The sequence below is a fragment of the Microtus oregoni genome, unplaced genomic scaffold (genome assembly GCF_018167655.1).
Source record: "Microtus oregoni isolate MIOR12 unplaced genomic scaffold, Mior012 000051F_ref0000332, whole genome shotgun sequence".
In the NCBI taxonomy this organism is placed as follows: Eukaryota; Metazoa; Chordata; class Mammalia; order Rodentia; family Cricetidae; genus Microtus; species Microtus oregoni.
In genome coordinates, this window is record NW_024543811.1 from 12,963,713 (window position 1) to 13,029,789 (window position 66,077).

The following is a 66,077-nucleotide window of genomic DNA, read 5'->3' on the forward strand; positions in this document are numbered from 1 at the left end:
TGTTCAGTACTCGGGGTGCTGGGTGCTCAGTACTCAGGGTGCTGGGTGCTCAGTACTCAGGGTACTGGGTGCTCAGTACTCGGGTGCTTGGTGCTCAGTGCTCAGGGTGCTGGGTGCTCAGTGCTCAGGGTGCTGGGTGCTCAGTTCTCAGGGTGCTGGGTGCTCAGTACTCGGGGTGCTGGGTGCTCAGTACTCAGGGTGCTGGGTGCACAGTACTCAGGGTGCTGGGTGCTCAGTACTCGGGTGCTGGGTGCTCAGTGCTCAGGGTGCTGGGTGCTCAGTGCTCGGGGTGCTGGGTGCTCAGTGCTCAGTACTCAGGGTGCTGGGTGCTCAGTGCTCGGGTGCTGGGTGCTCAGTGCTCAGTACTCAGGGTGCTGGGTGCTCAGTGCTCATGGTGCTGGGTGCTCAGTGCTCAGGGTGCTAGGTGCTCGGTGCTCGGGGTGCTGGATGCTTAGTGCTCGGGGTGCCGGTGCTCAGTACTCGGGGTGCTCAGTGCTCAGTACTCAGGGTGCTGGGTGCTCAGTGCTCAGGGTGCTGGGTGCTCAGTACTCAGGGTGCTGGGTGCTTGGTGCTCAGTACGCTGGGTGCTCAGTGCTCAGGGTGTTGGGTGCTCAGTACTCAGGGTGCTGGGTGCTCAGTGCTCGGGGTGCGGGGTGCTCAGTGCTCAGTACTCAGGGTGCTGGGTGCTCAGTGCTCAGGGTGCTGGGTGCTCAGTGCTCGGGGTGCTCGGTGCTCAGTACGTTGGGTGCTCACTACTCAGGGTGCTGGGTGCTCAGTGCTCAGGGTGCTGGGTGCTCAGTACTCAGGGTGCTGGGTGCTCAGTGCTCGGGGTGCTGGGTGCTCAGTGCTCAGGGCGCTGGGTGCTCAGTACTCAGGTTGCTGGGTGCTCAGTACTCGGGGTGCTGGGTGCTCAGTACTCAGGGTGCTGGGTGCTCAGTGCTCGGGGTGCTCGGTGCTCAGTACGTTGGGTGCTCACTACTCAGGGTGCTGGGTGCTCAGTGCTCAGGGTGCTGGGTGCTCAGTGCTCAGGGTGCTGGGTGCTCAGTGCTCAGGGTGCTGGGTGCTCAGTACTCAGGGTGCTGGTTGCTCAGTGCTCGGGGTGCTGGGTGCTCAGTGCTCAGGGCGCTGGGTGCTCAGTACTCAGGTTGCTGGGTGCTCAGTACTCGGGGTGCTGGGTGCTCAGTACTCAGGGTGCTGGGTGCTCAGTACTCAGGGTGCTGGGTGCTTAGTACTCGGGTGCTGGGTGCTCAGTGCTCAGGGTGCTGGGTGCTCAGTGCTCGGGGTGCTGGGTGCTCAGTGCTCAGTACTCAGGGTGCTGGGTGCTCAGTGTTTGGGGTGCTGGGTGCTCAGTGCTCAGTACTCAGGGTGCTGGGTGCTCAGTGCTCAGGGTGCTGGGTGCTCAGTGCTCAGGGTGCTGGGTGCTCAGTGCTTAGGGTGCTGGGTATTCAGTGCTCAGGGTGCTGGGTGCTCAGTACTCAGGGTGCTGGGTGCTCAGTGCTCAGGGTGCTGGGTGCTCAGTGCTCGGGGTGCTGGGTGCTCAGTGCTCGGGGTGCTGGGTGGTCAGTGCTCGGGGTGCTCGGTGCTCAGTACTCAGGGTGCTGGGTGCTCAGTGCTCCAGGTGCTCAGTACTCAGGGTGCTGTATGTTCAGTGCTCAGGGTGCTGGGTGCTCGGTGCTCAGGTTGCTGGGTGCTCAGTACTCGGGGTGCTGGTTGCTCAGTACTCAGGGTGCTGGGTGCTCATTGCTCGGGGTGCTGGGTCCTCAGTGCTACGGGTGCTGGGTGCTCAGTGCTCGGGGTGCTGGGTGCTCAGTGCTCGGGGCGCTGGGTGCTCAGTGCTCGGGGTGCTCGGTGCTCAGTACTCAGGGTGCTGGGTGCTCAGTGCTCAGGGTGCTCGGTGCTCAGTACTCAGGGTGCTGGGTGCTCAGTGCTCAGTGTGCTCGGTGCTCAGTACGTTGGGTGCTCAGTACTCAGGGTGTTGGGTGCTCAGTGCCCAGGGTGATCGGTGCTCAGTACTCAGGGTGGTCAGTACTCAGGGTGCTGGGTGCTCAGTACTCAGGGTGCTGGGTGCTCAGTGCTCATGGTGATCGGTGCTCAGTCCTCAGGGTGCTCAGAACTCAGGGTGCTGGGTGCTCAGTGCTCAGGTTGCTCAGTACTCAGGGTGCTGGGTACTCAGTACTCAGGGTGCTGTGTGCTCAGTGCTCGGGGTGCTGGGTGCTCAGTACTCTGGTTGCTGGGTGCTCATTGCTCAGGGTGCTGGGCGCTCAGTACTCAGGGTGCTGGGTGCTCAGTACTCAGGGTGCTCAGTGCTCGGGGAGCTCGGTGCTCAGTACTCAGGGTGCTGGGTGCTCAGTACTCAGTGCTTGGGGTCCTGGGTGCTCAGCGCTCTGGGTGCTTAGTGCACAGTACTCAGGGTGCTGGGTGCTCAGTATTCGGGGTGCTCAGTGCTCGGGGTGCTGGGTGCTCATTACTCAGGGTGCTGGGTGCTCAGTACTCCGGGTGCTGGGTGCTCAGTGCTCGGGGAGCTCGTTGCTAAGTGCACATGGTGCTGGGTGCTCAGTACTCAGGGTGCTCATTGCTCAGGGTGCTGGGTGCTAAGTGCTCAGGGTGCTCGGTGCTCGGGGCGCTGGGTGCTCAGTGCTCGGGGTGCTCGGAGCTCAGTACTCAGGGTGCTGGGTGCTCAGTACTCGGGGTGCTCGTTGCTCAGTACTCAGGGTGCTGGGTGCTCAGTGCTCGGGGTGCTCGGTGCTCAGTACGTTGGGTGCTCACTACTCAGGGTGCTGGGTGCTCAGTGCTCAGGGTGCTGGGTGCTCAGTACTCAGGGTGCTGGGTGCTCAGTGCTCGGGGTGCTGGGTGCTCAGTGCTCAGGGTGCTGGGTGCTCAGTACTCAGGGTGCTCGGTGCTTAGTACTCAGGGTGCTCAGTGCTCGGGGTGCTGGGTGCTCAGTGCTCGGGGTGCTAGGTGCTCAGTACTCAGAGTGCTGGGTGCTCAGTACTCAGGGTACTGGGTGCTCAGTACTCGGGTGCTGGGTGCTCAGTGCTCAGGGTTCTGGGTGCTCAGTGCTCGGGGTGCTGGGTGCTCAGTGCTCAGGGTGCTGGGTGCTCAGTACTCAGGGTGCTCAGTGCTCAGTACTCGGGGTGCTGGGTGCTCAGTGCTCAGGGTGCTCAGTGCTCAGTACTCGTTGTGCTGTGTGCTCAGTGCTCCGGGTGCTCAGTGCTCAGTGCTCGGGGTGCTGGGTGGTCAGTGCTCGGGGCGCTGTGGGCTCAGTGCTCAGTGTGCTGGGTGCTCAGTACTCGGGGTGCTGGGTGCTCAGTGCTCAGGGTGCTCAGTGCTCAGTACTCAGTGCTCAGGGTGCTCAGTGCTCAGTGCTCAGGGTGCTGGGTGTTCAGTACTCAGGGTGCTGGGTGCTCAGTACTCAGGGTGCTGGGTGCTCAGTACTCAGGGTGCTGGGTGCTCAGTGCTCGGGGTCCTCAGTACTCAGGGTGCTGTGTGTTCAGTGCTCAGGGTACTGGGTGCTCAGTACTCAGGGTGCTCGGTGCTTAGTACTCAGGGTGCTGGGTGCTCAGTACTCCGGGTGCTGGGTGCTCAGTGCTCAGGGTGCTCGGAGCTCAGTACTCAGGGTGCTGGGTGCTCAGTGCTCAGGGTGATTGGTGCTCAGTACTCAGGGTGCTGGGTGCTCAGTGCTCGGGGTGCTCGGTGCTCAGTACGTTGGGTGCTCACTACTCAGGGTCCTGGGTGCTCAGTGCTCAGTGTGCTGGGTGCTCAGTGCTCAGGGTGCTGGGTGCTCAGTGCTCAGGGTGCTGGGTGCTCAGTACTCAGGGTGCTGGGTGCTCAGTGCTCAGCGTGCTGGGTGCTCAGTACTCAGGGTGCTGGGTGCTCAGTACTTGGGGTGCTGGGTGCTCAGTACTCAGGGTGCTGGGTGCTCAGTGCTCAGCGTGCTGGGTGCTCAGTACTCAGGGTGCTGGGTGCTCAGTGCTCAGGGTGCTGGGTACTCAGTGCTCAGGGTGCTGGGTGCTCAGTGCTCGGGGTGCTCGGAGCTCAGTACTCAGGGTGCTGGGTGCTCAGTGCTCAGGGTGATTGGTGCTCAGTACTCAGGGTGCTGGGTGCTCAGTGCTCGGGGTGCTCGGTGCTCAGTACGTTGGGTGCTCACTACTCAGGGTCCTGGGTGCTCAGTGCTCAGTGTGCTGGGTGCTCAGTGCTCAGGGTGCTGGGTGCTCAGTACTCAGGGCGCTGGGTGCTCAGTACTCAGGGTGCTGGGTGCTCAGTGCTCAGCGTGCTGGGTGCTCAGTACTCAGGGTGCTGGGTGCTCAGTACTTGGGGTGCTGGGTGCTCAGTACTCAGGGTGCTGGGTGCTCAGTACTCAGGGTGCTGGGTGCTCAGTACTCGGGTGCTGGGTGCTCAGTGCTCAGGGTGCTGGGTGCTCAGTGCTCGGGGTGCTGGGTGCTCAGTGCTCAGTACTCAGGGTGCTGGGTGCTCAGTGCTCGGGGTGCTGGGTGCTCAGTGCTCAGTACTCAGGGTGCTGGGTGCTCAGTGCTCAGGGTGCTGGGTGCTCAGTGCTCAGGGTGCTGGGTGCTCTGTGCTCAGGGTGCTGGGTACTCAGTGCTCAGGGTGCTGGGTTCTCAGTACTCAGGGTGCTCAGTGCTCAGTACTCGGGGTGCTGGGTGCTCAGTGCTCAGGGTGCTCAGTGCTTAGTACTCGGGGTGCTGTGTGCTCAGTGCTCCGGGTGCTCAGTGCTCAGTGCTCGGGGTGCTGGGTGGTCAGTGCTCGGGGCGCTGGGGGCTCAGTGCTCGGTGTGCTGGGTGCTCAGTACTCGGGGTGCTGGGTGCTCAGTGCTCAGGGTGCTCAGTGCTCAGTACTCAGTGCTCAGGGTGCTCAGTGCTCAGTGCTCAGGGTGCTGGGTGTTCAGTACACAGGGTGCTGGGTGCTCAGTACTCAGGGTGCTGGGTGCTCAGTACTCAGGGTGCTGGGTGCTCAGTGCTCGGGGTGCTCAGTACTCAGGGTGCTGTGTGTTCAGTGCTCAGGGTACTGGGAGCACAGTACTCAGGGTGCTCGGTGCTTAGTACTCAGGGTGCTGGGTGCTCAGTACTCCGGGTGCTGGGTGCTCAGGTGCTCGGGGTGCTCAGAGCTCAGTACTCAGGGTTCTGGGTGCTCAGTGCTCGGGATGATCGGTGCTCAGTACTCAGGGTGCTGGGTGCTCAGTGCTCGGGGTGCTCGGTGCTCAGTACGTTGGGTGCTCACTACTCAGGGTCCTGGGTGGTCAGTGCTCAGTGTGCTGGGTGCTCAGTGCTCAGGGTGCTGGGTGCTCAGTGCTCAGGGTGCTGGGTGTTCAGTACTCAGGGTGCTGGGTGCTCAGTACTCAGGGTGCTGGGTGCTCAGTGCTCAGGGTGCTGGGTGCTCAGTACTCGGGGTGCTCGGTGCTCAGTGCTCAGGGTGCTGGGTGCTCAGTGCTCAGGGTGCTCGGTGCTCGGGGCGCTGGGTGCTCCGTGCTCGGGGTGCTCGGAGCTCAGTACTCAGGGTGCTGGGTGCTCAGTGCTCGGGGTGCTCGGTGCTCAGTACTCAGGGTGCTGGGTGCTCAGTGCTCGGAGTGCTGGGTGCTCAGTGCTCAGTACGAAGGGTGCTGGGTGCTCAGTGTTCAGGGTGCTGTGTGCTCAGTGCTCAGGGTGCTGGGTGCTCAGTGCTCAGGGTGCTGGGTAATCAGTGCTCAGGGTGCTGGGTGCTCAGTACTCAGGGTGCTGGGTGCTCAGTACTCAGGGTGCTGGGTGCTCAGTGCTCGGGGTGCTATGTGCTCAGTGGTCGCGGTGCTGGGTGCTCAGTGCTCGGGGTGCTCGGTGCTCAGTACTCAGGGTGCTGGGTGCTCAGTGCTCGAGGTGCTCAGTACTCAGGGTGCTGTGTGTTCAGTGCTCAGGCTGCTGGGTGCTCAGTACTCAGGGTGCTCGGTGCTTAGTACTCAGTGTGCTGGGTGCTCAGTACTCCGGGTGCTGGGTGCTCAGTGCTCGGGGTGCTCGGTGCTCAGTGTTCAAGGTGCTGGGTGCTCAGTACTCAGGGTGCTCATTGCTCAGGGTGCTGGCTGCTCAGTGCTCAGGGTGCTCGGTGCTCGGGGCGCTGGGTGCTCAGTGCTCGGGGTGCATGGAGCTCAGTACTCAGGGTGCTGGGTGCTCAGTACTCGGGGTGCTCGGTGCTCAGTACTCAGGGTGCTGGGTGCTCAGTGCTCGGGGTGCTCGGTGCTCAGTACGTTGGGTGCTCACTACTCAGGGTGCTGGGTGCTCAGTGCTCAGGGTGCTGGGTGCTCAGTACTCAGGGTGCTGGGTGCTCAGTGCTCGGTGTGCTGGGTGCTCAGTGCTCAGGGTGCTGGGTGCTCAGTATTCAGGGTGCTCGGTGCTTAGTACTCAGGGTGCTCGGTGCTCGGGGTGCTGGGTGCTCAGTGCTCGGGGTGCTGGGTGCTCAGTGCTCGTTGTGCTCGGTGCTCAGTACTTTGGGTGCTCACTACTCAGGGTGGTGGGTGCTCAGTGCTCAGGGTGCTGGGTGCTCAGTGCTCAGGGTGCTGGGTGCTCAGTGCTCAGGGTGCTGGGTGCTCAGTGCTCAGGGTGCTGGGTGCTCAGTGCTCGGGGTGCTGGGTGCTCAGTGCTCAGGGTGCTGGGTGCTCAGTACTCAGGGTGCTGGGTGTTCAGTACTCGGGGTGCTGGGTTCTCAGTACTCAGGGTGCTGGGTGCTCAGTACACGGGGTGCTGGGTTCTCAGTACACAGGTTGCTGGGTGCTCAGTACTCAGGGTGCTGGGTGCTCAGTACTCGGGTGCTGGGTGCTCAGTGCTCAGGTTGCTGGGTGCTCAGTGCTCGGGGTGCTGGGTGCTCAGGGCTCAGTACTCAGGGTGCTGGGTGCTCAGTGCTCGGGGTTCTGGGTGCTGAGTGCTCAGTACTCAGGGTGCTGGGTGCTCAGGGCTCAGGGTGCTGGGTCCTCAGTGCTCAGGGTGCTGGGTGCTCAGTGCACGGGGTGCTGGGTGCTCAGTGCTCAGTACTCAGGGTGCTGGGTGCTCAGTGCTCAGGGTGCTGGGTGCTCAGTGCTCGGGGTGCTGGGTGCTCAGTGCTCAGGGTGCTGGGTGCTCAGTACTCCGGGAGCTGGGTGCTGAGTGCTCAGTACTCAGGGTGCTTGGTGCTCAGTGCTCGGGGTGCTGGGTGCTCAGTGCTCAGGGTGCTGGGTGCTCAGTACTCAGGGTGCTGGGTGTTCAGTACTCGGGGTGCTGGGTGCTCAGTACTCAGGGTGCTGGGTGCTCAGTACTCAGGGTACTGGGTGCTCAGTACTCGGGTGCTTGGTGCTCAGTGCTCAGGGTGCTGGGTGCTCAGTGCTCAGGGTGCTGGGTGCTCAGTTCTCAGGGTGCTGGGTGCTCAGTACTCGGGGTGCTGGGTGCTCAGTACTCAGGGTGCTGGGTGCACAGTACTCAGGGTGCTGGGTGCTCAGTACTCGGGTGCTGGGTGCTCAGTGCTCAGGGTCCTGGGTGCTCAGTGCTCGGGGTGCTGGGTGCTCAGTGCTCAGTACTCAGGGTGCTGGGTGCTCAGTGCTCGGGTGCTGGGTGCTCAGTGCTCAGTACTCAGGGTGCTGGGTGCTCAGTGCTCATGGTGCTGGGTGCTCAGTGCTCAGGGTGCTAGGTGCTCGGTGCTCGGGGTGCTGGATGCTTAGTGCTCGGGGTGCCGGTGCTCAGTACTCGGGGTGCTCAGTGCTCAGTACTCAGGGCGCTGGGTGCTCAGTGCTCAGGGTGCTGGGTGCTCAGTACTCAGGGTGCTGGGTGCTCGGTGCTCAGTACGCTGGGTGCTCAGTGCTCAGGGTGCTGGGTGCTCAGTACTCAGGGTGCTGGGTGCTCAGTGCTCGGGGTGCGGGGTGCTCAGTGCTCAGTACTCATGGTGCTGGGTGCTCAGTGCTCAGGGTGCTGGGTGCTCAGTGCTCGGGGTGCTCGGTGCTCAGTACGTTGGGTGCTCACTACTCAGGGTGCTGGGTGCTCAGTGCTCAGGGTGCTGGGTGCTCAGTACTCAGGGTGCTGGGTGCTCAGTGCTCGGGGTGCTGGGTGCTCAGTGCTCAGGGCGCTGGGTGCTCAGTACTCAGGTTGCTGGGTGCTCAGTACTCGGGGTGCTGGGTGCTCAGTACTCAGGGTGCTGGGTGCTCAGTGCTCGGGGTGCTCGGTGCTCAGTACGTTGGGTGCTCACTACTCAGGGTGCTGGGTGCTCAGTGCTCAGGGTGCTGGGTGCTCAGTGCTCAGGGTGCTGGGTGCTCAGTGCTCAGGGTGCTGGGTGCTCAGTACTCAGGGTGCTGGTTGCTCAGTGCTCGGGGTGCTGGGTGCTCAGTGCTCAGGGCGCTGGGTGCTCAGTACTCAGGTTGCTGGGTGCTCAGTACTCGGGGTGCTGGGTGCTCAGTACTCAGGGTGCTGGGTGCTCAGTACTCAGGGTGCTGGGTGCTTAGTACTCGGGTGCTGGGTGCTCAGTGCTCAGGGTGCTGGGTGCTCAGTGCTCGGGGTGCTGGGTGCTCAGTGCTCAGTACTCAGGGTGCTGGGTGCTCAGTGTTCGGGGTGCTGGGTGCTCAGTGCTCAGTACTCAGGGTGCTGGGTGCTCAGTGCTCAGGGTGCTGGGTGCTCAGTGCTCAGGGTGCTGGGTGCTCAGTGCTTAGGGTGCTGGGTATTCAGTGCTCAGGGTGCTGGGTGCTCAGTACTCAGGGTGCTGGGTGCTCAGTGCTCAGGGTGCTGGGTGCTCAGTGCTCGGGGTGCTGGGTGCTCAGTGCTCGGGGTGCTGGGTGGTCAGTGCTCGGGGTGCTCGGTGCTCAGTACTCAGGGTGCTGGGTGCTCAGTGCTCCAGGTGCTCAGTACTCAGGGTGCTGTATGTTCAGTGCTCAGGGTACTGGGTGCTCGGTGCTCAGGTTGCTGGGTGCTCAGTACTCGGGGTGCTGGGTGCTCAGTACTCAGGGTGCTGGGTGCTCATTGCTCGGGGTGCTGGGTCCTCAGTGCTACGGGTGCTGGGTGCTCAGTGCTCGGGGTGCTGGGTGCTCAGTGCTCGGGGCGCTGGGTGCTCAGTGCTCGGGGTGCTCGGTGCTCAGTACTCAGGGTGCTGGGTGCTCAGTGCTCAGGGTGCTCGGTGCTCAGTACTCAGGGTGCTGGGTGCTCAGTGCTCAGTGTGCTCGGTGCTCAGTACGTTGGGTGCTCAGTACTCAGGGTGTTGGGTGCTCAGTGCTCAGGGTGATCGGTGCTCAGTACTCAGGGTGGTCAGAACTCAGGGTGCTGGGTGCTCAGTGCTCAGGTTGCTCAGTACTCAGGGTGCTGGGTACTCAGTACTCAGGGTGCTGTGTGCTCAGTGCTCGGGGTGCTGGGTGCTCAGTACTCTGGGTGCTGGGTGCTCATTGCTCAGGGTGCTGGGCGCTCAGTACTCAGGGTGCTGGGTGCTCAGTACTCAGGGTGCTCAGTGCTCGGGGAGCTCGGTGCTCAGTACTCAGGGTGCTGGGTGCTCAGTACTCAGTGCTTGGGGTCCTGGGTGCTCAGCGCTCTGGGTGCTTAGTGCACAGTACTCAGGGTGCTGGGAGCTCAGTATTCAGGGTGCTCAGTGCTCGGGGTGCTGGGTGCTCATTACTCAGGGTGCTGGGTGCTCAGTACTCAGGGTGCTGGGTGCTCATTCTCGTGGTGCTGGGTGCTCAGTGCTCGGGGTGCTGGGTGCTCAGTACTCGGGGTGCTGGGTGCTCAGTGCTCAGCATGCTGGGTGCTCAGTACTCAGGGTGCTCGGTTCTCAGTACTCAGGGTGCTGGGTGCTCATTCTCGGGGTGCTGGGTGCTCAGTGCTCATGGTGCTGGGTGCTCAGTGCTCAGGGTCCTCTATGCTCAGTACTCATGGTGCTCAGTACTCAGCGTGCTTTGTGCTCAGTGCTCAGGGTGCTGGGTGCTCAGTACTCAGTGTGCTGTGTGCTCAGTACTCACGGTGCTGGGTGCTGAGTACTCGGGGTGCTGGGTGCTAATTACTCAGGGTGCTGGGTGCTCAGTGCTCAGGGTGCTCGCTGCTCAGTACTCTTTTTGCTGGGTGCTCAGTACTCAGGGTGCTGGGTGCTCAGTGCTCGGGGTGCTCGGTGCTCAGTGCTCAGGATGCTCGGTGCTCAGTACTTTTGCTGCTGGGTGCTCAGTACTCAGGGTGCTGGGTGCTCATTCTCGGGGCGCTGGGTGCTCAGTGCTCGGGGTGCTGGGTGCTCAGTACTCAGGGTGCTGGGTGCTCAGTGCTCAGGGTGCTGGGTGCTCAGTACTCAGGGTGCTAGGTGCTCAGTGCTCAGGGTGCTGGGTGCTCAGTACTCAGGGTGCTGGGTGCTCAGTGCTCAGGGTGCTGGGTGCTCAGTACTCAGGGTGTTGGGAGCTCAGTGCTCAGGGTGATCGGTGCTCAGTACTCACGGTGCTCAGTACTCAGGGTGCTGGGTGCTCAGTGCTCGGGGTGCTGGGTGCTCAGTACTCAGGGTGCTGTGTGCTCAGTGCTCGGGGTGCTGGGTGCTCAGTGCTCAGGGTGATCGGTGCTCAGTACTCAGGGTGCTGGGTGCTCAGTGCTCAGGGTGCTGGGTGCTCAGTCCTCAGGGTGCTCACTGCTCAGGGTGCTGGGTGCTCAGTGCTCGGGGTGCTGGATGCACAGTGCTCCGGGTGCTGGGTGCTCAGTGCTCAGTGCTCAGGGTGCTGGGTGCTCAGTGCTCAGTGCTCAGGGTGCTGGTTGCTCAGTACTCAGGGTGCTAGGTGCTCAGTACTCAGGGTGCTGAGTGCTCAGTGCTCAGGGTGCTGGGTGCTCAGTACTCAGGGTGCTGGGTGATCAGTGCTCGGGGTGCTGGGTGCTCAGTGCTCAGGGTGCTGGGTGCTCAGTGCTCAAGGAGCTGGGTGCTCAGTACTCAGGGTGCTGGGTGCTCAGTGCTCGGGGTGCTCGGTGCTCAGTACTCAAGGTGCTGGGTGCTCATTGCTCAGGGTGCTGGGTGCTCAGTGATCAGGGTGCTGGGTGCTCAGTACTCAGGGTGCTCAGTGCTCAGTACTCGGGGTGCTTGGTGCTCAGTACTCAGGGTGCTCCGAGCTCAGTACTCAGGGTGCTGGGTGCTCAGTGCTCGGGGTGCTCGGTGCTCAGTACTCAGGGTGCTGGGTGCTCAGTGCTCAGGGTGCTGGGTGCTCAGTGCTCAGGGTGCTGGGTGCTCAGTACTCAGGGTGCTGGGTGCTCAGTACTCAGGGTGCTCAGTGCTCAGTACTCGGGGTGCTTGGTGCTCAGTACTCAGGGTGCTCAGTGCTCATTACTCGGGGTGCTGGGTGCTCAGTGCTCAGGGTGCTCAGTGCTCAGTGCTCGGGGTGCTGGGTGCTCAGTGCTCAGGGCGCTGGGTGCTCAGTGCTCGGGGTGCTGGGTGCTCAGTACTCGGGGTGCTGGGTGCTCAGTGCTCAGGGTGCTCAGTGCTCAGTACTCAGTGCTCAGGGTGCTCAGTGCTCAGTGCTCAGGGTGCTGGGTGTTCAGTACTCAGGGTGCTGGGTGCTCAGTACTCAGGGTGCTAGGTGCTCAGTGCTCAGGGTGCTGGGTGCTCAGTGCTCGGGGCGCTGGGTGCTCAGTGCTCGGGGTGCTCGGAGCTCAGTACTCAGGGTTCTGGGTGCTCAGTGCTCGGGGTGATCGGTGCTCAGTACTCAGGGTGCTGGGTGCTCAGTGCTCGGGGTGCTCGGTGCTCAGTACGTTGGGTGCTCACTACTCAGGGTGCTCAGTGCTCAGTACTCGGGGTGCTTGGTGCTCAGTACTCAGGGTGCTCAGTGCTCAGTACTCGGGGTGCTGGGTGCTCAGTGCTCAGGGTGCTCAGTGCTCAGTGCTCGGGGTGCTGGGTGCTCAGTGCTCAGGGTGCTGGGTGCTCAGTGCTCAGGGTGCTGGGTGCTCAGTACTCGGGGTGCTGGGTGCTCAGTACTCAGGGTGCTTTGTGCTCAGTACTCAGGATGCTGGGTGCTCAGTACTCGGGTGCTGGGTGCTCAGTGTTCAGGGTGCTGGGTGCTCAGTGCTCAGGGTGCTGGGTGCTCAGTGCTCAGGGCGCTGGGTGCTCAGTACTCAGGTTGCTGGGTGCTCAGTACTCAGGGTGCTGGGTGCTCAGTACTCAGGGTGCTGGGTGCTCATTACTCAGGGTCCTGGGTGCTTAGTACTCGGGTGCTGTGTGCTCAGTGCTCAGGGTGCTGGGTGCTCAGTGCTCGGGGTGCTGGGTGCTCAGTGCTCAGTACTCAGGGTGCTGGGTGCTCAGTGCTCGGGGTGCTGGGTGCTCAGTGCTCAGTACTCAGGGTGCTGGGTGCTCAGTGCTCAGGGTGCTGGGTGCTCAGTGCTCAGGGTGCTGGGTGCTCAGTGCTTAGGGTGCTGGGTACTCAGTGCTCAGGGTGCTGGGTGCTCAGTACTCAGGGTGCTGGGTGCTCAGTGCTCAGGGTGCTGGGTGCTCAGTGCTCGGGGTGCTGGGTGCTCAGTGCTCGGGGTGCTGGTTGGTCAGTGCTCGGGGTGCTCGGTGCTCAGTACTCAGGGTGCTGGGTGCTCAGTGCTCCAGGTGCTCAGTACTCAGGGTGCTGTATGTTCAGTGCTCAGGGTGCTGGGTGCTCGGTGCTCAGGTTGCTGGGTGCTCAGTGCTCGGGGTGTTGGGTCCTCAGTGCTACGGGTGCTGGGTGCTCAGTGCTCGGGGTGCTGGGTGCTCAGTGCTCGGGGCGCTGGGTGCTCAGTGCTCGGGGTGCTCAGTGCTCAATACTCAGGGTGCTGGGTGCTCAGTGCTCAGGGTGCTCGGTGCTCAGTACTCAGGGTGCTGGGTGCTCAGTGCTCAGTGTGCTCGGTGCTCAGTACGTTGGGTGCTCAGTACTCAGGGTGTTGGGTGCTCAGTGCTCAGGGTGATCGGTGCTCAGTACTCAGGGTGGTCAGTACTCAGGGTGCTGGGTGCTCAGAACTCAGGGTGCTGGGTGCTCACTGCTCAGGTTGCTCAGTACTCAGGGTGCTGGGTACTCAGTACTCAGGGTGCTGTGTGCTCAGTGCTCGGGGTGCTGGGTGCTCAGTACTCTGGGTGCTGGGTGCTCATTGCTCAGGGTGCTGGGCGCTCAGTACTCAGGGTGCTGGGTGCTCAGTACTCAGGATGCTCAGTGCTCGGGGAGCTCGGTGCTCAGTACTCAGGGTGCTGGGTGCTCAGTACTCAGTGCTTGGGGTCCTGGGTGCTCAGCGCTCTGGGTGCTTAGTGCACAGTATTCAGGGTGCTGGGTGCTCAGTATTCAGGGTGCTCAGTGCTCGGGGTGCTGGGTGCTCATTACTCAGGGTGCTGGGTGCTCAGTACTCAGGGTGCTGGGTGCTCATTCTCGTGGTGCTGGGTGCTCAGTGCTCGGGGTGCTGGGTGCTCAGTACTCGGGGTGCTGGGTGCTCAGTGCTCAGCATGCTGGGTGCTCAGTACTCAGGGTGCTCGGTTCTCAGTACTCAGGGTGCTGGGTGCTCATTCTCGGGGTGCTGGGTGCTCAGTGCTCAGGGTGCTGGGTGCTCAGTGCTCAGGGTCCTCTATGCTCAGTACTCAGGGTGCTCAGTACTCAGCGTGCTTTGTGCTCAGTGCTCAGGGTGCTTGGTGCTCAGTACTCAAGGTGCTGTGTGCTCAGTACTCACGGTGATGGGTGCTCAGTACTCGGGGTGCTGGGTGCTCATTACTCAGGGTGCTGGGTGCTCAGTGCTCAGGGTGCTCGCTGCTCAGTACTCTTTTTGCTGGGTGCTCAGTACTCAGGGTGCTGGGTGCTCAGTGCTCGGGGTGCTCGGTGCTCAGTGCTCAGGATGCTCGGTGCTCAGTACTTTTGGTGCTGGGTGCTCAGTACTCAGGGTGCTGGGTGCTCATTCTCGGGGCGCTGGGTGCTCAGTGCTCGGGGTGCTGGGTGCTCAGTACTCAGGGTGCTGGGTGCTCAGTGCTCAGGGTGCTGGGTGCTCAGTACTCAGGGTGCTAGGTGCTCAGTGCTCAGGGTGCTGGGTGCTCAGTACTCAGGGTGCTGGGTGCTCAGTGCTCAGGGTGCTGGGTGCTCAGTACTCAGGGTGTTGGGAGCTCAGTGCACAGGGTGATCGGTGCTCAGTACTCAGGGTGCTCAGTACTCAGGGTGCTGGGTGCTCAGTGCTCGGGATGCTGGGTGCTCAGTACTCAGGGTGCTGGGTGCTCAGTGCTCGGGGTGCTGGGTGCTCAGTGCTCAGGGTGATCGGTGCTCAGTACTCAGGGTGCTGGGTGCTCAGTGCTCAGGGTGCTGGGTGCTCAGTCCTCAGGGTGCTCACTGCTCAGGGTGCTGGGTGCTCAGTGCTCGGGGTGCTGGATGCACAGTGCTCCGGGTGCTGGGTGCTCAGTGCTCAGTGCTCAGGGTGCTGGGTGCTCAGTGCTCAGTGCTCAGGGTACTGGTTGCTCAGTACTCAGGGTGCTTGGTGCTCAGTACTCAGGGTGCTGAGTGCTCAGTGCTCAGGGTGCTGGGTGCTCAGTACTCAGGGTGCTGGGTGATCAGTGCTCGGGGTGCTGGGTGCTCAGTGCTCAGGGTGCTGGGTGCTCAGTGCTCAAGGAGCTGGGTGCTCAGTACTCAGGGTGCTGGGTGCTCAGTGCTCGGGGTGCTCGGTGCTCAGTACTCAAGGTGCTGGGTGCTCATTGCTCAGGGTGCTGGGTGCTCAGTGATCAGGGTGCTGGGTGCTCAGTACTCAGGGTGATCGGTGCTCAGTACTCAGGGTTCTCATTGCTCAGTACTCAGGGTGCTGGGTACTCAGTGCTCAGGGTGCTGGGTGCTCAGTACTCAGGGTGCTCAGTGCTCAGTACTCGGGGTGCTTGGTGCTCAGTACTCAGGGTGCTCCGAGCTCAGTACTCAGGGTGCTGGGTCCTCAGTGCTCGGGGTGCTCGGTGCTCAGTACTCAGGGTGCTTGGTGCTCAGTGCTCAGGGTGCTCGGTGCTCAGTACGTTGTGTGCTCACTACTCAGGGTGCTCAGTGCTCATTACTCGGGGTGCTGGGTGCTCAGTGCTCAGGGTGCTCAGTGCTCAGTGCTCGGGGTGCTGGGTGCTCAGTGCTCTGGGCGCTGGGTGCTCAGTGCTCGGGGTGCTGGGTGCTCAGTACTCGGGGTGCTGGGTGCTCAGTGCTCAGGGTGCTCAGTGCTCAGTACTCAGTGCTCAGGGTGCTCAGTGCTCAGTGCTCAGGGTGCTGGGTGTTCAGTACTCAGGGTGCTGGGTGCTCAGTACTCAGGGTGCTAGGTGCTCAGTGCTCAGGGTGCTGGGTGCTCAGTGCTCGGGGTGCTCGGAGCTCAGTACTCAGGGTGCTGGGTGCTCAGTGCTCGGGGTGATCGGTGCTCAGTACTCAGGGTACTGGGTGCTCAGTGCTCGGGGTGCTCGGTGCTCAGTACGTTGGGTGCTCACTACTCAGGGTGCTCAGTGCTCAGTACTCGGGGTGCTTGGTGCTCAGTACTCAGGGTGCTCAGTGCTCAGTACTAGGGGTGCTGGGTGCTCAGTGCTCAGGGTGCTCAGTGCTCAGTGCTCGGGGTGCTGGGTGCTCAGTGCTCAGGGTGCTGGGTGCTCAGTGCTCAGGGTGCTGAGTGCTCAGTGCTCAGGGTGCTGGGTGCTCAGTACTCGGGGTGCTGGGTGCTCAGTACTCAGGGTGCTTTGTGCTCAGTACTCAGGATGCTGGGTGCTCAGTACTCGGGTGTTGGGTGCTCAGTGCTCAGGGTGCTGGGTGCTCAGTGCTCAGGGTGCTGGGTGCTCAGTGCTCAGGGTGCTGGGTGCTCAGTACTCAGGGTGCTGGTTGCTCAGTGCTCGGGGTGCTGGGTGCTCAGTGCTCAGGGCGCTGGGTGCTCAGTACTCAGGTTGCTGGGTGCTCAGTACTCGGGGTGCTGGGTGCTCAGTACTCAGGGTGCTGGGTGCTCAGTACTCAGGGTGCCGGGTGCTTAGTACTCGGGTGCTGGGTGCTCAGTGCTCAGGGTGCTGGGTGCTCAGTGCTCGGGGTGCTGGGTGCTCAGTGCTCAGTACTCAGGGTGCTGGGTGCTCAGTGCTCGGGGTGCTGGGTGCTCAGTGCTCAGTACTCAGGGGGCTGGGTGCTCAGTGCTCAGGGTGCTGGGTGCTCAGTGCTCAGGGTGCTGGGTGCTCAGTGCTTAGGGTGCTGGGTACTCAGTGCTCAGGGTGCTGGGTGCTCAGTACTCAGGGTGCTGGGTGCTCAGTGCTCAGGGTGCTGGGTGCTCAGTGCTCGGGGTGCTGGGTGCTCAGTGCTCGGGGTGCTGGGTGGTCAGTGCTCGGGGTGCTCGGTGCTCAGTACTCAGGGTGCTGGGTGCTCAGTGCTCCAGGTGCTCAGTACTCAGGGTGCTGTATGTTCAGTGCTCAGGGTGCTTGGTGCTCGGTGCTCAGGTTGCTGGGTGCTCAGTACTCGGGGTGCTGGGTGCTCAGTACTCAGGGTGCTGGGTGCTCATTGCTCGGGGTGCTGGGTCCTCAGTGCTACGGGTGCTGGGTGCTCAGTGCTCTTGGTGCTGGGTGCTCAGTGCTCGGGGCGCTGGGTGCTCAGTGCTCGGGGTGCTCGGTGCTCAGTACTCAGGGTGCTGGGTGCTCAGTGCTCAGGGTGCTCGGTGCTCAGTACTCAGGGTGCTGGGTGCTCAGTGCTCAGTGTGCTCGGTGCTCAGTACGTTGGGTGCTCAGTACTCAGGGTGTTGGGTGCTCAGTGCTCAGGGTGATCGGTGCTCAGTACTCAGGGTGGTCAGTACTCAGGGTGCTGGGTGCTCAGTACTCAGGGTGCTGGGTGCTCAGTGCTCATGGTGATCGGTGCTCAGTCCTCAGTTTGCTCAGAACTCAGGGTGCTGGGTGCTCAGTGCTCAGGTTGCTCAGTACTCAGGGTGCTGGGTACTCAGTACTCAGGGTGCTGTGTGCTCAGTGCTCGGGGTGCTGGGTGCTCAGTACTCTGGGTGCTGGGTGCTCATTGCTCAGGGTGCTGGGCGCTCAGTACTCAGGGTGCTGGGTGCTCAGTACTCAGGGTGCTCAGTGCTCGGGGAGCTCGGTGCTCAGTACTCAGGGTGCTGGGTGCTCAGTACTCAGTGCTTGGTGTCCTGGGTGCTCAGCGCTCTGGGTGCTTAGTGCACAGTACTCAGGGTGCTGGGTGCTCAGTATTCAGGGTGCTCAGTGCTCGGGGTGCTGGGTGCTCATTACTCAGGGTGCTGGGTGCTCAGTACTCAGGGTGCTGGGTGCTCATTCTCGTGGTGCTGGGTGCTCAGTGCTCGGGGTGCTGGGTGCTCAGTACTCGGGGTGCTGGGTGCTCAGTGCTCAGCATGCTGGGTGCTCAGTACTCAGGGTGCTCGGTTCTCAGTACTCAGGGTGCTGGGTGCTCATTCTCGGGGTGCTGGGTGCTCAGTGCTCAGGGTGCTGGGTGCTCAGTGCTCAGGGTCCTCTATGCTCAGTACTCAGGGTGCTCAGTACTCAGCGTGCTTTGTGCTCAGTGCTCAGGGTGCTGGGTGCTCAGTACTCAGGGTGCTGTGTGCTCAGTACTCACGGTGCTGGGTGCTCAGTACTCGGGGTGCTGGGTGCTCATTAATCAGGGTGCTGGGTGCTCATTCTCGGGGTGCTGGGTGCTCAGTGCTCAGGGTGCTGGGTGCTCAGTGCTCAGGGTCCTCTATGCTCAGTACTCAGGGTGCTCAGTACTCAGCGTGCTTTGTGCTCAGTGCTCAGGGTGCTGGGTGCTCAGTACTCAGGGTGCTGTGTGCTCAGTACTCACGGTGCTGGGTGCTCAGTACTCGGGGTGCTGGGTGCTCATTACTCAGGGTGCTGGGTGCTCAGTGCTCAGGGTGCTCGCTGCTCAGTACTCTTTTTGCTGGGTGCTCAGTACTCAGGGTGCTGGGTGCTCAGTGCTCGGGGTGCTCGGTGCTCAGTGCTCAGGATGCTCGGTGCTCAGTACTTTTGGTGCTGGGTGCTCAGTACTCAGGGTGCTGGGTGCTCAGTGCTCGGGGTGCTCGGTGCTCAGTACTCAGGGTGCTGGGTGCTCAGTGCTCAGGATGCTGGGTGCTCAGTACTCAGGGTGCTCAGTACTCAGTACTCAGGGTGCTGGGTGCTCAGTGCTCGGGGTGCTGGGTGCTCAGTACTCGGAGTGCACGGTGCTCAGTACTCAGGGTGCTGGGTGCTAAGTGCTCAGGTGCTGTGTGCTAAGTACTCAGGTTGCTGGGTGCTCAGTACTCAGGTTGCACAGTACTCAGGGTGCTGGGTGCTCAGGGCTTGGGGTGCTGGGTGCTCAGTACTCAGGATGCTGGGTGCTCAGTACTCAGGGTGCTGGGTGCTCAGTACTCAGGGTGCTGGGTGCTCATTCCTCAGGGTGCTAAGTGCTCAGGGTGCTGGGTGCTCAGTGCTCAGGGAGCTCGGTGCTCAGTACTCAGGGTGCTGAGTGCTCAGTACTCAGGGTGCTGGGTGCTCAGTACTCAGGGTGCTGGGTGCTCAGTGCTCGGGGTGTTGGGTGCTCAGTGCTCAGGGTGCTCAGTGCTCAGTACTCAGGGTGCTGGGTGCTCAGTACTCAGGGTGCTGGGTGCTCAGTGCTCGGGGTGCTGGGTGCTCAGTACTCAGGGTGCTGGGTGCTCAGTGCTCAAGGTGCTGGGTGCTCAGTCCTCGGGGTGCTCCGTGCTCAGTGCTCAGTGTGCTGGGTGCTCAGTACTCAGGGTGCTCGGTGCTCAGTACTAAGGGTGCTCAGTGCTCAGTACTCAGGGTGCTCAGTGCTCAGTGCTCGGGGTGCTGGGTGCTCAGTATTCTGGGTGCTGGGTGCTCAGTACTCAGGGTGCTGGGTGCTCAGTGCTCAGTACTCAGCGTGCTGGGTGCTCAGTGCTCGGGGTGCTGGGTCCTCAGTGCTCAAGGTGCTGGGTGCTCAGTACTCAGGGTGCTGGGTGCTCAGTGCTCGGGGTGCTGGGTCCTCAGTGCTCAGGGTGCTCAGAGCTCAGTGCTCGGTGTGCTGGGTGCTCAGTGCTCGGGGTGCTGGGTGCTCAGTGCTCAGGGTGCTGGTTGCTTAGTACTCAGTTTGCTCAGTGCTCAGGGTGCTGGGTGCTCAGAACTCAGGGTGCTTGGTGCTCAGTACTCAGGGTGCTTAGTGCTCAGAACTCAGGGTGCTTGGTGCTCAGTACTCAGGGTGCTGGGTGCTCAGTGCTCAGGGTGCTCGGTGCTCAGTACTCATGGTGCTGGGTGCTCATTCTCGGGGTGCTGGGTGCTCAGTGCTCGGGGTGCTGGGGGCTCAGTACTCAGGGTGCTGGGTGCTCAGTGCTCAGGGTGCTGGGTCCTCAGTGCTCAGGGTGCTCGGTGCTTAGTACTCATGGTGCTCGGTGCTCGGGGTGCTGGGTGCTCAGTGCTCGGTGTGCTGGGTGCTCAGTGCTCGGGGTGCTGGTTGCTGAGTGCTCGGTGTGCTGGGTGCTCAGTGCTCGGGGTGCTGGGTGCTCAGTGCTCGGGGTGCTGGGTGCTCAGTACTCAGGGTGCTCGGTGCTCAGTGCTCAGGGTGCTGGTTGCTCAGTGCTCAGGGTGCTGGGTGCTCAGTACTCAGGGTGCTGAGTGCTCGGTGCTCAGTACACTGGGTGCTCAGTACTCAGGGTGCTGGGTGCTCAGTACTCAGGATGCTCGGTGCTCAATACTCAGGGTGCTGGGTGCTCAGTTCTCGGGGTGCTGGGTGCTCATTAATCAGGGTGCTGGGTGCTCAGTATTCAGGGTGCTCAGTGCTTGGGGTGCTGGGTGCTCAGTTCTCAGGGTGCTCAGTGCTTGGGGTGCAGGGTGCTCAGTACTCAGGGTGCTAGGTGCTCAGTGCTCAGGGTGCTGGGTGCTCAGTACTCAGGGTGCTGGGTGCTCAGTGCTCAGGGTGCTGGGTGCTCAGTACTCAGGGTGTTGGGAGCTCAGTGCACAGGGTGATCGGTGCTCAGTACTCAGGGTGCTCAGTACTCAGGGTGCTGGGTGCTCATTCTCGGGGCGCTGGGTGCTCAGTGCTCGGGGTGCTGGGTGCTCAGTACTCAGGGTGCTGGGTGCTCAGTGCTCAGGGTGCTGGGTGCTCAGTACTCAGGGTGCTAGGTGCTCAGTGCTCAGGGTGCTGGGTGCTCAGTACTCAGGGTGCTGGGTGCTCAGTGCTCAGGGTGCTGGGTGCTCAGTACTCAGGGTGTTGGGAGCTCAGTGCACAGGGTGATCGGTGCTCAGTACTCAGGGTGCTCAGTACTCAGGGTGCTGGGTGCTCAGTGCTCGGGATGCTGGGTGCTCAGTACTCAGGGTGCTGGGTGCTCAGTGCTCGGGGTGCTGGGTGCTCAGTGCTCAGGGTGATCGGTGCTCAGTACTCAGGGTGCTGGGTGCTCAGTGCTCAGGGTGCTGGGTGCTCAGTCCTCAGGGTGCTCACTGCTCAGGGTGCTGGGTGCTCAGTGCTCGGGGTGCTGGATGCACAGTGCTCCGGGTGCTGGGTGCTCAGTGCTCAGTGCTCAGGGTGCTGGGTGCTCAGTGCTCAGTGCTCAGGGTACTGGTTGCTCAGTACTCAGGGTGCTTGGTGCTCAGTACTCAGGGTGCTGAGTGCTCAGTGCTCAGGGTGCTGGGTGCTCAGTACTCAGGGTGCTGGGTGATCAGTGCTCGGGGTGCTGGGTGCTCAGTGCTCAGGGTGCTGGGTGCTCAGTGCTCAAGGAGCTGGGTGCTCAGTACTCAGGGTGCTGGGTGCTCAGTGCTCGGGGTGCTCGGTGCTCAGTACTCAAGGTGCTGGGTGCTCATTGCTCAGGGTGCTGGGTGCTCAGTGATCAGGGTGCTGGGTGCTCAGTACTCAGGGTGATCGGTGCTCAGTACTCAGGGTTCTCATTGCTCAGTACTCAGGGTGCTGGGTACTCAGTGCTCACGGTGCTGGGTGCTCAGTACTCAGGGTGCTCAGTGCTCAGTACTCGGGGTGCTTGGTGCTCAGTACTCAGGGTGCTCCGAGCTCAGTACTCAGGGTGCTGGGTCCTCAGTGCTCGGGGTGCTCGGTGCTCAGTACTCAGGGTGCTTGGTGCTCAGTGCTCGGGGTGCTCGGTGCTCAGTACGTTGTGTGCTCACTACTCAGGGTGCTCAGTGCTCATTACTCGGGGTGCTGGGTGCTCAGTGCTCAGGGTGCTCAGTGCTCAGTGCTCGGGGTGCTGGGTGCTCAGTGCTCTGGGCGCTGGGTGCTCAGTGCTCGGGGTGCTGGGTGCTCAGTACTCGGGGTGCTGGGTGCTCAGTGCTCAGGGTGCTCAGTGCTCAGTACTCAGTGCTCAGGGTGCTCAGTGCTCAGTGCTCAGGGTGCTGGGTGTTCAGTACTCAGGGTGCTGGGTGCTCAGTACTCAGGGTGCTAGGTGCTCAGTGCTCAGGGTGCTGGGTGCTCAGTGCTCGGGGTGCTCGGAGCTCAGTACTCAGGGTGCTGGGTGCTCAGTGCTCGGGGTGATCGGTGCTCAGTACTCAGGGTACTGGGTGCTCAGTGCTCGGGGTGCTCGGTGCTCAGTACGTTGGGTGCTCACTACTCAGGGTGCTCAGTGCTCAGTACTCGGGGTGCTTGGTGCTCAGTACTCAGGGTGCTCAGTGCTCAGTACTAGGGGTGCTGGGTGCTCAGTGCTCAGGGTGCTCAGTGCTCAGTGCTCGGGGTGCTGGGTGCTCAGTGCTCAGGGTGCTGGGTGCTCAGTGCTCAGGGTGCTGAGTGCTCAGTGCTCAGGGTGCTGGGTGCTCAGTACTCGGGGTGCTGGGTGCTCAGTACTCAGGGTGCTTTGTGCTCAGTACTCAGGATGCTGGGTGCTCAGTACTCGGGTGTTGGGTGCTCAGTGCTCAGGGTGCTGGGTGCTCAGTGCTCAGGGTGCTGGGTGCTCAGTGCTCAGGGTGCTGGGTGCTCAGTACTCAGGGTGCTGGTTGCTCAGTGCTCGGGGTGCTGGGTGCTCAGTGCTCAGGGCGCTGGGTGCTCAGTACTCAGGTTGCTGGGTGCTCAGTACTCGGGGTGCTGGGTGCTCAGTACTCAGGGTGCTGGGTGCTCAGTACTCAGGGTGCCGGGTGCTTAGTACTCGGGTGCTGGGTGCTCAGTGCTCAGGGTGCTGGGTGCTCAGTGCTCGGGGTGCTGGGTGCTCAGTGCTCAGTACTCAGGGTGCTGGGTGCTCAGTGCTCGGGGTGCTGGGTGCTCAGTGCTCAGTACTCAGGGGGCTGGGTGCTCAGTGCTCAGGGTGCTGGGTGCTCAGTGCTCAGGGTGCTGGGTGCTCAGTGCTTAGGGTGCTGGGTACTCAGTGCTCAGGGTGCTGGGTGCTCAGTACTCAGGGTGCTGGGTGCTCAGTGCTCAGGGTGCTGGGTGCTCAGTGCTCGGGGTGCTGGGTGCTCAGTGCTCGGGGTGCTGGGTGGTCAGTGCTCGGGGTGCTCGGTGCTCAGTACTCAGGGTGCTGGGTGCTCAGTGCTCCAGGTGCTCAGTACTCAGGGTGCTGTATGTTCAGTGCTCAGGGTGCTTGGTGCTCGGTGCTCAGGTTGCTGGGTGCTCAGTACTCGGGGTGCTGGGTGCTCAGTACTCAGGGTGCTGGGTGCTCATTGCTCGGGGTGCTGGGTCCTCAGTGCTACGGGTGCTGGGTGCTCAGTGCTCTTGGTGCTGGGTGCTCAGTGCTCGGGGCGCTGGGTGCTCAGTGCTCGGGGTGCTCGGTGCTCAGTACTCAGGGTGCTGGGTGCTCAGTGCTCAGGGTGCTCGGTGCTCAGTACTCAGGGTGCTGGGTGCTCAGTGCTCAGTGTGCTCGGTGCTCAGTACGTTGGGTGCTCAGTACTCAGGGTGTTGGGTGCTCAGTGCTCAGGGTGATCGGTGCTCAGTACTCAGGGTGGTCAGTACTCAGGGTGCTGGGTGCTCAGTACTCAGGGTGCTGGGTGCTCAGTGCTCATGGTGATCGGTGCTCAGTCCTCAGTTTGCTCAGAACTCAGGGTGCTGGGTGCTCAGTGCTCAGGTTGCTCAGTACTCAGGGTGCTGGGTACTCAGTACTCAGGGTGCTGTGTGCTCAGTGCTCGGGGTGCTGGGTGCTCAGTACTCTGGGTGCTGGGTGCTCATTGCTCAGGGTGCTGGGCGCTCAGTACTCAGGGTGCTGGGTGCTCAGTACTCAGGGTGCTCAGTGCTCGGGGAGCTCGGTGCTCAGTACTCAGGGTGCTGGGTGCTCAGTACTCAGTGCTTGGTGTCCTGGGTGCTCAGCGCTCTGGGTGCTTAGTGCACAGTACTCAGGGTGCTGGGTGCTCAGTATTCAGGGTGCTCAGTGCTCGGGGTGCTGGGTGCTCATTACTCAGGGTGCTGGGTGCTCAGTACTCAGGGTGCTGGGTGCTCATTCTCGTGGTGCTGGGTGCTCAGTGCTCGGGGTGCTGGGTGCTCAGTACTCGGGGTGCTGGGTGCTCAGTGCTCAGCATGCTGGGTGCTCAGTACTCAGGGTGCTCGGTTCTCAGTACTCAGGGTGCTGGGTGCTCATTCTCGGGGTGCTGGGTGCTCAGTGCTCAGGGTGCTGGGTGCTCAGTGCTCAGGGTCCTCTATGCTCAGTACTCAGGGTGCTCAGTACTCAGCGTGCTTTGTGCTCAGTGCTCAGGGTGCTGGGTGCTCAGTACTCAGGGTGCTGTGTGCTCAGTACTCACGGTGCTGGGTGCTCAGTACTCGGGGTGCTGGGTGCTCATTAATCAGGGTGCTGGGTGCTCATTCTCGGGGTGCTGGGTGCTCAGTGCTCAGGGTGCTGGGTGCTCAGTGCTCAGGGTCCTCTATGCTCAGTACTCAGGGTGCTCAGTACTCAGCGTGCTTTGTGCTCAGTGCTCAGGGTGCTGGGTGCTCAGTACTCAGGGTGCTGTGTGCTCAGTACTCACGGTGCTGGGTGCTCAGTACTCGGGGTGCTGGGTGCTCATTACTCAGGGTGCTGGGTGCTCAGTGCTCAGGGTGCTCGCTGCTCAGTACTCTTTTTGCTGGGTGCTCAGTACTCAGGGTGCTGGGTGCTCAGTGCTCGGGGTGCTCGGTGCTCAGTGCTCAGGATGCTCGGTGCTCAGTACTTTTGGTGCTGGGTGCTCAGTACTCAGGGTGCTGGGTGCTCAGTGCTCGGGGTGCTCGGTGCTCAGTACTCAGGGTGCTGGGTGCTCAGTGCTCAGGATGCTGGGTGCTCAGTACTCAGGGTGCTCAGTACTCAGTACTCAGGGTGCTGGGTGCTCAGTGCTCGGGGTGCTGGGTGCTCAGTACTCGGAGTGCACGGTGCTCAGTACTCAGGGTGCTGGGTGCTAAGTGCTCAGGTGCTGTGTGCTAAGTACTCAGGTTGCTGGGTGCTCAGTACTCAGGTTGCACAGTACTCAGGGTGCTGGGTGCTCAGGGCTTGGGGTGCTGGGTGCTCAGTACTCAGGATGCTGGGTGCTCAGTACTCAGGGTGCTGGGTGCTCAGTACTCAGGGTGCTGGGTGCTCATTCCTCAGGGTGCTAAGTGCTCAGGGTGCTGGGTGCTCAGTGCTCAGGGAGCTCGGTGCTCAGTACTCAGGGTGCTGAGTGCTCAGTACTCAGGGTGCTGGGTGCTCAGTACTCAGGGTGCTGGGTGCTCAGTGCTCGGGGTGTTGGGTGCTCAGTGCTCAGGGTGCTCAGTGCTCAGTACTCAGGGTGCTGGGTGCTCAGTACTCAGGGTGCTGGGTGCTCAGTGCTCGGGGTGCTGGGTGCTCAGTACTCAGGGTGCTGGGTGCTCAGTGCTCAAGGTGCTGGGTGCTCAGTCCTCGGGGTGCTCCGTGCTCAGTGCTCAGTGTGCTGGGTGCTCAGTACTCAGGGTGCTCGGTGCTCAGTACTAAGGGTGCTCAGTGCTCAGTACTCAGGGTGCTCAGTGCTCAGTGCTCGGGGTGCTGGGTGCTCAGTATTCTGGGTGCTGGGTGCTCAGTACTCAGGGTGCTGGGTGCTCAGTGCTCAGTACTCAGCGTGCTGGGTGCTCAGTGCTCGGGGTGCTGGGTCCTCAGTGCTCAAGGTGCTGGGTGCTCAGTACTCAGGGTGCTGGGTGCTCAGTGCTCGGGGTGCTGGGTCCTCAGTGCTCAGGGTGCTCAGAGCTCAGTGCTCGGTGTGCTGGGTGCTCAGTGCTCGGGGTGCTGGGTGCTCAGTGCTCAGGGTGCTGGTTGCTTAGTACTCAGTTTGCTCAGTGCTCAGGGTGCTGGGTGCTCAGAACTCAGGGTGCTTGGTGCTCAGTACTCAGGGTGCTTAGTGCTCAGAACTCAGGGTGCTTGGTGCTCAGTACTCAGGGTGCTGGGTGCTCAGTGCTCAGGGTGCTCGGTGCTCAGTACTCATGGTGCTGGGTGCTCATTCTCGGGGTGCTGGGTGCTCAGTGCTCGGGGTGCTGGGGGCTCAGTACTCAGGGTGCTGGGTGCTCAGTGCTCAGGGTGCTGGGTCCTCAGTGCTCAGGGTGCTCGGTGCTTAGTACTCATGGTGCTCGGTGCTCGGGGTGCTGGGTGCTCAGTGCTCGGTGTGCTGGGTGCTCAGTGCTCGGGGTGCTGGTTGCTGAGTGCTCGGTGTGCTGGGTGCTCAGTGCTCGGGGTGCTGGGTGCTCAGTGCTCGGGGTGCTGGGTGCTCAGTACTCAGGGTGCTCGGTGCTCAGTGCTCAGGGTGCTGGTTGCTCAGTGCTCAGGGTGCTGGGTGCTCAGTACTCAGGGTGCTGAGTGCTCGGTGCTCAGTACACTGGGTGCTCAGTACTCAGGGTGCTGGGTGCTCAGTACTCAGGATGCTCGGTGCTCAATACTCAGGGTGCTGGGTGCTCAGTTCTCGGGGTGCTGGGTGCTCATTAATCAGGGTGCTGGGTGCTCAGTATTCAGGGTGCTCAGTGCTTGGGGTGCTGGGTGCTCAGTTCTCAGGGTGCTCAGTGCTTGGGGTGCAGGGTGCTCAGTACTCAGGGTGCTGGTTGCTCAGTGCTCAGGGTGCTGGGTGCTGAGTACTCAGGGTGCTGGGTGCTCAGTACTCAGTATGCTGGGTGCTCAGTGCTCGGGGTGCTGGGTGCTCAGTGCTCGGGTTGCTGGGTGCTCAGTGCTCGGTGTGCTGGGTGCTCAGTGCTCGGGGTGCTCGGTGCTCAGTGCTCGGGGTGCTGGGTGCTCATTACTCGGGGTGCTCAGTGCTCAGTACTCATGGTGCTCGGTGCTCAGTACTCAGGGTGCTGGGTGCTCAGTGCTCGGGGTGCTGGGTGCTCAGTACTCAGGGTGCTCAGTACTCAGGGTGCTGGGTGCTCAGTGCTCAGGTTGATCGGTGCTCAGTACTCAGGGTGCTGGGTGCTCAGTACTCGGGGTGCTGGGTGCTCAGTACTCAGGGTGCTGGGTGCTCAGTCCTCAGGGTGCTCAGTGCTCAGGGTGCTGGGTGCTCAGAACTCAGGGTGCTGAGTGCTCAGTACTCAGGGTGCTGGGTGCTCAGTACTCAGGGTGCTGGGTGCTCAGTGCTCGGGGTGTTGGGTGCTCAGTGTTCAGTGTGCTCAGTGCTCATTACTCAGGGTACTGGGTGCTCAGTACTCAGTGCTCAGGATGCTGGGTGCTCAGTGCTCAGGGTGCTGGGTGCTCAGTGCTCAGGGTGCTCAGTGATCAATGCTCAGTACTCAGGGTGCTTGGTGCTCAGTACTCAGGGTGCTGGGTGCTCAGTGCTCGGGGTACCTGGTGCTCAGTGCTCGGGGTGCTCGGTGCTCAGTACTCAGGGTGCTGAGTGCTCAGTGCTCAGGGTGCTGGGTGCTCAGTGCTCAGGGTGCTGGGTGCTCAGTACTCAGGGTGCTGGGTGCTCAGTGCTCAGCGTGCTTGATGCTCAGTACTAAGGGTGGTGGGTGCTCAGTGCTCAGGGTGCTGGGTGCTCAGTGCTCGGGGTGCTGGGTGCTCCGTACTCAGGGTGCTGGGTGCTCAGTACTCGGGGTGCTGGGTGCTCAGTGCTCAGCGTGCTGGGTGCTCAGTACTCAGGGTGCTCGGTGCTCAGTACTCAGGGTGCTGGGTTCTCAGTACTCAGGGTGCTGGGTGCACAGTGCTAGGGGTGCTGGGTGCTCATTGCTCGGGGTCTGGGTGCTCAGTACTCAGGGTGCTGGGTGCTCAGTACTCAGGGTGCTCTGTGCTCAGTTCTCAGGGAGCTGGGTGCTCAGTGCTCTGGGTGCTGTGTGCTCCGTGCTCAGGGTGCTGGGTGCTCAGTGCTCAGGGTGCTGGGTGCTCAGTGATCGGGGTGATGGGTGCTGAGTGCTCAGGGTGCTGGGTGCTCAGTGCTCGGGGTGCTCGGTGCTCAGTGCTCAGGGTCCTGGGTGCTCAATACTCAGGGTGCTGGGTGCTTAGTACTCAGGGTGCTCAGTGCTCAGTACACAGGGTGCTGGGTGCTCAGTGCTCGGGGTGCTGGGTGCACAGTGCTCAGTACTCAGGGTGCTGGGTGCTCAGTGCTCAGGGTGCTGGGTGCTCAGTACTCAGCGTGCTGGGTCCTCAGTACTCAGGGTGCTGGGTGCTCAGTGCTCAGGGTGCTGGGTGCTCAGTGCTCAGGGTGCTGGGTGCTCAGTGCTCGGGGAGCTCGGTGCTCAGAACTCAGGGTGCTGGGTGCTCAGTACTCAGGGTTCTGGGTGCTCGGTGCTCAGTACACTGGGTGCTCAGTACTCAGGGTGCTGGGTGCTCAGTACTCAGGGTGCTCGGTGCTCAATACTCAGGGTGCTGGGTGCTCAGTTCTCGGGGTGCTGGGTGCTCATTAATCAGGGTGCTGGGTGCTCAGTACTCAGGGTGCTCAGTGCTTGGGGTGCTGGGTGCTCAGTTCTCAGGGTGCTCAGTGCTTGGGGTGCAGGGTGCTCAGTACTCAGGGTGCTGGTTGCTCAGTGCTCAGGGTGCTGGGTGCTGAGTACTCAGGGTGCTGGGTGCTCAGTACTCAGGGTGCTGGGTGCTCAGTGCTCGCGGTGCTGGGTGCTCAGTGCTCGGGTTGCTGGGTGCTCAGTGCTAGGGGTGCTGGGTGCTCAGTGCTCCGGGTGCTCGGTGCTCAGTGCTCGGGGTGCTGGGTGCACAGTACTCGGGGTGCTCAGTGCTCAGTACTCATGGTGCTCGGTGCTCAGTACTCAGGGTGCTGGGTGCTCAGTGCTCGGGGTGCTGGGTGCTCAGTACTCAGGGTGCTCAGTACTCAGGGTGCTGGGTGCTCAGTGCTCGGGATGCTGGGTGCTCAGTGCTCAGGGTGATCGGTGCTCAGTACTCAGGGTGCTGGGTGCTCAGTGCTCGGGGTACCTGGTGCTCAGTGCTCGGGGTGCTCGGTGCTCAGTACTCAGGGTGCTGGGTGCTCAGTGCTCAGCGTGCTTGATGCTCAGTACTAAGGGTGCTGGGTGCTCAGTGCTCAGGGTGCTGGGTGCTCAGTGCTCGGGGTGCTGGGTGCTCCGTACTCAGGGTGCTGGGTGCTCAGTACTCGGGGTGCTGGGTGCTCAGTGCTCAGCGTGCTGGGTGCTCAGTACTCAGGGTGCTCGGTGCTCAGTACTCAGGGTGCTGGGTTCTCAGTACTCAGGGTGCTGGGTGCACAGTGCTAGGGGTGCTGGGTGCTCAGTGCTCGGGGTCTGGGTGCTCAGTACTCAGGGTGCTGGGTGCTCAGTACTCAGGGTGCTCTGTGCCCAGTGCTCAGGGTGCTGGGTGCTCAGTGCTCTGGGTGCTGGGTGCTCCGTGCTCAGGGTGCTGGTTGCTCAGTGCTCAGGGTGCTGGGTGCTCAGTGATCGGGGTGATGGGTGCTGAGTGCTCAGGGTGCTGGGTGCTCAGTACTCGGGGTGCTCGGTGCTCAGTGCTCAGGGTCCTGGGTGATCAGTACCCAGGGTGCTGGGTGCTTAGTACTCAGGGTGCTCAGTGCTCAGTACACAGGGTGCTCGGTGCTCAGTGCTCGGGGTGCTGGGTGCTCAGTGCTCAGTACTCAGGGTGCTGGGTGCTCAGTGCTCAGGGTGCTGGGTGCTCAGTACTCAGCGTACTGGGTGCTCAGTACTCAGGGTGCTGGGTGCTCAGTGCTCAGGGTGCTGGGTGCTCAGTGCTCAGGGTGCTGGGTGCTCAGTGCTCGGGGAGCTCGGTGCTCAGAACTCAGGGTGCTGGGTGCTCAGTACTCAGTGCTCGGGGTCCTGGGTGCTCCATGCTCGGGGTGCTGGGTGCTCAGTACTCAGGGTGCTGGGTGCTCATTCTCGGGGTGCTGGGTGCTCAGAGCTCGGGGTGCTGGGTGCTCTGTACTCAGGGTGCTGGGGGCTCAGTACTCAAGGTGCTGGGTGCTCAGTACTCAGGGTGCTCGGTTCTCAGTACTCAGGGTGCTGGGTGCTCATTCTCGGGGTGCTGGGTGCTCAGTGCTCGGGGTGCTGGGTGCTCAGTACTCAGGGTGCTGGGGGCGCAGTACTCAGGTTGCTGGGTGCTCAGTACTCAGGGTGATCTGTTCTCAGTACTCAGGGTGCTGGGTGCTCAGTGCTCGGGGTGCTGTGTGCTCAGTTCTCGGGGTGCGCAGTACTCAGGGTGCTGGGTGCTCAGTACTCAGGTTGCTGGGTGCTCAGTGCTCGGGGTGATCGATGCTCAGTACTCGGGGTGCTGGGTGCTCAGTACTCGGGGTGCTGGGTGCTCAGTGCTCAGGGTGCTGGGTGCTCAGTGCTCGGGGTGCTGGGTGCTCAGTGCTGAGGGTGCTGGCTGCTCAGTGCTCAGGGTGCTGGGTGCTCAGTACTCAGGGTGCTCGGTGCTCAGTACTAAGGGTGCTCAGTGCTCAGTACTCAGGGTGCTCAGTGCTCAGTGCTCGGGGTGCTGGGTGCTCAGTATTAAGGGTGCTGGGTGCTCAGTACTCAGGGTGCTGGGTGCTCAGTGCTCAGTACTCAGCGTGCTGGGTGCTCAGTGCTTGGGGTGCTGGGACCTCAGTGATCAGGGTGCTGGGTGCTCAGTACTAAGGGTGCTGGGTGCTCAGTGCTCGGGGTGCTGGGTCCTCAGTGCTCAGGGTGCTCAGAGCTCAGTGTTCGGGGTGCTGGGTGCTCAGTGCTCGGGCTGCTGGGTGCTAAGTGCTCAGCGTGCTCTTTGCTTAGTACTCAGTGTGCTCAGTGCTCAGGGTGCTGGGTGCTCAGAACTCAGGGTGCTTGGTGCTCAGTACTCAGGGTGCTGGGTGCTCAGTACTCAGGGTGCTTGGTGCTCAGTACTCAGGGTTCTGGGTGCTCAGTGCTCAGGGTGCTCGGTGCTCAGTACTCATGGTGCTGGGTGCTCTTTCTCGGGGTGCTGGGTGCTCAGTGCTGGGGGTGCTGGGGGCTCAGTACTCAGGGTGCTGGGTGCTCAGTGCTCAGGGTGCTGGGTGCTCATTGCTCAGGGTGCTCGGTGCTTAGTACTCATGGTGCTCGGTGCTCGGGGTGCTTGGTGCTAATTGCTCGGTGTGCTGGGTGCTCAGTGCTCGGGGTGCTGGGTGCTGAGTGCTCGGTGTGCTGGGTGCTCAGTGCTCGGGGTGCTGGGTGCTCAGTGCTCGGGGTGCTGGGTGCTCAGTACTCAGGGTGCTCGGTGCTCAGTACTCAGGGTGCTGGGTGCTCAGTGCTCAGGGTGCTCTGTGCTCAGTACTCAGGGTGCTGTGTGCTCAGTACTCAGGGTGCTCGGTGCTCAATACTCAGGGTGCTGGGTGCTCAGTTCTCAGGGTGCTGAGTGCTCATTAATCGGGGTGCTGGGTGATCAGTACTCAGGGTGCTCAGTGCTTGGGGTGCTGGGTGCTCAGTTCTCAGGGTGCTCAGTGCTTGGGGTGCAGGGTGCTCAGTACTCAGGGTGCTGGTTGCTCAGTGCTCAGGGTGCTGGGTGCTGAGTACTCAGGGTGCTGGGTGCTCAGTACTCAGGGTGCTGGGTGCTCAGTGCTCGCGGTGCTGGGTGCTCAGTGCTCGGGTTGCTGGGTGCTCAGTGCTCGGGGTGCTGGGTGCTCAGTGCTCGGGGTGCTCAGTGCTCAGTACTCATGGTGCTCAGTGCTCAGTACTCAGGGTGCTGGGTGCTCAGTGCTCGGGGTGCTGGGTGCTCAGTACTCAGGGTGCTCAGTATTCAGGGTGCTGGGTGCTCAGTGCTCGGGATGCTGGGTGCTCAGTGCTCAGGGTGATCGGTGCTCAGTACTCAGGGTGCTGGGTGCTCAGTACTCAGGGTGCTGGGTGCTCAGTACTCAGGGTGCTGGGTGCTCAGTCCTCAGGGTGCTCTGTGCTCAGGGTGCTGGGTGCTCAGTACTCAGGGTGCTGAGTGCTCAGTACTCAGGGTGCTGGGTGCTCAGTTCTCAGGGTGCTGGGTGCTCAGTGCTCGGGGTGTTGGGTGCTCAGTGCTCAGGGTGCTCAGTGCTCATTACTCAGGGTGCTGGGTTCTCAGTACTCAGTGCTCAGGATGCTGGGTGCTCAGTGCTCAGGGTGCTGGGTGCTCAGTGCTCAGGGTGCTCAGTGCTCAGTGCTCAGTACTCAGGGTGCTTGGTGCTCAGTACTCAGGGTGCTGGGTGCTCAGTGCTCGGGGTACCTGGTGCTCAGTGCTCGGGGTGCTGGTTGCTCAGTACTCAGGGTGATCGGTGCTCAGTACTCAGGGTGCTGGGTGCTCAGTGCTCAGGGTGCTGGGTGCCCAGTGCTCGGGGAGCTCGGTGCTCAGAACTCAGGGTGCTGGGTGCTCAGTACTCAGGGTGCTGGGTGCTCATTCTCGGGGTGCTGGGTGCTCAGTACTCGGGGTGCTGGGTGCTCTGTACTCAGGGTGCTGGGGGCTCAGTACTCAGGGTGCTGGGTGCTCAGTACTCAGGGTGCTCGGTTCTCAGTACTCAGTGTGCTGGGTGCTCATTCTCGGGGTGCTGGGTGCTCAGTGCTCGGGGTGCTGGGTGCTCAGTACTCAGGGTGCTGGGGGCTCAGTACTCAGGTTGCTGGGTGCTCAGTACTCAGGGTGATGTGTTCTCAGTACTCAGGGTGCTGGGTGCTCAGTGCTCGGGGTGCTGTGTGCTCAGTTCTCGGGGTGCTCAGTACTCAGTGTGCTGGGTGCTCAGTACTCCGGGTGCTGGGTGCTCAGTGCTCGGGGTGCTCGGTGCTCAGTACTCGGGTTGCTGGGTGCTCAGTACTCGGGGTGCTGGGTGCTCAGTGCTCAGGGTGCTGGGTGCTCAGTGCTCGGGGTGCTGGGTGCTCAGTGCTGAGTGTGCTGGCTACTCAGTGCTCAGGGTGCTGGGTGCTCAGTACTCAGGGTGCTAGGTGCTCAGTACTCAGGGTGCTCAGTGCTCAGTACTCAGCGTGCTGGGTGCTCAGTGCTCAGGGTTCTGGGTACTCAGTGCTCAGGGTGCTGGGTGCTCAGTGCTCAGGGTGCAGGGTGCTCAGTGCTCAGGGTGCTGGGTGATCAGTGCTCGGGGTCCTGGGTACTCAGTGCTTGGGGTGCTGGGTGCTCAGTGCTCGGGATGCTGGGTGCTCAGTGCTAAGGGTGCTGGGTGCTCAGTACTCAGGGTGCTGGGTGCTCAGTACTCAGGGTGCGGGGTGCTCAGTGCTCAGGGTGCTGGGTGCTCAGTCCTCAGGGTGCTGGGTGCTCAGTACTCAGGGAGTTCGGTGCTCAGTTCTCAGGGTGCTCAGTGCTCAATACTCAGGGTGCTGGTTGCTCAGTGCTCGGGGTGCTCGGTGCTCAGTACTCAGGGTGCTGGGTGCTCAGTACTCAGGGTGCTGGGTGCTCAGTAATCAGGGTGCTGGGTGCTCAGTACTCAGGGTGCTGGGTTCTCAGTGCTCAGGGTGCTGGGTGCTCAGTACTCAGGATGCTGGGTGATCAGTACTCAGGGTGCTCCGTGCTCAGTACTCAGGGTGCTGGGTGCTCAGTGCTCAGGGTGCTGGGTACTCAGTACTCAGGGTGCTGGGTGCTCAGTACTCAGGTTGCTGGGTGCTCAGTGCTCAGGGTGCTGGGTGCTCAGTGCTCAGGGTGCTGGGTGCTCAGTGCTCAGGGTGCTGGGTGCTCAGTCCTCAGGGTGCTCAGTACTCAGGATGCTCGGTGCTCAGTGCTCAGTCCTCAGGGTGCTCAGTACTCAGGATACTGGGTGCTCAGTGCTCGGGGTGCTGGGTGCTCAGTACTCAGGGTGCTGGGTGCTCAGTACTCGGGGTGCTGGGTGCTCAGTACTCAGGGTGCTGGGTGCGCAGTACTCCGGGTGCTCAGTGCTCAGGGTGCTGGGTGCTCAGTGCTCGGGGTGCTGGGTGCTCAGTACTCGGAGTGCTCGGTGCTCAGTACTCAGGGTGCTGGGTGCTAAGTGCTCTGGTGCTGGGTGCTAAGTACTCAGGTTGCTGGGTGCTCAGTACTCAGGTTGCACAGTACTCAGGGTGCTGGGTGCTCAGTGCTTGGGGTGCTGGGTGCTCAGTACTCAGGATGCTGGGTGCTCAGTACTCAGGGTGCTGGGTGCTCAGTACTCAGGGTGCTGGGTGCTCATTCCTCAGGGTGCTAAGTGCTCAGGGTGCTGGGTGCTCAGTGCTCAGGGAGCTCGGTGCTCAGTACTCAGGGTGCTGAGTGCTCAGTACTCAGGGTGCTTGGTGCTCAGTACTCAGGGTGCTGGGTGCTCAGTGCTCGGGGTGTTGGGTGCTCAGTGCTCAGGGTGCTCAGTGCTCAGTACTCAGGGTGCTGGGTGCTCAGTACTCAGGGTGCTGGGTGCTCAGTGCTCGGGGTGCTGGGTGCTCAGTACTCAGGGTGCTGGGTGCTCAGTGCTCAAGGTGCTGGGTGCTCAGTCCTCGGGGTGCTCCGTGCTCAGTGCTCAGTGTGCTGGGTGCTCAGTACTCAGGGTGCTCGGTGCTCAGTACTAAGGGTGCTCAGTGCTCAGTACTCAGGGTGCTCAGTGCTCAGTGCTCGGGGTGCTGGGTGCTCAGTATTCAGGGTGCTGGGTGCTCAGTACTCAGGGTGCTGGGTGCTCAGTGCTCAGTACTCAGCGTGCTGGGTGCTCAGTGCTCGGGGTGCTGGGTCCTCAGTGCTCAGGGTGCTGGGTGCTCAGTACTCAGCGTGCTGGGTGCTCAGTGCTCGGGGTGCTGGGTCCTCAGTGCTCACTGTGCTCAGAGCTCAGTGCTCGGTGTGCTGGGTGCTCAGTGCTCGGGGTGCTGGGTGCTCAGTGCTCAGGGTGCTGGTTGCTTAGTACTCAGTGTGCTCAGTGCTCAGGGTGCTGGGTGCTCAGAACTCAGGGTGCTTGCTGCTCAGTACTCAGGGTGCTGGGTGCTCAGAACTCAGGGTGCTTGGTGCTCAGTACTCAGGGTGCTGGGTGCTCAGTGCTCAGGGTGCTCGGTGCTCAATACTCAGGGTGCCGGGTGCTCAGTTCTCGGGGTGCTGGGTGCTCATTAATCAGGGTGCTGGGTGCTCAGTACTCAGGGTGCTCAGTGCTTGGGGTGCTGGGTGCTCAGTTCTCAGGGTGCTCAGTGCTTGGGGTGCTGGGTGCTCAGTACTCAGGGTGCTGGTTGCTCAGTGCTCAGGGTGCTGGGTGCTGAGTACTCAGGGTGCTGGGTGCTCAGTACTCAGTATGCTGGGTGCTCAGTGCTCGGGGTGCTGGGTGCTCAGTGCTCGGTTTGCTGGGTGCTCAGTGCTCGGGGTGCTGGGTGCTCAGTGCTCGGGGTGCTCGGTGCTCAGTGCTCGGGGTGCTGGGTGCTCAGTACTCGGGGTGCTCAGTGCTCAGTACTCATGGTGCTCGGTGCTCAGTACTCAGGGTGCTGGGTGCTCAGTGCTCGGGGTGCTGGGTGCTCAGTACTCAGGGTGCTCAGTACTCAGGGTGCTGGGTGCTCAGTGCTCGGGATGCTGGGTGCTCAGTGCTCAGGGTGATCGGTGCTCAGTACTCAGGGTGCTGGGTGCTCAGTACTCGGGGTGCTGGGTGCTCAGTACTCAGGGTGCTGGGTGCTCAGTCCTCAGGGTGCTCAGTGCTCAGGGTGCTCAGTGCTCAGTACTCAGGGTGCTGAGTGCTCAGTACTCAGGGTGCTGGGTGCTCAGTACTCAGGGTGCTGGGTGCTCAGTGCTCGGGGTGTTGGGTGCTCAGTGTTCAGTGTGCTCAGTGCTCATTACTCAGGGTACTGGGTGCTCAGTACTCAGTGCTCAGGATGCTGGGTGCTCAGTGCTCAGGGTGCTGGGTGCTCAGTGCTCAGGGTGCTCAGTGATCAATGCTCAGTACTCAGGGTGCTTGGTGCTCAGTACTCAGGGTGCTGGGTGCTCAGTGCTCGGGGTACCTGGTGCTCAGTGCTCGGGGTGCTCGGTGCTCAGTACTCAGGGTGCTGAGTGCTCAGTGCTCAGGGTGCTGGGTGCTCAGTGCTCAGGGTGCTGGGTGCTCAGTACTCAGGGTGCTGGGTGCTCAGTGCTCAGCGTGCTTGATGCTCAGTACTAAGGGTGCTGGGTGCTCAGTGCTCAGGGTGCTGGGTGCTCAGTGCTCGGGGTGCTGGGTGCTCCGTACTCAGGGTGCTGGGTGCTCAGTACTCGGGGTGCTGGTTGCTCAGTGCTGAGCGTGCTGGGTGCTCAGTACTCAGGGTGCTCGGTGCTCAGTACTCAGGGTGCTGGGTTCTCAGTACTCAGGGTGCTGGGTGCACAGTGCTAGGGGTGCTGGGTGCTCAGTGCTCGGGGTCTGGGTGCTCAGTACTCAGGGTGCTGGGTGCTCAGTACTCAGGGTGCTCTGTGCTCAGTTCTCAGGGAGCTGGGTGCTCAGTGCTCTGGGTGCTGTGTGCTCCGTGCTCAGGGTGCTGGGTGCTCAGTGCTCAGGGTGCTGGGTGCTCAGTGATCGGGGTGATGGGTGCTGAGTGCTCAGGGTGCTGGGTGCTCAGTGCTCGGGGTGCTCGGTGCTCAGTGCTCAGGGTCCTGGGTGCTCAATACTCAGGGTACTGGGTGCTTAGTACTCAGGGTGCTCAGTGCTCAGTACACAGGGTGCTGGGTGCTCAGTGCTCGGGGTGCTGGGTGCACAGTGCTCAGTACTCAGGGTGCTGGGTGCTCAGTGCTCAGGGTGCTGGGTGCTCAGTACTCAGCGTGCTGGGTGCTCAGTACTCAGGGTGCTGGGTGCTCAGTGCTCAGGGTGCTGGGTGCTCAGTGCTCAGGGTGCTGGGTGCTCAGTGCTCGGGGAGCTCGGTGCTCAGAACTCAGGGTGCTGGGTGCTCAGTACTCAGGGTGCTGGGTGCTCGGTGCTCAGTACACTGGGTGCTCAGTACTCAGGGTGCTAGGTGCTCAGTACTCAGGGTGCTCGGTGCTCAATACTCAGGGTGCTGGGTGCTCAGTTCTCTGGGTGCTGGGTGCTCATTAATCAGGGTGCTGGGTGCTCAGTACTCAGGGTGCTCAGTGCTTGGGGTGCTGGGTGCTCAGTTCTCAGGGTGCTCAGTGCTTGGGGTGCAGGGTGCTCAGTACTCAGGGTGCTGGTTGCTCAGTGCTCAGGGTGCTGGGTGCTGAGTACTCAGGGTGCTGGGTGCTCAGTACTCAGGGTGCTGGGTGCTCAGTGCTCGCGGTGCTGGGTGCTCAGTGCTCGGGTTGCTGGGTGCTCAGTGCTAAGGGTGCTGGGTGCTCAGTGCTCCGGGTGCTCGGTGCTCAGGGCTCGGGGTGCTGGGTGCTCAGTACTCGGGGTGCTCAGTGCTCAGTACTCATGGTGCTCGGTGCTCAGTACTCAGGGTGCTGGGTTCTCAGTGCTCGGGGTGCTGGGTGCTCAGTACTCAGGGTGCTCAGTACTCAGGGTGCTGGGTGCTCAGTGCTCGGGATGCTGGGTGCTCAGTGCTCAGGGTGATCGGTGCTCAGTACTCAGGGTGCTGGGTGCTCAGTGCTCGGGGTACCTGGTGCTCAGTGCTCGGGGTGCTCGGTGCTCAGTACTCAGGGTGCTGGGTGCTCAGTGCTCAGCGTGCTTGATGCTCAGTACTAAGGGTGCTGGGTGCTCAGTGCTCAGGGTGCTGGGTGCTCAGTGCTCGGGGTGCTGGGTGCTCCGTACTCAGGGTGCTGGGTGCTCAGTACTCGGGGTGCTGGGTGCTCAGTGCTCAGCGTGCTGGGTGCTCAGTACTCAGGGTGCTCGGTGCTAAGTACTCAGGGTGCTGGGTTCTCAGTACTCAGGGTGCTGGGTGCACAGTGCTAGGGGTGCTGGGTGCTCAGTGCTCGGGGTCTGGGTGCTCAGTACTCAGGGTGCTGGGTGCTCAGTACTCAGGGTGCTCTGTGCTCAGTGCTCAGGGTGCTGGGTGCTCAGTGCTCTGGGTGCTGGGTGCTCCGTGCTCAGGGTGCTGGTTGCTCAGTGCTCAGGGTGCTGGGTGCTCAGTGATCGGGGTGATGGGTGCTGAGTGCTCAGGGTGCTGGGTGCTCAGTACTCGGGGTGCTCGGTGCTCAGTGCTCAGGGTCCTGGGTGATCAGTACTCAGGGTGCTGGGTGCTTAGTACTCAGGGTGCTCAGTGCTCAGTACACAGGGTGCTCGGTGCTCAGTGCTCGGGGTGCTGGGTGCTCAGTGCTCAGTACTCAGGGTGCTGGGTGCTCAGTGCTCAGGGTGCTGGGTGCTCAGTACTCAGCGTACTGGGTGCTCAGTACTCAGGGTGCTGGGTGCTCAGTGCTCAGGGTGCTGGGTGCTCAGTGCTCAGGGGGCTGGGTGCTCAGTGCTCGGGGAGCTCGGTGCTCAGAACTCAGGGTGCTGGGTGCTCAGTACTCAGTGCTCGGGGTCCTGGGTGCTCCGTGCTCGGGGTGCTGGGTGCTCAGTACTCAGGGTGCTGGGTGCTCATTCTCGGGGTGCTGGGTGCTCAGTGCTCGGGGTGCTGGGTGCTCTGTACTCAGGGTGCTGGGGGCTCAGTACTCAAGGTGCTGGGTGCTCAGTACTCAGGGTGATCGGTTCTCAGTACTCAGGGTGCTGGGTGCTCATTCTCGGGGTGCTGGGTGCTCAGTGCTCGGGGTGCTGGGTGCTCAGTACTCAGGATGCTGGGGGCGCAGTACTCAGGTTGCTGGGTGCTCAGTACTCAGGGTGATCTGTTCTCAGTACTCAGGGTGCTGGGTGCTCAGTGCTCGGGGTGCTGTGTGCTCAGTTCTAGGGGTGCGCAGTACTCAGGGTGCTGGGTGCTCAGTACTCAGGTTGCTGGGTGCTCAGTGCTCGGGGTGCTCGATGCTCAGTACTCGGGGTGCTGGGTGCTCAGTACTCGGGGTGCTGGGTGCTCAGTGCTCAGGGTGCTGGGTGCTCAGTGCTCGGGGTGCTGGGTGCTCAGTGCTGAGGGTGCTGGCTGCTCAGTGCTCAGGGTGCTGGGTGCTCAGTACTCAGGGTGCTCGTTGCTCAGTACTAAGGGTGCTCAGTGCTCAGTACTCAGGGTGCTCAGTGCTCAGTGCTCGGGGTGCTGGGTGCTCAGTATTCAGGGTGCTGGGTGCTCAGTACTCAGGGTGCTGGGTGCTCAGTGCTCAGTACTCAGCGTGCTGGGTGCTCAGTGCTCGGGGTGCTGGGACCTCAGTGATCAGGGTGCTGGGTGCTCAGTACTCAGGGTGCTGGGTGCTCAGTGCTCGGGGTGCTGGGTCCTCAGTGCTCAGGGTGCTCAGAGCTCAGTGTTCGGGGTGCTGGGTGCTCAGTGCTCGGGCTGCTGGGTGCTAAGTGCTCAGGGTGCTCTTTGCTTAGTACTCAGTGTGCTCAGTGCTCAGGGTGATGGGTGCTCAGAACTCAGGGTGCTTGGTGCTCAGTACTCAGGGTGCTGGGTGCTCAGTACTCAGGGTGCTTGGTGCTCAGTACTCAGGGTGCTGGGTGCTCAGTGCTCAGGGTGCTCGGTGCTCAGTACTCATGGTGCTGGGTGCTCTTTCTCGGGGTGCTGTGTGCACAGTGCTGGGGGTGCTGGGGGCTCAGCACTCAGGGTGCTGGGTGCTCAGTGCTCAGGGTGCTGGGTGCTCATTGCTCAGGGTGCTCGGTGCTTAGTACTCATGGTGCTCGGTGCTCGGGGTGCTTGGTGCTAATTGCTCGGTGTGCTGGGTGCTCAGTGCTCGGGGTGCTGGGTGCTGAGTGCTCGGTGTGCTGGGTGCTCAGTGCTCGGGGTGCTGGGTGCTCAGTGCTCGGGGTGCTGGGTGCTCAGTGCTCAGGGTGCTGGGTGCTCAGTACTCAGGGTGCTGTGTGCTCAGTACTCAGGGTGCTCGGTGCTCAATACTCAGGGTGCTGGGTGCTCAGTTCTCGGGGTGCTGAGTGCTCATTAATCAGGGTGCTGGGTGATCAGTACTCAGGGTGCTCAGTGCTTGGGGTGCTGGGTGCTCAGTTCTCAGGGTGCTCAGTGCTTGGGGTGCAGGGTGCTCAGTACTCAGGGTGCTGGTTGCTCAGTGCTCAGGGTGCTGGGTGCTGAGTACTCAGGGTGCTGGGTGCTCAGTACTCAGGGTGCTGGGTGCTCAGTGCTCGCGGTGCTGGGTGCTCAGTGCTCGGGTTGCTGGGTGCTCAGTGCTCGGGGTGCTGGGTGCTCAGTGCTCGGGGTGCTCAGTGCTCAGTACTCATGGTGCTCAGTGCTCAGTACTCAGGGTGCTGGGTGCTCAGTGCTCGGGGTGCTGGGTGCTCAGTACTCAGGGTGCTCAGTATTCAGGGTGCTGGGTGCTCAGTGCTCGGGATGCTGGGTGCTCAGTGCTCAGGGTGATCGGTGCTCAGTACTCAGGGTGCTGGGTGCTCAGTACTCAGGGTGCTGGGTGCTCAGTACTCAGGGTGCTGGGTGCTCAGTCCTCAGGGTGCTCTGTGCTCAGGGTGCTGGGTGCTCAGTACTCAGGGTGCTGAGTGCTCAGTACTCAGGGTGCTGGGTGCTCAGTACTCAGGGTGCTGGGTGCTCAGTGCTCGGGGTGTTGGGTGCTCAGTGCTCAGGGTGCTCAGTGCTCATTACTCAGGGTGCTGGGTTCTCAGTACTCAGTGCTCAGGATGCTGGGTGCTCAGTGCTCAGGGTGCTGGGTGCTCAGTGCTCAGGGTGCTCAGTGCTCAGTGCTCAGTACTCAGGGTGCTTGGTGCTCAGTACTCAGGGTGCTGGGTGCTCAGTGCTCGGGGTACCTGGTGCTCAGTGCTCGGGGTGCTGGTTGCTCAGTACTCAGGGTGATCGGTGCTCAGTACTCAGGGTGCTGGGTGCTCAGTACTCAGGGAGCTGGGTGCTCATTCTCGGGGTGCTGGGTGCTCAGTACTCGGGGTGCTGGGTGCTCAGTACTCAGGGTGCTGGGGGCTCAGTACTCAGGGTGCTGGGTGCTCAGTACTCAGGGTGCTCGGTTCTCAGTACTCAGTGTGCTGGGTGCTCATTCTCGGGGTGCTGGGTGCTCAGTGCTCGGGGTGCTGGGTGCTCAGTACTCAGGGTGCTGGGGGCTCAGTACTCAGGTTGCTGGGTGCTCAGTACTCAGGGTGATGTGTTCTCAGTACTCAGGGTGCTGGGTGCTCAGTGCTCGGGGTGCTGTGTGCTCAGTTCTCGGGGTGCTCAGTACTCAGTGTGCTGGGTGCTCAGTACTCAGGGTGCTGGGTGCTCAGTGCTCGGGGTGCTCGGTGCTCAGTACTCGGGTTGCTGGGTGCTCAGTACTCGGGGTGCTGGGTGCTCAGTGCTCAGGGTGCTGGGTACTCAGTGCTCGGGGTGCTGGGTGCTCAGTGCTGAGTGTGCTGGCTACTCAGTGCTCAGGGTGCTGGGTGCTCAGAACTCAGGGTGCTAGGTGCTCAGTACTCAGGGTGCTCAGTGCTCAGTACTCAGCGTGCTGGGTGCTCAGTGCTCAGGGTTCTGGGTACTCAGTGCTCAGGGTGCTGGGTGCTCAGTGCTCAGGGTGCAGGGTGCTCAGTGCTCAGGGTGCTGGGTGATCAGTGCTCGGGGTCCTGGGTACTCAGTGCTTGGGGTGCTGGGTGCTCAGTGCTCGGGGTGCTGGGTGCTCAGTGCTAAGGGTGCTGGGTGCTCAGTACTCAGGGTGCTGGGTGCTCAGTACTCAGGGTGCGGGGTGCTCAGTGCTCAGGGTGCTGGGTGCTCAGTCCTCAGGGTGCTGGGTGCTCAGTACTCAGGGAGTTCGGTGCTCAGTTCTCAGGGTGCTCAGTGCTCAATACTCAGGGTGCTGGTTGCTCAGTGCTCGGGGTGCTCGGTGCTCAGTACTCAGGGTGCTGGGTGCTCAGTACTCAGGGTGCTGGGTGCTCAGTACTCAGGGTGCTGGGTGCTCAGTACTCAGGGTGCTGGGTTCTCAGTGCTCAGGGTGCTGGGTGCTCAGTACTCAGAATGCTGGGTGATCAGTACTCAGGGTGCTGGGTGCTCAGTGCTCAGGGTGCTGGGTGCTCAGTCCTCAGGGTGCTCAGTACTCAGGATGCTCGGTGCTCAGTGCTCAGTCCTCAGGGTGCTCAGTACTCAGGATACTGGGTGCTCAGTGCTCGGGGTGCTGGGTGCTCAGTACTCAGGGTGCTGGGTGCTCAGTACTCGGGGTGCTGGGTGCTCAGTACTCAGGGTGCTGGGTGCGCAGTACTCCGGGTGCTCTGTGCTCAGGGTGCTGGGTGCTCAGTGCTCGGGGTGCTGGGTGCTTAGTGCTCAGGGTGATCGGTGCAAAGTGCTCATGGTGCTGCGTGCTCAGTCCTCCGGGTGCTCTGTGCTCAGGGTGCTGGGTGCTCAGTGCTCGGGGTGCTCGGTGCTCAGTACTCAGGGTGCTGAGTGCTCAGTACTCAGGGTGCTGGGTGCTCAGTACTCAGGGTGCTGGGTCCTCAGTGCTCAGGGTGCTGGGTTCTCAGTGCTCAGAGTGCTGGGTGCTCAGTGCTCGGGGTGCTGGGTGCTCAGGGCTGTGGTGCTGGGTGCTCAGTGCTCAGTGCTCAGGGTGCTGGGTGCTCAGTGCTCAGTGCTCAGGGTGCTGGTTGCTCAGTACTCAGGGTGCTGGGTGCTCAGTACTCAGGGTGCTGGGTGCTCAGTGCTCAGGGTGCTCTGTGCTCAGTACTCAGGATGCTGGGTGCTCAGTGCTCGGGGTGCTGCGTGCTCAGTGCTCAGGGTGCTGGGTGCTCAGTGCTCAGGGTGCAGGGTGCTCAGTACTCAGGGTGCTGGGTGCTCAGTGCTCGGGGTGCTTGGTGCTCAGTACTCAAGGTGCTGGCTGCTCTGTGCTCAGGGTGCTGGGTGCTCAGTCCTCGGGGTGCTCCGTGCTCAGTGATCAGGGTGCTGGGTGCTCAGTACTCAGGGTGCTCGGTGCTCAGTACTCAGGGTGCTGGGTGCTCAGTGCTCAGGATGCTGGGTGCTCAGTACTCAGAGTGCTCAGTGCTCAGTAATCGGGTTGCTTGGTGCTCAGTACTCAGGGTGCTCAGTGCTCAGTACTCGGGGTGCTGGGTGCTCAGTGCTCAGGGTGCTCAGTGCTCAGTGCTCGGGGTGCTGGGTGCTCAGTGCTCGGGGCGCTGGGTGCTCAGTGCTCGGGGTGCTGGGTGCTCAGTACTCGGGGTGCTGGGTGCTCAGTACTCAGGGTGCTCATTGCTCAGTACTCAGTGCTCTGGGTGCTCAGTGCTCAGTGCTCAGGGTGCTGGGTGTTCAGTACTCAGGGTGCTGGGTGCTCAGTACTCAGGGTGCTGGGTGCTCAGTGCTCAGGGTGCTGGGTGCTCAGTACTCTGGGTGTTGGGTGCTCAGTACTCAGGGTGCTTTGTGCTCCGTGCTCAGGGTGCTGGGTGCTCAGTGCTCAGGGTGCTGGGTGCTCAGTGCTCAGGGTGCTCTGTGCTCAGTACTCAGGGTGCTGGGTGCTTAGTGCTCGAGGTGCTCGGTGCTCAGTACTCAAGGTGCTGGGTGCTCAGTGCTCAGGGTGCTGGGTGCTCAGTCCTCGGGGTGCTCCGTGCTCAGGGTGCTGGGTGCTCAGTGCTCAGGGTGCTGGGTGCTCAGTGCTCGGGGTGCTGGGTGCTGAGTGCTCAGGGTGCTGGGTGCTCAGTGCTCGGGGTGCTCGGTGCTCAGTGCTCAGGGTCCTGGGTGCTCAGTACTCAGGGTGCTGGGTGCTCAGTACTCAGCGTGCTGCGTGCTCAGTACTCAGGGTGCTGGGTGCTCAGTGCTCAGGGTGCTGGGTGCTCAGTGCTCGGGGTGCTGGGTGCTCAGTACTCAGCGTGCTGCGTGCTCAGTACTCAGGGTGCTGGGTGCTCAGTCCTCAGGGTGCTGGGTGCTCAGTGCTCGGGGTGCTGGGTGCTCAGTGCTCAGGGTGATCGATGCTCAGTACTCAGGGTTCTGGGTGCTCAGTACTCAGGGTGCTAGGTGCTTAGTCCTCAGTGTGCTCAGTGCTCAGGGTGCTGGGTGCTCAGTGCTCGGGGTGCTCGGTGCTCAGTACTCAGGGTGCTGAGTGCTCAGTACTCAGGGTGCTGGGTGCTCAGTACTCATGTTGCTGGGTGCTCAGTGCTCGGGGTGCTGGGAGCTCAGTACTCAGCGTGCTGCGTGCTCAGTACTCAGGGTGCTGGGTGCTCAATACTCAGTGCTCGGGGTCCTGGGTGCTGAGTGCTCAGGGTGCTGGGTGCTCAGTGCTCTGGATGCTGGGTGCTCAGTACTCAGGGTGCTGGGTGCTCAGTACTCAGGGTGCTGGGTGCTCAGTACTCAGGGTGCTGGGTGCTCAGTGCTCAGGGTGCAGGATCCTCAGTACTCAGGGTGCTGGGTGCTCAGTACTCAGTGTGCTGGGTGCTCAGTGCTCAGGGTGCTGGGTGCTCAGTGCTCAGGGTGCTGGGTGCTCAGTACTCAGGGTGCTGGGTGCTCAGTGCTCAGTGTGATCGGTGCTCAGTACTCAGGGTGCTTAGTACTCAGGGTGCTGGGTGCTCAGTGCTCAGGGTGCTGGGTGCTCAGTACTCAGGGTGCTGGGTGCTCAGTGCTCGGGGTGCTGGGTGCTCAGTGCTCAGGGTGATCGGTGCTCAGTACTCAGGGTGCTGGGTGCTCAATGCTCAGGGTGCTGGGTGCTCAGTCCTCAGGGTGCTCAGTGCTCAGGGTGCTGGGTGCTCAGTGCTCGGGGTGCTCGGTGCTCAGTACTCAGGGTGCTGAGTGCTCAGTACTCAGGGTGCTGGGTTCTCAGTACTCATGGTGCTGGGTGCTCAGTACTCAGGGGACTGGGTGCTCAGTGCTCAGGGTGCTGGGTGCTCAGTGCTCAGGGCGCTGGGTGCTCAGTGCTCGAGGTGCTGTGTGCTCAGTGCTCGGGGTGCTGGGTGCTCAGTACTCAGGGTGCTCAGTGCTCAGTACTCGGGTTGCTGGGTGCTCAGTACTCAGGGTGCTCAGTGCTCAGTACTCGGGGTGCTGGGTGCTCAGTGCTCAGGGTGCTCAGTGCTCAGTGCTCGGGGTGCTGTGTGCTCAGTGCTCGGGGCGCTGGGTGCTCAGTGCTCGGGGTGCTGGGTGCTCAGTACACGGGGTGCTGGGTTCTCAGTGCTCAGGGTGCTCATTGCTCAGTACTCAGTGCTCAGGGTGCTCAGTGCTCAGTGCTCAGGGTGCTGGGTGTTCAGTACTCAGGGTGCGGGGTGCTCAGTACTCAGGGTGCTGGGTGCTCAGTACTCAGGGTGCTGGGTGCTCAGTACTCTGGGTGTTGGGTGCTCAGTACTCAGGGTGCTTTGTGCTCCGTGCTCGGGGTGCTGGGTGCTCAGTGCTTAGGGTGCTGGGTGCTCAGTGCTCAGGGTGCTGGGTGCTCAGTACTCAGGGTGCTGGGTGCTTAGTGCTCGAGGGGCTCGGTGCTCAGTACTCAAGGTGCTGGGTGCTCAGTTCTCGGGGTGCTGGGTGCTCATTAATCAGGGTGCTCAGTGCTCAGTACTCAGCGTGCTGGGTGCTCCGTGCTCAGGGTGCTCGGTGCTCAGTACTCAGGGTGCTCATTGCTCAGGGTGCTGGGTGCTCAGTACTCAGTGTGCTGGGTGCTCAGTACTCAGGGTGCTCAGTGCTCAGTACTCAGGGTGCTCAGTGCTCAGTACTCAGGGTGCTCAGTGCTCAGGGTGCTGGGTGCTCAGTTCTCGGGGTGCTGGGTGCTCAGTGCTCACGGTGCTGTGTGCTCAGTACTCAGGGTGCTCAGTACTCAGGGTGCTCAGTGCTCAGTACTCAGGGTGCTCAGTCCTCAGGGTGCTAAGTGCTCAGGGTGCTCGGTGCTCAGTGCTCAGGTTGCTGGGTGCTCAATACTCAGGGTGCTGGGTGCTCAGTACTCAGGGTGCTCAGTGCTCAGTAATCAGGGTGCTCAGTGCTCAGGGTGCTGGGTGCTCAGTTCTCGGGGTGCTGGGTGCTCATTAATCAGGGTGCTCAGTGCTCAGTACTCAGCGTGCTGGGTGCTCCGTGCTCAGGGTGCTCGGTGCTCAGTACTCAGGGTGCTCAGTGCTCAGTACTCAGTGTGCTGGGTGCTCAGTGCTCAGGGTGCTGGGTGCTCAGTACTCAGGGTGCTTTGTGCTTAGTACTCAGGGTGCTCGGTCCTCAGTGCTCAGGGTGCTGGGTGCTCAGTACTCAGGGTGCTGGGTGCTCAGTGGTCAGGGTGCTCAGTGCTCAGCACTCAGGGTGCTCGGTGCTCAGTGCTCAGGGTGCTCAGTGCTCAGTACTCAGGGTGCTCAGTGCTCTGGGTGCTGGGTGCTCAGTGCTCAGGGTGCTGGGTGCTCAGTGCTCAGGGTGCTGGGTGCTCAGTACTCAGGGTGCTCAGTGCTCAGGGTGCTGGGTGCTCAGTGCTCGGGGTGCTGGGTACTCAGTGCTCGGGGTGCTCGGTGCTCAGTACTCAAGGTGCTGGCTGCTCTGTGCTCAGGGTGCTGGGTGCTCAGTCCTCGGGGTGCTCCGTGCTCAGTGATCAGGGTGCTGGGTGCTCAGTACTCAGGGTGCTCGGTGCTCAGTACTCAGGGTGCTGGGTGCTCAGTGCTCAGGATGCTGGGTGCTCAGTACTCAGAGTGCTCAGTGCTCAGTAATCGGGTTGCTTGGTGCTCAGTACTCAGGGTGCTCAGTGCTCAGTACTCGGGGTGCTGGGTGCTCAGTGCTCAGGGTGCTCAGTGCTCAGTGCTCGGGGTGCTGGGTGCTCAGTGCTCGGGGCGCTGGGTGCTCAGTGCTCGGGGTGCTGGGTGCTCAGTACTCGGGGTGCTGGGTGCTCAGTACTCAGGGTGCTCATTGCTCAGTACTCAGTGCTCTGGGTGCTCAGTGCTCAGTGCTCAGGGTGCTGGGTGTTCAGTACTCAGGGTGCTGGGTGCTCAGTACTCAGGGTGCTGGGTGCTCAGTGCTCAGGGTGCTGGGTGCTCAGTACTCTGGGTGTTTTGTGCTCAGTACTCAGGGTGCTTTGTGCTCCGTGCTCAGGGTGCTGGGTGCTCAGTGCTCAGGGTGCTGGGTGCTCAGTGCTCAGGGTGCTCTGTGCTCAGTACTCAGGGTGCTGGGTGCTTAGTGCTTGAGGTGCTCGGTGCTCAGTACTCAAGGTGCTGGGTGCTCAGTGCTCAGGGTGCTGGGTGCTCAGTCCTCGGGGTGCTCCGTGCTCAGGGTGCTGGGTGCTCAGTGCTCAGGGTGCTGGGTGCTCAGTGCTCGGGGTGCTGGGTGCTGAGTGCTCAGGGTGCTGGGTGCTCAGTGCTCGGGGTGCTCGGTGCTCAGTGCTCAGGGTCCTGGGTGCTCAGTACTCAGGGTGCTGGGTGCTCAGTACTCAGCGTGCTGCGTGCTCAGTACTCAGGGTGCTGGGTGCTCAGTGCTCAGGGTGCTGGGTGCTCAGTGCTCGGGGTGCTGGGTGCTCAGTACTCAGCGTGCTGCGTGCTCAGTACTCAGGGTGCTGGGTGCTCAGTCCTCAGGGTGCTGGGTGCTCAGTGCTCGGGGTGCTGGGTGCTCAGTGCTCAGGGTGATCGATGCTCAGTACTCAGGGTGCTGGGTGCTCAGTACTCAGGGTGCTAGGTGCTTAGTCCTCAGTGTGCTCAGTGCTCAGGGTGCTGGGTGCTCAGTGCTCGGGGTGCTCGGTGCTCAGTACTCAGGGTGCTGAGTGCTCAGTACTCAGGGTGCTGGGTGCTCAGTACTCATGTTGCTGGGTGCTCAGTGCTCGGGGTGCTGGGAGCTCAGTACTCAGCGTGCTGCGTGCTCAGTACTCAGGGTGCTGGGTGCTCAATACTCAGTGCTCGGGGTCCTGGGTGCTGAGTGCTCAGGGTGCTGGGTGCTCAGTGCTCTGGGTGCTGGGTGCTCAGTACTCAGGGTGCTGGGTGCTCAGTACTCAGGGTGCTGGGTGCTCAGTACTCAGGGTGCTGGGTGCTCAGTGCTCAGGGTGCAGGATCCTCAGTACTCAGGGTGCTGGGTGCTCAGTACTCAGTGTGCTGGGTGCTCAGTGCTCAGGGTGCTGGGTGCTCAGTGCTCAGGGTGCTGGGTGCTCAGTACTCAGGGTGCTGGGTGCTCAGTGCTCAGTGTGATCGGTGCTCAGTACTCAGGGTGCTTAGTACTCAGGGTGCTGGGTGCTCAGTGCTCAGGGTGCTGGGTGCTCAGTACTCAGGGTGCTGGGTGCTCAGTGCTCGGGGTGCTGGGTGCTCAGTGCTCAGGGTGATCGGTGCTCAGTACTCAGGGTGCTGGGTGCTCAATGCTCAGGGTGCTGGGAGCTCAGTCCTCAGGGTGCTCAGTGCTCAGGGTGCGGGGTGCTCAGTGCTTGGGGTGCTCGGTGCTCAGTACTCAGGGTGCTGAGTGCTCAGTACTCAGGGTGCTGGGTTCTCAGTACTCATGGTGCTGGGTGCTCAGTACGCAGGGGACTGGGTGCTCAGTGCTCAGGGTGCTGGGTGCTCAGTGCTCAGGGCGCTGGGTGCTCAGTGCTCGAGGTGCTGTGTGCTCAGTGCTCGGGGTGCTGGGTGCTCAGTACTCAGGGTGCTCAGTGCTCAGTACTCGGGTTGCTGGGTGCTCAGTACTCAGGGTGCTCAGTGCTCAGTACTCGGGGTGCTGGGTGCTCAGTGCTCAGGGTGCTCAGTGCTCAGTGCTCGGGGTGCTGTGTGCTCAGTGCTCGGGGCGCTGGGTGCTCAGTGCTCGGGTTGCTGGGTGCTCAGTACACGGGGTGCTGGGTGCTCAGTGCTCAGGGTGCTCATTGCTCAGTACTCAGTGCTCAGGGTGCTCAGTGCTCAGTGCTCAGGGTGCTGGGTGTTCAGTACTCAGGGTGCGGGGTGCTCAGTACTCAGGGTGCTGGGTGCTCAGTACTCAGGGTGCTGGGTGCTCAGTACTCTGGGTGTTGGGTGCTCAGTACTCAGGGTGCTTTGTGCTCCGTGCTCGGGGTGCTGGGTGCTCAGTGCTTAGGGTGCTGGGTGCTCAGTGCTCAGGGTGCTGGGTGCTCAGTACTCAGCGTGCAGTGTGCTCCGTGCTCAGGGTGCTCGGTGCTCAGTACTCAGGGTGCTCATTGCTCAGGGTGCTGGGTGCTCAGTACTCAGTGTGCTGGGTGCTCAGTACTCAGGGTGCTCAGTGCTCAGTACTCAGGGTGCTCAGTGCTCAGTACTCAGGGTGCTCAGTGCTCAGGGTGCTGGGTGCTCAGTGCTCGGGGTGCTGGGTGCTCAGTGCTCACGGTGCTGTGTGCTCAGTACTCAGGGTGCTCAGTACTCAGGGTGCTCAGTGCTCAGTACTCAGGGTGCTCAGTCCTCAGGGTGCTAAGTGCTCAGGGTGCTCGGTGCTCAGTGCTCAGGTTGCTGGGTGCTCAATACTCAGGGTGCTGGGTGCTCAGTACTCAGGGTGCTCAGTGCTCAGTAATCAGGGTGCTCAGTGCTCAGGGTGCTGGGTGCTCAGTTCTCGGGGTGCTGGGTGCTCATTAATCAGGGTGCTCAGTGCTCAGTACTCAGCGTGCTGGGTGCTCCGTGCTCAGGGTGCTCGGTGCTCACTACTCAGGGTGCTCAGTGCTCAGTACTCAGTGTGCTGGGTGCTCAGTGCTCAGGGTGCTGGGTGCTCAGTACTCAGGGTGCTTTGTGCTTAGTACTCAGGGTGCTCGGTCCTCAGTGCTCAGGGTGCTGGGTGCTCAGTACTCAGGGTGCTGGGTGCTCAGTGGTCAGGGTGCTCAGTGCTCAGCACTCAGGGTGCTCGGTGCTCAGTGCTCAGGGTGCTCAGTGCTCAGTACTCAGGGTGCTCAGTGCTCTGGGTGCTGGGTGCTCAGTGCTCAGGGTGCTGGGTGCTCAGTGCTCAGGGTGCTCGGTGCTCAGTACTCAGGGTGCTGGGTGCTCAGTGCTCGGGGTGCTGGGTGCTCAGTGCTCATTACTCAGAGTGCTGGGTGCTCAGTGCTCAGGGTGCTGGGTGCTCAGTACTCAGGGTGCTGGGTGCTCAGTGCTCAGGATGCTGGGTGCTCAGTACTCAGGGTGCTGGGTCCTCAGTGCTCAGGGTGCTGGGTGCTCAATGCTCAGGGTGCTCAGTACTCAGGGTGCTGTGTGTTCAGTGCTCAGGGTACTGGGTGCTCAGTACTCAGGGTGCTCGGTGCTTAGTACTCAGGGTGCTTTGTGCTCAGTACTCCGGGTGCTCATTGCTCAGGGTGCTGGGTGCTCAGTACTCAGGGTGCTGGGTGCTCAGTACTCAGGGTGCTCAGTGCTCAGTACTCAGGGTGCTCATTGCTCAGTACTCAGGGTGCTCAGTGCTCCGGGTGCTGGGTGCTCAGTGCTCGGGGTGCTGGGTGCTCAGTGCTCACGGTGCTGTGTGCTCAGTACTCAGGGTGCTCAGTACTCAGGGTGCTTGGTGCTCAGTGTTCAGGGTGCTCGGTGCTCAGTGCTCAGGTTGCTGGGTGCTCAATACTCAGGGTGCTGGGTGCTCAGTACTCAGGGTGCTCAGTGCTCAGTACTCAGGGTGCTCAGTGCTCAGGGTGCTGGGTGCTCAGTGCTCGGGGTGCTGGGTGCTCAGTGCTCGGGGTGCTGGTTGCTCAGTAGTCAGGGTGCTCGGTGCTCAGTACTCAGGGTGCTGGGTGCTCAGTGCTCAGGGTGCTGGGTGCTCAGTACTCAGGGTGCTGGGTGTTCGGTGCTCAGTACACTGGGTGCTCAGTACTCAGGGTGCTGGGTGCTCAGTACTCAGGGTGCTCGGTGCTCAATACTCAGGGTGCTGGGTGCTCAGTTCTCGGGGTGCTGGGTGCTCATTAATCAGGGTGCTGGGTGCTCAGTACTCAGGGTGCTCAGTGCTTGGGGTGCTGGGTGCTCACTTCTCAGGGTGCTCAGTGCTTGGGGTGCAGGGTGCTCAGTACTCAGGGTGCTGGTTGCTCAGTGCTCAGGGTGCTGGGTGCTGAGTACTCAGGGTGCTGGGTTCTCAGGACTCAGGGTGCTGGGTGCTCAGTGCTCGGGGTGCTGGGTGCTCAGTGCTCGGGTTGCTGGGTGCTTAGTGCTCGGGGTGCTGGGTGCTCAGTGCTCAGGGTGCTGGGTGCTCAGTGCTCAGGGTGCTGGGTGCTCAGTGCTCGGGGTGCTGGGTGCTCAGTGCTCGGTGTCCTCGGTGCTCAGTGCTCGGGGTGGTGGGTGCTCAGTACTCGGGGAGCTCAGTGCTCAGTACTCAGGGTGCTGGGTGCTCAGTGCTCAGGGTGCTGGGTGCTCAGTGCTCGGGGTGCTGGGTGCTCGGTGCTCAGGTTGCTGGGTGCTCAGTACTCGGGGTGCTGGGTGCTCAGTACTCAGGGTGCTGGGTGCTCATTGCTCGGGGTGCTGGGTCCTCAGTGCTACGGGTGCTGGGTGCTCAGTGCTCGGGGTGCTGGGTGCTCAGTGCTCGGGGCGATGGGGGCTCAGTGCTCGGGGTGCTCGGTGCTCAGTACTCAGGGTGCTGGGTCCTCAGTGCTCAGGGTGCTCGGTGCTCAGTACTCAGGGTGCTGGGTGCTCAGTGCTCAGTGTGCTCGGTGCTCAGTACGTTGGGTGCTCAGTACTCAGGGTGTTGGGTGCTCAGTGCTCAGGGTGATCGGTGCTCAGTACTCAGGGTGCTCAGTACTCAGGGTGCTGGGTGCTCAGTACTCAGGGTGCTGGGTGCTCATTCTCGTGGTGCTGGGTGCTCAGTGCTCGAGGTGCTGGGTGCTCAGTACTCGGGGTGCTGGGTGCTCAGTGCTCAGCGTGCTGCGTTCTCAGTACTCAGGGTGCTCGGTTCTCAGTACTCAGGGTGCTGGGTGCTCATTCTCGGTGTGCTGGGTGCTCAGTGCTCAGGGTGCTGGGTGCTCAGTGCTCAGGGTCCTCTACGCTCAGTACTCAGGGTGCTCAGTACTCAGTGTGCTTTGTGCTCAGTGCTCAGGGTGCTGGGTGCTCAGTACTCAGGGTGTTGGGTGCTCAGTGCTCGGGGTGCTGGGTGCTCAGTACTCGGGGTGCTGGGTGCTCATTACTCAGGGTGCTGGGTGCTCAGTGCTCAGGGTGCTCGCAGCTCAGTACACTTTTTGCTGGGTGCTCAGTACTCAGGGTGCTGGGTGCTCAGTGCTCGGGGTGCTCGGTGCTCAGTGCTCAGGATGCTCGGTGCTCAGTACTTTTGGTGCTGGGTGCTCAGTACTCAGGGTGCTGCGTGCTCAGTGCTCGGGGTGCTCGGGGTGCTCGGTGCTCAGTACTCAGTGTGCTGGGTGCTCAGTGCTCAGGATGCTGGGTGCTCAGTACTCAGGGTGCTCAGTACTCAGTACTCAGGGTGCTGGGTGCTCAGTGCTCGGGGTGCTGGGTGCTCAGTGCTCAGGGTGCAGGGTGCTCAGTGCTCGGGGTGCTGGGTGCTCAGTACTCCGAGTGCTCGGTGCTCAGTACTCAGGGTGCTGGGTGCTAAGTGCTCAGGTGCTGGGTGCTAAGTACTCAGGTTGCTGGGTGCTCAGTACTCAGGTTGCACAGTACTCAGGATGCTGGGTGCTCAGTGCTCGGGGTGCTGGGTGCTCAGTACTCAGGGTGCTCAGTACTCAGGATGCTGGGTGCTCAGTACTCAGGGTGCTGGGTGCTCAGTACTCAGGGTGCTGGGTGCTCAGTCCTCAGGGTGCTAAGTGCTCAGGGTGCTGGGTGCTCAGTCCTCAGGGTGCTGGGTGCTCAGTGCTCAGGATGCTCGGTGCTCAGTGCTCAGGGTGCTGGGTGCTCAGTACTCACGGTGCTGGGTGCTCAGTGCTCGGGGTGCTGGGGGCTCAGTACTCAGGGTGCTGGGTGCTCAGTGCTCAGGGTGCTGGGTGCTCAGTGCTCAGGGTGCTCGGTGCTTAGTACTCATGGTGCTCGGTGCTCGGGGTGCTGGGTGCTCAGTGCTCGGTGTGCTGGGTGCTCAGTGCTCGGGGTGCTGGGTGCTGAGTGCTCGGTGTGCTGGGTGCTCAGTGCTCGGGGTGCTGGGTGCTCAGTGCTCGGGGTGCTGGGTGCTCAGTACTCAGGGTGCTCGGTGCTCAGTACTCAGGGTGCTGGGTGCTCAGTGCTCAGGGTGCTGGGTGCTCAGTACTCAGGGTGCTGGGTGCTCGGTGCTCAGTACACTGGGTGCTCAGTACTCAGGGTGCTGGGTGCTCAGTACTCAGGGTGCTCGGTGATCAATACTCAGGGTGCTGGGTGCTCAGTTCTCGGGGTGCTGGGTGCTCATTAATCAGGGTGCTCAGTGCTCAGTACTCAGCGTGCTGGGTGCTCAGTGCTCAGGGTGCTCGGTGCTCAGTACTCAGGGTGCTCAGTGCTCAGTACTCAGTGTGCTGCGTGCTCAGTGCTCAGGGTGCTGGGTGCTCAGTACTCAGGGTGCTTTGTGCTTAGTACTCAGGGTGCTCGGTCCTCAGTGCTCAGTGTGCTGGGTGCTCAGTACTCAGGGTGCTGGGTGCTCAGTGGTCAGGGTGCTCAGTGCTCAGCACTCAGGGTGCTCGGTGCTCAGTGCTCAGGGTGCTCAGTGCTCAGTACTCAGGGTGCTCAGTGCTCTGGGTGCTGGGTGCTCAGTGCTCAGGGTGCTGGGTGCTCAGTGCTCAGGGTGCTGGGTGCTCAGTGCTCGGGGTGCTGGGTGCTCGGTGCTCAGGTTGCTGGGTGCTCAGTACTCGGGGTGCTGGGTGCTCAGTACTCAGGGTGCTGGGTGCTCATTGCTCGGGGTGCTGGGTCCTCAGTGCTACGGGTGCTGGGTGCTCAGTGCTCGGGGTGCTGGGTGCTCAGTGCTCGGGGTGCTCGGTGCTCAGTGCTCAGGATGCTCGGTGCTCAGTACTTTTGGTGCTGGGTGATCAGTGCTCAGGATGCTGGGTGCTCAGTACTCAGGGTGCTCAGTACTCAGTACTCAGGGTGCTGGGTGCTCAGTGCTTGGGGTGCTGGGTGCTCAGTGCTCAGGGTGCTGGGTGCTCAGTGCTCGGGGTGCTGGGTGCTCAGTACTCGGAGTGCTCGGTGCTCAGTACTCAGGGTGCTGGGTGCTAAGTGCTCAGGTGCTGGGTGCTAAGTACTCAGGTTGCTGGGTGCTCAGTACTCAGGTTGCACAGTACTCAGGATGCTGGGTGCTCAGTGCTCGGGGTGCTGGGTGCTCAGTACTCACTGTGCTCAGTACTCAGGATGCTGGGTGCTCAGTACTCAGGGTGCTGGGTGCTCAGTACTCAGGGTGCTGGGTGCTCAGTCCTCAGGGTTCTAAGTGCTCAGGGTGCTGGGTGCTCAGTGCTCAGGTTGCTGGGTGCTCAATACTCAGGGTGCTGGGTGCTCAGTACTCAGGGTGCTCAGTGCTCAGTAATCAGGGTGCTCAGTGCTCAGGGTGCTGGGTGCTCAGTTCTCGGGGTGCTGGGTGCTCATTAATCAGGGTGCTCAGTGCTCAGTACTCAGCGTGCTGGGTGTTCCGTGCTCAGGGTGCTCGGTGCTCAGTACTCAAGGTGCTCAGTGCTCAGTACTCAGTGTGCTGGGTGCTCAGTGCTCAGGGTGCTGGGTGCTCAGTACTCAGGGTGCTTTGTGCTTAGTACTCAGGGTGCTCGGTCCTCAGTGCTCAGGGTGCTGGGTGCTCAGTACTCAGGGTGCTGGGTGCTCAGTGGTCAGGGTGCTCAGTGCTCAGCACTCAGGGTGCTCGGTGCTCAGTGCTCAGGGTGCTCAGTGCTCAGTACTCAGGGTGCTCAGTGCTCTGGGTGCTGGGTGCTCAGTGCTCAGGGTGCTGGGTGCTCAGTGCTCAGGGTGCTGGGTGCTCAGTACTCAGGGTGCTCAGTGCTCAGGGTGCTGGGTGCTCAGTGCTCGGGGTGCTGGGTACTCAGTGCTCAGTACACAGGGTGCTGAGTGCTCAGTGCTCGGGGTGCTGGGTGCTCAGTGCTCATTACTCAGGGTGCTGGGTGCTCAGTGCTCAGGGTGCTGGGTGCTCAGTACTCAGGGTGCTGGGTGCTCAGTGCTCCGGGTGCTGGGTGCTCAGTACTCAGGGTGCTGGGTCCTCAGTGCTCAGGGTGCTGGGTGCTCAATGCTCGGGGTGCTCAGTACTCAGGGTGCTGTGTGTTCAGTGCTCAGGGTACTGGGTGCTCAGTACTCAGGGTGCTCGGTGCTTAGTACTCAGGGTGCTGGGTGCTCAGTACTCCGGGTGCTCATTGCTCAGGGTGCTGGGTGCTCAGTACTCAGTGTGCTGGGTGCTCAGTACTCAGGGTGCTCAGTGCTCAGTACTCAGGGTGCTCAGTGCTCAGTACTCAGGGTGCTCAGTGCTCAGGGTGCTGGGTGCTCAGTGCTCGGGGTGCTGGGTGCTCAGTGCTCACGGTGCTGTGTGCTCAGTACTCAGGGTGCTCAGTACTCAGGGTGCTCAGTGCTCAGTACTCAGGGTGCTCAGTGCTCGGTGTGCTGGGTGCTCAGTGCTCGGGGTGCTGGGTGCTGAGTGCTCGGTGTGCTGGGTGCTCAGTGCTCGGGGTGCTGGGTGCTCTGTGCTCGGGGTGCTGGGTGCTCAGTACTCAGGGTGCTCGGTGCTCAGTACTCAGGGTGCTGGGTGCTCAGTGCTCAGGGTGCTGGGTGCTCAGTACTCAGGGTGCTGGGTGCTCGGTGCTCAGTACACTGGGTGCTCAGTACTCAGGGTGCTGGGTGCTCAGTACTCAGGGTGCTCGGTGCTCAATACTCAGGGTGCTGGGTGCTCAGTTCTCGGGGTGCTGGGTGCTCATTAATCAGGGTGCTCAGTGCTCAGTACTCAGCGTGCTGGGTGCTCAGTGCTCAGGGTGCTCGGTGCTCAGTACTCAGGGTGCTCAGTGCTCAGTACTCAGTGTGCTGGGTGCTCAGTGCTCAGGGTGCTGGGTGCTCAGTACTCAGGGTGCTTTGTGCTTAGTACTCAGGGTGCTCGGTCCTCAGTGCTCAGGGTGCTGGGTGCTCAGTACTCAGGGTGCTGGGTGCTCAGTGGTCAGGGTGCTCAGTGCTCAGCACTCAGGGTGCTCGGTGCTCAGTGCTCAGGGTGCTCCGTGCTCAGTACACAGGGTGCTCAGTGCTCTGGGTGCTGGGTGCTCAGTGCTCAGGGTGCTGGGTGCTCAGTGCTCAGGGTGCTGGGTGCTCAGTGCTCGGGGTGCTGGGTGCTCGGTGCTCAGGTTGCTGGGTGCTCAGTACTCGGGGTGCTGGGTGCTCAGTACTCAGGGTGCTGGGTGCTCATTGCTCGGGGTGCTGGGTCCTCAGTGCTACGGGTGCTGGGTGCTCAGTGCTCGGGGTGCTGGGTGCTCAGTTCTCGGGGTGCTCGGTGCTCAGTGCTTAGGATGCTCGGTGCTCAGTACTTTTGGTGCTGGGTGCTCAGTACTCAGGGTGCTGCGTGCTCAGTGCTCGGGGTGCTCGGTGCTCAGTACTCAGGGTGCTGGGTGCTCAGTGCTCAGGATGCTGGGTGCTCAGTACTCAGGGTGCTCAGTACTCAGTACTCAGGGTGCTGGGTGCTCAGTGCTTGGGGTGCTGGGTGCTCAGTGCTCAGGGTGCTGGGTGCTCAGTGCTCGGGGTGCTGGGTGCTCAGTACTCGGAGTGCTCGGTGCTCAGTACTCAGGGTGCTGGGTGCTAAGTGCTCAGGTGCTGGGTGCTAAGTACTCAGGTTGCTGGGTGCTCAGTACTCAGGTTGCACAGTACTCAGGATGCTGGGTGCTCAGTGCTCGGGGTGCTGGGTGCTCAGTACTCACTGTGCTCAGTACTCAGGATGCTGGGTGCTCAGTACTCAGGGTGCTGGGTGCTCAGTACTCAGGGTGCTGGGTGCTCAGTCCTCAGGGTGCTAAGTGCTCAGGGTGCTGGGTGCTCAGTGCTCAGGGTGCTGGGTGCTCTGTGCTCAGGGTGCTCGGTGCTCAGTGCTCAGGTTGCTGGGTGCTCAATACTCAGGGTGCTGGGTGCTCAGTACTCAGGGTGCTCAGTGCTCAGAAATCAGGGTGCTCAGTGCTCAGGGTGCTGGGTGCTCAGTTCTCGGGGTGCTGGGTGCTCATTAATCAGGGTGCTCAGTGCTCAGTACTCAGCGTGCTGGGTGCTCCGTGCTCAGGGTGCTCGGTGCTCAGTACTCAGGGTGCTCAGTGCTCAGTACTCAGTGTGCTGGGTGCTCAGTGCTCAGGGTGCTGGGTGCTCAGTACTCAGGGTGCTTTGTGCTTAGTACTCAGGGTGCTCGGTCCTCAGTGCTCAGGGTGCTGGGTGCTCAGTACTCAGGGTGCTGGGTGCTCAGTGGTCAGGGTGCTCAGTGCTCAGCACTCAGGGTGCTCGGTGCTCAGTGCTCAGTACTCAGGGTGCTCAGTGCTCTGGGTGCTGGGTGCTCAGTGCTCAGGGTGCTGGGTGCTCAGTGCTCAGGGTGCTGGGTGCTCAGTACTCAGGGTGCTCAGTGCTCAGGGTGCTGGGTGCTCAGTGCTCGGGGTGCTGGGTACTCAGTGCTCAGTACACAGGGTGCTGGGTGCTCAGTGCTCATTACTCAGGGTGCTGGGTGCTCAGTGCTCAGGGTGCTGGGTGCTCAGTACTCAGGGTGCTGGGTGCTCAGTGCTCAGGGTGCTGGGTGCTCAGTACTCAGGGTGCTGGGTCCTCAGTGCTCAGGGTGCTGGGTGCTCAATGCTCGGGGTGCTCAGTACTCAGGGTGCTGTGTGTTCAGTGCTCAGGGTACTGGGTGCTCAGTACTCAGGGTGCTCGGTGCTTAGTACTCAGGGTGCTGGGTGCTCAGTACTCCGGGTGCTCATTGCTCAAGGTGCTGGTTGCTCAGTACTCAGTGTGCTGGGTGCTCAGTACTCAGGGTGCTCAGTGCTCAGTACTCAGGGTGCTCAGTGCTCAGTACTCAGGGTGCTCAGTGCTCAGGGTGCTGGGTGCTCAGTGCTCGGGGTGCTGGGTGCTCAGTGCTCACGGTGCTGTGTGCTCAGTACTCAGGGTGCTCAGTACTCAGGGTGCTTGGTGCTCAGTGCTCATGGTGCTCGGTGCTCAGTGCTCAGGTTGCTGGGTGCTCAATACTCAGGGTGCTGGGTGCTCAGTACTCAGGGTGCTCAGTGCTCAGTACTCAGGGTGCTCAGTGCTCAGGGTGCTGGGTGCTCAGTGCTCGGGGTGCTGGGTGCTCAGTGCTCGGGGTGCTGGGTGCTCAGTACTCAGGGTGCTCGGTGCTCAGTACTCAGGGTGCTGGGTGCTCAGTGCTCAGGGGGCTGGGTGCTCAGTACTCAGGGTGCTCAGTGCTCAGTACTCAGGGTGCTCAGTGCTCAGGGTGCTGGGTGCTCAGTGCTCGGGGTGCTGGGTGCTCAGTGCTCGGGGTGCTGGGTGCTCAGTTCTCGGGGTGCTGGTTGCTCAGTGCTCAGGGTGCTGGGTGCTGAGTACTCAGGGTGCTGGGTGCTCAGTACTCAGGGTGCTGGGTGCTCAGTGCTCGGGGTGCTGGGTGCTCAGTGCTCGGGTTGCTGGGTGCTTAGTGCTCGGTGTGCTGGGTGCTCAGTGCTCAGGGTGCTGGGTGCTCAGTGCTCAGGGTGCTGGGTGCTCAGTGCTCGGGGTGCTGGGTGCTCAGTGCTCGGTGTCCTCGGTGGTCAGTGCTCGGGGTGGTGGGTGCTCAGTACTCGGGGAGCTCAGTGCTCAGTACTCAGGGTGCTGGGTGCTCAGTGCTCAGGGTGCTGGGTGCTCAGTGCTCGGGGTGCTGGGTGCTCGGTGCTCAGGTTGCTGGGTGTTCAGTACTCGGGGTGCTGGGTGCTCAGTACTCAGGGTGCTGGGTGCTCATTGCTCGGGGTGCTGGGTCCTCAGTGCTACGGGTGCTGGGTGCTCAGTGCTCGGGGTGCTGGGTGCTCAGTGCTCGGGGTGCTGGGTGCTCATTGCTCGGGGTGCTCGGTGCTCAGTACTCAGGGTGCTGGGTGCTCAGTGCTCAGGGTGCTCGGTGCTCAGTACTCAGGGTGCTGGGTGCTCAGTGCTCAGTGTGCTCAGTGCTCAGTACGTTGGGTGCTCAGTACTCAGGGTGTTGGGTGCTCAGTGCTCAGGGTGATCGGTGCTCAGTACTCAGGGTGCTCAGTACTCAGGGTGCTGGGTGCTCAGGGCTCGGGGTGCTGGGAGCTCAGTACTCAGGGTGCTGGGTGCTCAGTGCTCGGTGTGCTGGGTGCTGAGTGCTCAGGGTGCTGGGTGCTCAGTAATCGGGGTGCTCGGTGCTCAGTACTCAGGGTGCTGGGTGCTCAGTACTCAGGGTGCTGGGTGCTCAGTGATCAGGGTGCTCTCTGCTCAGTACTCAGGGTGCTGGGTGCTCAGTGCTCAGGGTGCTGGGTGCTCAGTACTCAGGGTGCTGGGTGCTCAGTGCTCATGGTGATCGGTGCTCAGTCCTCAGGGTGCTCAGTACTCAGGGTGCTGTGTGCTCAGTGCTCGTGGTGCTGGGTGCTCAGTACTCAGGGTGCTGGGTGCTCAGTGCTCAGGGTGCTGGGTGCTCAGTACTCAGGGTGCTGGGTGCTCAGTACTCTGGGTGCTCAGTGCTCGGGGAGCTCGGTGCTCAGTACTCAGGGTGCTGGGTGCTCAGTACTCAGGGTGCTGGGTGCTGATTCTCGTGGTGATGGGTGCTCAGTGCTCGGGGTGCTGGGTGCTCAGTACTCGGGGTGCTGGGTGCTCAGTGCTCAGCGTGCTGGGTGCTCAGTACTCAGGGTGCTCGGTTCTCAGTACTCAGGGTGCTGGGTGCTCATTCTCGGGGTGCTGGGTGCTCAGTGCTCAGGGTGCTGGGTGCTCAGTGCTCAGGGTCCTCTATGCTCAGTACTCAAGGTGCTCAGTACTCAGCGTGCTTTGTGCTCAGTGCTCAGGGTGCTGGGTGCTCAGTACTCAGGGTGCTGGGTGCTCAGTACTCACGGTGCTGGGTGCTCAGTACTCGGGGTGCTGGGTGCTCATTACTCAGGGTGCTGGGTGCTCAGTACTCACGGTGCTGGGTGCTCAGTACTCGGGGTGCTGGGTGCTCAGTACTCAGGGTGCTGGGTGCTCAGTCCTCAGGGTGCTCAGTGCTCAGGGTGCTGGGTGCTCAGTAATCAGGGTGCTGAGTGCTCAGTACTCAGGGTGCTGGGTGCTCAGTACTCAGGGTGCTGGGTGCTCAGTGCTCGGGGTGTTGGGTGCTCAGTGTTCAGGGTGCTCAGTGCTCATTACTCAGGGTGCTTGGTGCTCAGTACTCAGTGCTCAGGATGCTGGGTGCTCAGTGCTCAGGGTGCTGGGTGCTCAGTGCTCAGTGTGCTCAGTGCTCAGTGCTCAGTACTCAGGGTGCTTGGTGCTCAGTACTCAGGGTGCTGGGTGCTCAGTGCTCGGGGTACCTGGTGCTCAGTGCTCGGGGTGCTTGGTGCTCAGTACTCAGGGTGCTGAGTGCTCAGTGCTCAGGGTGCTGGGTGCTCAGTGCTCAGGGTGCTGGGTGCTCAGTACTCAGGGTGCTGGGTGCTCAGTGCTCAGCGAGCTTGATGCTCAGTACTAAGGGTGCTGGGTGCTCAGTGCTCAGGGTGCTGGGTGCTCAGTGCTCGGGGTGCTGGGTGCTCCGTACTCAGGGTGCTGGGTGCTCAGTACTCGGGGTGCTGGGTGCTCAGTGCTCAGCGTGCTGGGTGCTCAGTACTCAGGGTGCTCGGTGCTCAGTACTCAGGGTGCTGGGTTCTCAGTACTCAGGGTGCTGGGTGCACAGTGCTAGGGGTGCTGGGTGCTCAGTGCTCGGGGTCTGGGTGCTAAGTACTCAGGGTGCTGGGTGCTCAGTACTCAGGGTGCTCTGTGCTCAGTGCTCAGGGTGCTGGGTGCTCAGTGCTCTGGGTGCTGGGTGCTCCGTGCTCAGGGTGCTGGGTGCTCAGTGCTCAGGGTGCTGGGTGCTCAGTGATCGGCGTGATGGGTGCTGAGTGCTCAGGGTGCTGGGTGCTCAGTGCTCGGGGTGCTCGGTGCTCAGGGTCCTGGGTGCTCAGTACTCAGGGTGCTGGGTGCTTAGTACTCAGGGTGCTCAGTGCTCAGTACACAGGGTGCTGGGTGCTCAGTGCTCGGGGTGCTGGGTGCTCAGTGCTCAGTACTCAGGGTGCTGGGTGCTCAGTGCTCAGGGTGCTGGGTGCTCAGTACTCCGCGTGCTGGGTGCTCAGTACTCAGGGTGCTGGGTGCTCAGTGCTCAGGGTGCTGGGTGCTCAGTGCTCAGGGTGCTGGGTGCTCAGTGCTCGGGCAGCTCGGTGCTCAGAACTCAGGGTGCTGGGTGCTCAGTACTCAGGGTGCTGGGTGCTCGGTGCTCAGTACACTGGGTGCTCAGTACTCAGGGTGCTGGGTGCTCAGTACTCAGGGTGCTCGGTGCTCAATACTCAGGGTGCTGGGTGCTCAGTTCTCGGGGTGCTGGGTGCTCATTAATCAGGGTGCTGGGTGATCAGTACTCAGGGTGCTCAGTGCTTGGGGTGCTGGGTGCTCAGTTCTCAGGGTGCTCAGTGCTTGGGGTGCAGGGTGCTCAGTACTCAGGGTGCTGGTTGCTCAGTGCTCAGGGTGCTGGGTGCTGAGTACTCAGGGTGCTGGGTGCTCAGTACTCAGGGTGCTGGGTTCTCAGTACTCATGGTGCTGGGTGCTCAGTACTCAGGGGACTGGGTGCTCAGTGCTCAGGGTGCTGGGTGCTCAGTGCTCAGGGCGCTAGGTGCTCAGTGCTCGGGGTGCTGGGTGCTCAGTGCTCGGGGTGCTGGTTGCTCAGTACTCAGGGTGCTCAGTGCTCAGTACTCGGGTTGCTTGGTGCTCAGTACTCAGGGTGCTCAGTGCTCAGTACTCGGGGTGCTGGGTGCTCAGTGCTCAGGGTGCTCAGTGCTCAGTGCTCCGGGTGCTGTGTGCTCAGTGCTCGGGGCGCTGGGTGCTCAGTGCTCAGGGTGCTGGGTGCTCAGTACTCGGGGTGCTGGGTGCTCAGTGCTCAGGGTGCTCATTGCTCAGTACTCAGTGCTCAGGGTGCTCAGTGCTCAGTGCTCAGGGTGCTGGGTGTTCAGTACTCAGGGTGCTGGGTGCTCAGTACTCATGGTGCTGGGTGCTCAGTGCTCAGGATGCTGGGTGCTCAGTACTCTGGGTGTTGGGTGTTCAGTACTCAGGGTGCTTTGTGCTCCGTGCTCGGGGTGCTGGGTGCTCAGTGCTCAGGGTGCTGGGTGCTCAGTGCTCAGGGTGCTGGGTGCTCAGTGCTCAGGGTGCTGGGTGCTCAGTGCTCGGGGTGCTGGGTGCTCAGTACTCAGCGTGCTGCGTGCTCAGTACTCAGGGTGCTGGGTGCTCAGTGCTCAGGGTGCTGGGTGCTCAGTGCTCGGGGTGCTGGGTGCTCAGTGCTCAGGGTGATCGGTGCTCAGTACTCAGGGTGCTGGGTGCTCAGTACTCAGGGAACTAGGTGCTCAGTCCTCAGGGTGCTCAGTGCTCAGGGTGCTGGGTGCTCAGTGCTCGGGTGCTTGGTGCTCAGTACTCAGGGTGCTGAGTGCTCAGTACTCAGGGTGCTGGGTGCTCAGTACTCATGGTGCTGGGTGCTCAGTGCTCAGGGTGCTGGGTGCTCAGTACTCAGCGTGCTGCGTGCTCAGTACTCAGGGTGCTGGGTGCTCAATACTCAGTGCTCGGGGTCCTGGGTGCTGAGTGCTCAGGGTGCTGGGTGCTCAGTGCTCTGGGTGCTGGGTGCTGAGTACTCAGGGTGCTGGGTGCTCAGTACTCAGGGTGCTGGGTGCTCAGTACTCAGGGTGCTGGGTGCTCAGTGCTCAGGGTGCTGGATCCTCAGTACTCAGGGTGCTGGGTGCTCAGGACTCAGGTTGCTGGGTGCTCAGTGCTCAGGGTCCTGGGTGCTCAGTGCTCAGGGTGCTGGGTGCTCAGTACTCAGGGTGCTGGGTGCACAGTGCTCAGGGTGATCGGTGCTCAGTACTCAGTGTGCTCAGTACTCAGGGTGCTGGGTGCTCAGTGCTCAGGGTGCTGGGTGCTCAGTACTCAGGGTGCTGGGTGCTCAGTGCTCGGGGTGCTGGGTGCTCAGTGCTCAGGGTGATCGGTGCTCAGTACTCAGGGTGCTGGGTGCTCAGTGCTCAGGGTGCTGGGTGCTCAGTCCTTAGGGTGCTCAGTGCTCAGGGTGCTGGGTTCTCAGTGCTCGGGGTGCTCGGTGCTCAGTACACAGGGGGCTGAGTGCTCAGTACTCAGGGTGCTGGGTTCTCAGTACTCATGGTGCTGGGTGCTCAGTACTCAGGGGACTGGGTGCTCAGTGCTCAGGGTGCTGGGTGGTCAGTGCTCAGGGCGCTAGGTGCTCAGTGCTCAGGGTGCTGGGTGCTCAGTGCTCGGGGTGCTGGGTGCTCAGTCCTCAGGGTTCTCAGTGCTCAGGGTGCTGGGTGCTCAGTACTCAGGGTGCTTTGTGCTCAGTACTCAGGGGGCTGGGTGCTCAGTGCTCAGGGTGCTGGGTGCTCAGTGCTCAGGGCGCTGGGTGCTCAGTGCTCGGGGTGCTGGGTGCTCAGTGCTCAGGGTGCTGGGTGCTCAGTGCTCAGTGCTCAGGGTGCTGGGTGCTCAGTGCTCAGTGCTCAGGGTGCTGGGTGCTCAGTACTCAGGGTGCTGGGTGCTCAGTACTCAGGGTACTGGGTGCTCAGTTCTCAGGGTGCTGGGTGCTCATTACTCTGGGTGTTGGGTGCTCAGTACTCAGGGTGCTGGGTGCTCAGTGCTCGGGGTGCTGGGTGCTCAGTGCTCAGGGTGCTGGGTGCTCAGTGCTCAGGGTGCTGGGTGCTCAGTGCTCGGGGTGCTGGGTGCTCAGTGCTCGGTGTCCTCGGTGGTCAGTGCTCGGGGTGGTGGGTGCTCAGTACTCGGGGAGCTCAGTGCTCAGTACTCAGGGTGCTGGGTGCTCAGTGCTCAGGGTGCTGGGTGCTCAGTGCTCGGGGTGCTGGGTGCTCGGTGCTCAGGTTGCTGGGTGTTCAGTACTCGGGGTGCTGGGTGCTCAGTACTCAGGGTGCTGGGTGCTCATTGCTCGGGGTGCTGGGTCCTCAGTGCTACGGGTGCTGGGTGCTCAGTGCTCGGGGTGCTGGGTGCTCAGTGCTCGGGGTGCTGGGTGCTCATTGCTCGGGGTGCTCGGTGCTCAGTACTCAGGGTGCTGGGTGCTCAGTGCTCAGGGTGCTCGGTGCTCAGTACTCAGGGTGCTGGGTGCTCAGTGCTCAGTGTGCTCAGTGCTCAGTACGTTGGGTGCTCAGTACTCAGGGTGTTGGGTGCTCAGTGCTCAGGGTGATCGGTGCTCAGTACTCAGGGTGCTCAGTACTCAGGGTGCTGGGTGCTCAGGGCGCGGGGTGCTGGGAGCTCAGTACTCAGGGTGCTGGGTGCTCAGTGCTCGGTGTGCTGGGTGCTGAGTGCTCAGGGTGCTGGGTGCTCAGTACTCGGGGTGCTCGGTGCTCAGTACTCAGGGTGCTGGGTGCTCAGTACTCAGGGTGCTGGGTGCTCAGTGATCAGGGTGCTCTCTGCTCAGTACTCAGGGTGCTGGGTGCTCAGTGCTCAGGGTGCTGGGTGCTCAGTACTCAGGGTGCTGGGTGCTCAGTGCTCATGGTGATCGGTGCTCAGTCCTCAGGGTGCTCAGTACTCAGGGTGCTGTGTGCTCAGTGCTCGTGGTGCTGGGTGCTCAGTACTCAGGGTGCTGGGTGCTCAGTGCTCAGGGTGCTGGGTGCTCAGTACTCAGGGTGCTGGGTGCTCAGTACTCTGGGTGCTCAGTGCTCGGGGAGCTCGGTGCTCAGTACTCAGGGTGCTGGGTGCTCAGTACTCAGGGTGCTGGGTGCTGATTCTCGTGGTGATGGGTGCTCAGTGCTCGGGGTGCTGGGTGCTCAGTACTCGGGGTGCTGGGTGCTCAGTGCTCAGCGTGCTGGGTGCTCAGTACTCAGGGTGCTCGGTTCTCAGTACTCAGGGTGCTGGGTGCTCATTCTCGGGGTGCTGGGTGCTCAGTGCTCAGGGTGCTGGGTGCTCAGTGCTCAGGGTCCTCTATGCTCAGTACTCAAGGTGCTCAGTATTCAGCGTGCTTTGTGCTCAGTGCTCAGGGTGCTGGGTGCTCAGTACTCAGGGTGCTGGGTGCTCAGTACTCACGGTGCTGGGTGCTCAGTACTCGGGGTGCTGGGTGCTCATTACTCAGGGTGCTGGGTGCTCAGTACTCACGGTGCTGGGTGCTCAGTACTCGGGGTGCTGGGTGCTCAGTACTCAGGGTGCTGGGTGCTCAGTCCTCAGGGTGCTCAGTGCTCAGGGTGCTGGGTGCTCAGTAATCAGGGTGCTGAGTGCTCAGTACTCAGGGTGCTGGGTGCTCAGTACTCAGGGTGCTGGGTGCTCAGTGCTCGGGGTGTTGGGTGCTCAGTGTTCAGGGTGCTCAGTGCTCATTACTCAGGGTGCTTGGTGCTCAGTACTCAGTGCTCAGGATGCTGGGTGCTCAGTGCTCAGGGTGCTGGGTGCTCAGTGCTCAGGGTGCTCAGTGCTCAGTGCTCAGTACTCAGGGTGCTTGGTGCTCAGTACTCAGGGTGCTGGGTGCTCAGTGCTCGGGGTACCTGGTGCTCAGTGCTCGGGGTGCTTGGTGCTCAGTACTCAGGGTGCTGAGTGCTCAGTGCTCAGGGTGCTGGGTGCTCAGTGCTCAGGGTGCTGGGTGCTCAGTACTCAGGGTGCTGGGTGCTCAGTGCTCAGCGAGCTTGATGCTCAGTACTAAGGGTGCTGGGTGCTCAGTGCTCAGGGTGCTGGGTGCTCAGTGCTCGGGGTGCTGGGTGCTCCGTACTCAGGGTGCTGGGTGCTCAGTACTCGGGGTGCTGGGTGCTCAGTGCTCAGCGTGCTGGGTGCTCAGTACTCAGGGTGCTCGGTGCTCAGTACTCAGGGTGCTGGGTTCTCAGTACTCAGGGTGCTGGGTGCACAGTGCTGGGGTGCTGGGTGCTCAGTGCTCGGGGTCTGGGTGCTCAGTACTCAGGGTGCTGGGTGCTCAGTACTCAGGGTGCTCTGTGCTCAGTGCTCAGGGTGCTGGGTGCTCAGTGCTCTGGGTGCTGGGTGCTCCGTGCTCAGGGTGCTGGGTGCTCAGTGCTCAGGGTGCTGGGTGCTCAGTGATCGGCGTGATGGGTGCTGAGTGCTCAGGGTGCTGGGTGCTCAGTGCTCGGGGTGCTCGGTGCTCAGGGTCCTGGGTGCTCAGTACTCAGGGTGCTGGGTGCTTAGTACTCAGGGTGCTCAGTGCTCAGTACACAGGGTGCTGGGTGCTCAGTGCTCGGGGTGCTGGGTGCTCAGTGCTCAGTACTCAGGGTGCTGGGTGCTCAGTGCTCAGGGTGCTGGGTGCTCAGTACTCCGCTTGCTGGGTGCTCAGTACTCAGGGTGCTGGGTGCTCAGTGCTCAGGGTGCTGGGTGCTCAGTGCTCAGGGTGCTGGGTGCTCAGTGCTCGGGCAGCTCGGTGCTCAGAACTCAGGGTGCTGGGTGCTCAGTACTCAGGGTGCTGGGTGCTCGGTGCTCAGTACACTGGGTGCTCAGTACTCAGGGTGCTGGGTGCTCAGTACTCAGGGTGCTCGGTGCTCAATACTCAGGGTGCTGGGTGCTCAGTTCTCGGGGTGCTGGGTGCTCATTAATCAGGGTGCTGGGTGATCAGTACTCAGGGTGCTCAGTGCTTGGGGTGCTGGGTGCTCAGTTCTCAGGGTGCTCAGTGCTTGGGGTGCAGGGTGCTCAGTACTCAGGGTGCTGGTTGCTCAGTGCTCAGGGTGCTGGGTGCTGAGTACTCAGGGTGCTGGGTGCTCAGTACTCAGGGTGCTGGGTTCTCAGTACTCATGGTGCTGGGTGCTCAGTACTCAGGGGACTGGGTGCTCAGTGCTCAGGGTGCTGGGTGCTCAGTGCTCAGGGCGCTAGGTGCTCAGTGCTCGGGGTGCTGGGTGCTCAGTGCTCGGGGTGCTGGTTGCTCAGTACTCAGGGTGCTCAGTGCTCAGTACTCGGGTTGCTTGGTGCTCAGTACTCAGGGTGCTCAGTGCTCAGTACTCGGGGTGCTGGGTGCTCAGTGCTCAGGGTGCTCAGTGCTCAGTGCTCCGGGTGCTGTGTGCTCAGTGCTCGGGGCGCTGGGTGCTCAGTGCTCAGGGTGCTGGGTGCTCAGTACTCGGGGTGCTGGGTGCTCAGTGCTCAGGGTGCTCATTGCTCAGTACTCAGTGCTCAGGGTGCTCAGTGCTCAGTGCTCAGGGTGCTGGGTGTTCAGTACTCAGGGTGCTGGGTGCTCAGTACTCATGGTGCTGGGTGCTCAGTGCTCAGGGTGCTGGGTGCTCAGTACTCTGGGTGTTGGGTGTTCAGTACTCAGGGTGCTTTGTGCTCCGTGCTCGGGGTGC